Here is a 72,089-nt window from a genome sequence, read left to right on the forward strand (position 1 = left end):
ACTATTCATATCCATTGTCTGTGCACCAAAAAATTTATATTATCTCCCACCGAAATAGAACTATTGAAGGAGTCAGGTATAATCTTTAGCAAAATAAATAATGATAGCACTGAAAGGACTATAATTAAAGCAAGAAAAATAATTTTGGGGATTGAAAGACACAATTTTCAAATTTAAAAACTCAGAGTAAATGAAGAAGGAGATATGTTTTAAAAAATTAGAGAATTTATAGGCACACCCTCTTAACAAAATTAGAAATAAATAATAAAAGATCACCATAAAATTTAACTGCCTGATAATATAGTATTGTTCTCTAAAATAACCACTGGGTCAAAGAGAAAATTAAAACTGAAGTTGCAAGCTATCTGGGAAGCAAAGAAAAAGAGAATACATCATATCAAAGCCTATGGGGCATGACAAAAGCTGTTCTCAGAGAAAAATAAGGTCTTAATTACCATTATTGTTCAAGAAGACCATAAATAAAGGAAATAAGTACTCTTCTTGAAGAATTAGATAAAGATAAATACAACAGAACATATCCAAAAATGGAAGAAATTAGGAAAATTAAAGATAAAAATAATGACCAAGATAAACAATTGTAAAAGTGATAAATTCAAAGCTGGTTCTTTGAAAAGACCAATAAAACATTCTTCATGAGTACAACTAAGTGAAAACAGAGGGAAAGTAAAAGTATACAAATTATGAATTATAAAGGGTTTAACTACATAAATAGATGTGATTGAAAGAATTATAATTTTATGTTCAAATCTATGACATCAAATTAAAAACTCTAGAGGTAATGGATGATTTCCTAATAGAAGTTACCAACATTAACTCAAAGAAATAGAGGATTTGTGAGTAGACAAATTACTAGAGATAGGATTGGAAATGTGTTTATAGACCTACCACTAAACAAGGAACCAGGATCAAATGATTTCACAGTTCAGTTCTATCTAACCTTTAAAGAAGAGATAATACCCATGTTACTCAAGCTCTACCTTTTAGAAAAGAATAAAAAAATTGAAAGTTCACTAACGAATTTTATAAAGCTAGCAACCCTAAAACCAAAACCTGTTAAAGATAGTACATAAAAGAGAATTATAAACAAATACTAACAATAAATGTAAAATCAAAATACTAACAAATTATAAAACATATAAACAAATAGAACCCAGAAGTTGGGCAAGAAAAAGCTGGACTGTGACCTAATATTGTCTCAATGTCAATGTCCCACTGATACTTATTTCATTTTTTATTATATTATTTCTTATTTTGTACTCAAGTGTGTTTTGTAAGTTTAAATCTCTATCTCTTTGGGTTTTTTTAATAAGAATATCACTTTATCTTGTTAGTGTCCACTGAAATGTCTTAATTCATAGTGTTCAAGCGCTCTAGATTTAACAGTTCATTCCATGTTTCAAAAAGATCAGTGTCTTATCTTTGGTTCCAAGGCACATATAACAATATGTAATAACTCTCCTGCTTGGGAGATTGAATTAGCTAGCAGATTTTCAAATTCTCAAATACACTGATTAGTTCATTCACTGTCATGTGTCCCGGGACAATGTTAAGATTGTTTTGAGTGAAGTGCTGTCATACTCACGAAGTCATCTGCTAGATTGCTTTTAAAAATTGTGGCATTCTCATAGCCCAAAGTGTATTGTATTTATTCTTCTGGTGTTTTAAATGTCTTCATAATAGACTCATAGCACAATGAATTACTAATATCGCAACCCAATACTATTAATTTCATCTTTGATAAAGATGGTTCTGTGATAGAAGACTTCACCAACAGTCCTCAGTGTACCATACCTCAAAGATAGCAAAAAGAGCAATAATGTTTCCATTTACAGAGAAGAATAACATTTTGTAAATAACCTATGACTAATAACGTATGAAAAGTTCTGCCAAAAAGTGGAGTAAAGTATGGTATATTCAATGTCTGGGGCTGGGAAAAAGAAGTAAAATTACTTTTCCACTTCATACCATTCACAAAAGTATATACCAGAAAGATTAAACACACACACACACACACACACACACACACCCATTTTTAAAAGCTTGAAGAAAATATCAAAAATTATTTTAAAACCCCGGGGTGGGAAAAGTCTGCCTCAGCATGAGCCCAAACCTAGAAGCCCTAAAGGGAAAGGCTGAGTGATATGACTAGCTAAAAGTGTAGATCATCTACAGAGAAAGACAGCATGAACAAAGTTAAATGAGGAAAGAGGTGCACTGGAAAGATACACGTGATATATCGTAAGTGAAATAAAAGTTGCAAAGCAGAACAATGGACTGAATTTATTTTCTGATAAAAATGTGAATACGTATATCATTTATGTTTGTATATGCACAGAACACATTAGACTGGTAATAGTAGGTAACTGTAAACATGGGTGAGAAGGGGGGCAGTTTTGTATTTTGCTTTATATGTTTATCTGTTTTAATTTTTAATAGGCATGAGTCATTTCTGTGGTTTAAGAAAACACAGTAAAGAAGATTAAAACTGAATTCATAGTCAAATGCCCCGCTGGAAGCATAATGTTGCCTGCCAATGCACAGCCTATACTATGGCCTTCTTCCCCAGACACTAATTTTTCCCCTTTCAACATTGAACAAATACATCTGTGACATCTATCAGCAATTTAAAAATAGTTGAAAAGCAATTCCAGGGTGTTACTGATATCTTAATTCTTCCCCGATTATAACCATATCCACCTAAACAAACATAATCACGTATGTGTAATATACATTTATAGACATTCACAAGTTGTGACATTCATAACATAAAGATTTAACCTTTATCTTGGAAGAAGATCAACCAGAATTTATTGAATTTTCATAGGTTACATGGTGTGATATAATACTTCCAATTTTCGGCTGTAGATTACCAGGACCAGCGTAACAAGAGGCAAAGACTGATGATGTTAAATAGTAACTGATTATAAGGAATCACTGTCCAAATCAGTTTGAATGGATTTCTGATTTATAAAATATTTTAAATGTTGTTGCTTTTATATGTTCTTGCCTAAATTCCGTTTTTCTAGTATCAAAAAGAGAATCCATTTAACTCATTTTAAATGATAAAAGAAAGTAAAAACTAAAAATTTTGCTTTATGAATCCATGTCATTATGTCTGGATTGTCATTACAGCTTATCAAAAGAAAGCCACAAAAATTAGTGTGAACACAGTTAAATCACATTTCAGTGAACAGAAGACTGAAATGGAAATGGAAAAAAAGAATTTAAAGAGGTGACAATTCATTTTGCTTGGGTTTCAGAAAAATTTAATAACAAATTTCATTACTCATCAACACATCAACAACAAAAATAATCCAGAAAAGGGAGAGACTAATCAACATGTAGGGAAGAATGCACTGCAAATACTAGTTTCCTCCTGCTGTAAAAGTATACATCTCTCAAACTCCGTATGAAAGCTAATTGATAATACATCTTTATAGTCATAAAACTGCCATGCACAGATATTCTGCCTCTGTCAAGGGGGTATCCAAACAGACAAAATTTTTATTTGTGTCCAGGGAGAAAAATGCTCTAACTATTGAATACAAGTATTTGATTTCAGCAACAAGTCAATCCCCAGAGCAGACATGGATGTACCAGGTTCTCCTTTGACAGCACCAACATCTAGCTAAGTCAGCTTGCCCCGATTCCCTGGGCACTAAATACATAATCTTCTGATGATAATTTGGTTTCTGATATAGACTGATGTTAAGGAGAGAACGTTCTGAGCAGCAAACACTAAGAATCTGGTCTACTTGGAAATTATTTTTCAACAGAAATTATCACTAAAAAATTTTGCTTTATGAATCCACTTGATAGTATGTTCTTTACTCTGCAAACTTAGAAATGCTCAGTAAACAGGGGACTCTGTGCCCAAACAAAGATCTTGTATCATTACACTTACCCTTTCAATGGTCAACAGGGCCAGAGAGTTACACTAAGCCCAATCTCAATGGTGGACTGAATTATATGTGCATGAACCTGTAAGGATAAACTTACCCCTCCGATAGGGCTTCCTGCTCTCCCCACCTCCCTTCTCCTTCCCCCCAGGCCTATCCGCAAACACACACATTGTCCAAACCCTTAACACAAGGCCTTTGGGGGACCCAATGGACAAGATCAAGTGTGGAAGTACACCATTCTGAAATATAAATATCTGTTATCCTGCTTAAAACCACAGCTCAGGGCAGGGCAGACCAGGGGCCATTATCCTAGTTTTCTGCACCCTAGGATGGTAGCAAGATAGTTCTTGTTTAAAGGCAAGGAAGAGCCACAGTTCAGAGAAACCAGAAAAAACCTTCAGCCTGGGATGTGATGTAAATCAAATGTACAAAGATAACACTGAAAATAGTCATAATCATGCTTAGAAAAACCATTTTCAAGGGAACTTAGCAGAGAAATTAACCAAAAAAGAGGTATAAACACAAAATTTGCCTGAACCACAGCAATTTGCTAAACCCACACTTGGGATGTTTATTGAGACAAGGCAAGTAAAATACGAATTTAAAAAAAGAAAGCCAGTTTTCTGAGTCTTGAAATATTATGCTTTGGGTGACAATTTATAAGAGAACTATACTCCATTTTTGTAAAATTACCTTTGAACACATTTGACTGGGGTAGACCCACTTAAATTCCTAAAACCTTTAGATGAGAACAAAACCAAATATTCTCCCAGTTTCTAATTTCCTCGGTTTCCCGGGAGCTGCCATCATCTCTAAAGAGAGCACACTTGGTCCTCCCTGTCCCCGTGATCTGCCACAATCACGGCCACAATCCTAGAGCCATACCCTTCCCCAAATGACTGAGAGTGGCAACCTCCAATGTGAAAACATCAGGACATCAGCGAGTGACGTGGCCAGCCATGTGGCCTGCCTGGACCAGGCTGTCACACATCTGTCTCACACAGCACTTCCCGAAGTCCAGGCGATTTGGTTCCAAGTAACACCAGGCGTGGGACACCCCAAGTACATGCGGTGCACCTAGGGCTGTGCCACGCTAAGACTAGTTCCTTCTCGGTCTCTGTTCAACAAGACTTCCAGAAAATGTTTGGCATCCGGTCACACCCTGGGTCGCCACATTACCACAGCAATGACAATTATTACTCTGTATTAAATGCCCACTGGTGCGTGACCTGGTGGCATGGGGATTAAATGGTCACAGAAGCACAAAGAGACTACAGCCAGTGATCCCCCAGCAGGAGGCAATCAAGACTGAAGTGGGAGGCAGGGAGAGGGGAAAAGAATGGCAAGGAAGGAAAGGAGGAGAAATCTGCTGAGAGCAGATGGAGGCTGGTCAGGCCTGTGCCCCTGCCACATGGTGGCTTTTTATGACTTAACCTCATTTTGACCCACATTTAAAATGAGGTTAAGTAATCACTCAGCACCCCAAATTCAACATGGCTTGATGTGAATATTTTCTAGGGTTTTTTTTTATTCATTTGAGAGACAGAGAGAGAGAGAGAGAGAGGGTGTGTAGGAGCAGGGGGAGGGGCAGAGGGAGAGCAGACTCCCTGCTGAGCAGGGAGCCCAGCAAAGCAGGGGCTGGATTCCAGGACCCCAGGATCACGACCTAAGCAAATGCTTAACCAACTGAGCCACCCAGGTGCCCTGTGAATATTTTTTTAGGTGTTCAAGCTACACATCTGGGTTAGAAAACAAGTCTCATTGTCTCTATTTTCTGAAGTATCTCCAATGAATATTTTTTAGGAGAAAATTTAAAAAATTTTAAATCAGGCTCCAAAAATTTAGTTACAGTATCATCTAATTTTACGTAGAGAATATATAGAAATATGGATAGTAAAAGTGTCTGCAAGGGCTTACACTCAGTTTCAACTCTGCGCTTCTCTCCTCAGCTGCCATAGTTCCTTACACTGTTACACTCTGTACCTCCTCTCTGGGAATCACATCCACTCCCATGTCCTCAATTACCATTCATCCTCTGGTGGCTCCCAAATCTTTTTTTTTTTTTTTTTTTCCCCTCTGAGTGCCAGCTGAATACATTCAAATGACAATAGGCTGTCTCCATCTGGGTATCACAAAGATTCCTCAAACTCAATTTATTTTAAGTGGATTAGCCTTCCCCTCCCAAATCTTTTTCTCCTACCTAATAACAGAGCAAGAAAAATGTTAACTGCCTTTTCCCGCGCCCACCAGTAAAACAAGTGTCAAATGAGTCTCCACTTGTACGTGATTCAATAGGGTCACCATATGCAACAACTTGAAGCCAACTAGTCCCCGACCCTTTTATCTAATATAGACAACATTAAGGTAAGTATATGGAAGCCTGGGGCTGGAAGCAGAAGGCCACTGAACAGAGGATTTTACCCTTTCCTGATCTCACTAGGAATATGTTGTGGAGGCTGGTGAGATCATGTCTGAGGAAACACTGAGTCCTGGGAAATAAGAAAATCTTATTCCTCTGAGAAATTATTTTAACAGTTGTCTTGCAGGAATGACAGAACTCTACACACTAGTCACTTAATAAATGCTAACCTTTATTGTTGCTATTATTTATTAAATGACACTGACACATGGCAGAATGCCCCCAGCAAAATAAAAGTCAACCAAAAAAACAAAAACAAACAAACAAAAAACTATCAACCCTGCATTCTAGGGAATTAAGGGTGCTCATTTTTCTTAGCTAACTGCTCTGTGGCCAGAACATTCTAAGTATTTTGCATGTATTATTTAATTGAACCTTCATGACAAACCCCATCTTCATCACTCATCTAGCATTTCAGAGAGGAAACTTTAACCCATCTCATTTTTAATCTAAATTGTTTTCTACTCGGTACATGCTCCACCCACCTGCTTCATTCCCAACACTTCCTTTTTCAAAAATTTCCAAAAAACCAATATCCATTTTATATAAATAAGAACACGTGGATGAATAAAAAGTAAAAAGGTAAAGATCACTCATTATCCTTCCACTCAAATACACCAGTTACTGTTTAGATAACTATAATTCCATAGTAGTGTCTACTTTAAAATATGTTTTACTAATTCAAAAAAGAAATGGAACCATTCTACGAACACTGCTATCTAACCTACTTTTCTCATATAACAATGCAGAATGAATATCTTTTCCTGGCAATATGGATTTGAATCAACATAGCTAACATATATACCGTGTGAACGTTCCTCAATTTATTGAACCAATCCGGTGTGCTAGACACTTAGGTTGCTTCTGATTCTTACTGTTTTGGACAGTACTGGGATGAATAGCCTTGTACATACAGTCTTTAGCCAATTATTCAATTATTTCCTTAGGACAAAGGGTTTACATACTTTAAGGCTTATATGTATTACCAAATGGCCCTCCACATACCCGTACAAACTCAATGTAAACTCATTCCTACCACCAGGGTTTGGTAGGATCCATTTTTCCACACCCTCATAGACACTGCACAGCTGGTGAGAGAGGCCTCTATATGAATTCCAATTATTCTTTCTAGTCAAAAATATTTAATGGCTCTTGGTGTTCAGTGGGATACTATTCAAACAGCTCTCCACAAAGTGGCTTCGCTCAGCTTTCCAAATTTATTTACTTCCATTCCCCACACTCTCCACCCTAAGTAGACTAGTCTCCTCACTGTCATAGGAAAAGGGTTCCTACCTCCATGCCTTTCTCAGCCTAGTGCCCCCTCACTCCCGCTCTTGGAAAGCCTAAGGACCTACGCCATTCAGGAATCATTTTAGATGGTCCGCTTCTTCTAGGAATCTGTAGCTGACTATTATATCCCCCAGAAGCTTTTGCTTCCCCTATGCTCTGAGAGCACACTTTTGACAATGAGTATATGCTCCAGATATCCTGTTATCTTTTTGTTTGTATATTTCTTATCTCTCCAACTAGATTATAAAACCAAAGGACAAGGATGGTCTCTTTCTTTTTTCTTTCTTTTTTTTTTTCAGCATTAACACACAACTTTATTGATGATATACAAAGTTAATGCAAATGACAGGAGGGAGCTTACTTATGACCAACCGGTTCACTGTCACGCAAAAGAAATAGTAAAAATATTTCAATCTAGGCAGCGAGATAAAAAGCAACAAACGTGTTTTCAGAACAGGTAGTGATATTCATTCATCCAGCTTGGACCTGAAAACCAACTCAGATAAACATCAGCGTTGATGATACAATGATATTCATCACTCAAAATTGGCAGCTGAAAGGGTTCCTTTACCATATAAACAAGGTGGAGAAAAAGGAATAGTTTTACAATGTGTGTTGCTTCTAAACTACAAAATCAAGAAGTTACTCCTGGCTCTTTGGGAACATACGCTCGGCCAGTTTGGCCATGAATTTCCCAACCTTTACTTTCACCAAAAAATCATGGTGACTTTCTATCCCCAGAATCTTGTCAGCACACACTTGAAATTCTTTTAAAAAGAAAAACAGTGAACCTTCGCTGAATTGATTCTGAGTAGGTTCATTTTCTTCCCATTTAAAATTGTCATTTATGTTCTCAAATATGACCAGAAGTTTAAGAATAACCTCTTTGTTCTCCTTCTTATTAAAGAGGGAACCAAGCGAAGAGGGCACTTGGGCCCTGAGCAGTTCTCTAGCCATGGCTGGATTTTCAGCCAAATTCAAAAGGAGTTTCAAAACCTGAAATTTGGTTTCTTCGTTTCCCGCTGAAAATAGGCGAAAAAAGTCTGAAATGGAATTAGCAAGCATGTGCTGATATTCATTAGTAACAGTCATATTTGTAAGCAATCTTAGTCCAGCCAGCTGCACCGATGAGTTCAAGCGAGAAGTGATTGTGTCATCACACACTTGATTCATGTATATCTTAAGCCTGCGCTGATTTTCAGCATTCACACTCAAGTTATTCAGCACAATTAAAGCCTTTTCCTTAACTATGGGATCCCGAGTATTGAGAATCTTTGCTACAATTGGGAGGCCACCCAGATCACGAATAATATCTCTGTTAAATGCATAAGCAGCATTGTTACCCAGAGCAATTAAAGCTGCTTCAAGAATATAAGGCTTTTCAGACATCTCAACCAAGCAAAGAACTTTCTGCAGCTCTTGCGGGGACAAAATAGTATCATCTGAATTGGGGGAAGCCCGTTTCTGAACAGCCCGGCGAGCCCGGGTAGCCCTGGCCCTTGCTCTGGCCCTTGCTCTGGTTCCAGCCTCAGTCCCAATCCGGGCCCAAGGTGGGTACCACACTATGCCCTTGTTCTCACTGTTGTCATCATCATCATCAGACCAGTCATTGTACCGGGCCCCAGGGCAGTCCCCAACATCATCCACATCCCCAGACCCACCCTCAGCCATTTTCTCCTTGTTCTGTTTTCTTCCCCGGGTCAGTCTATAGATGCAATAGCAGGCCCCAGCCCCAATCACCAGTCCCGCAGTCACCCAGCCTACTTTCCTGGCGTAGCCCATGCAATCGTCCCTGACAATAGCAGGGACCAAGGAACAGAGTATTCACTCAGGCTGCGAGAGGAGGGCTATAGGCCTGGGTGCAGGCCTGTGGAAGGTGATTGTCTTCAGCCACTTCAAGGCCACAGTAGCTGACACTGGAGGTGGACCTAGGGGTGGAGGAAGGAAATGGGGTTTGAGTTTCTCTTCTGTGTTGCCCCATGCAGAGAGTTGTACAGAAGGACAGGAGGGTCATAAATGAATAGTTGGTAGGAAATGTAGATTGTTAACAAACCCTCTATATCCTCCTCCTTTCACCCTCCCTCTACCCTCCCCAGCCCACCCTCTCCCCAAGCCTAGATAAACGCAATGGAGCCCTTAGTCTCTGCTGGGGCCTCAGCCACCCCAACCTCGGGTGTCCCCAGGGAGTGGCACTGTTGCACTAACCTCCTCCAGACAGGCAGTCTGTCCCTTTTTCCCTCCCCTGGAGGTGTGCCACGCCCAACAACCCTTGCAATCTGCAAGAGACCAGAGCCAGGGAGAGCTGAGAACTTGATGGATTGACTGTTCACGTTCATTCCGAGCCTTCCTGATTCACCATCCAGGCTGTCAGAGATTTTTCACCTCTATGCCATCCAAAACATGCATAAACCTGCCCCTTCCCTGACCCGAAACGGGAGGGATATTAGGGAAATAAGGTAGGATTGGGTGAGCTTGTCCAACTGTGGCTGATTTCCAGCCCCTCCCCCATTCCAGGCAGCCCCCACGCCTACACCGACCTCTACTGATCCGAGGAAACTTCCTCCCTCGCTTCAAGTGGTGCCACCTGCTACAGCAGACCTGCAGGATGACAGATCGAAAACATGGGGACTAAGTGCTGTTGAGAGAGGAGGATTATGAACAAACTCTCTGATAGGTTTTCCTTCTGTCATTCTCCCCAACCCCCACCCCCACCCCACCCCCCGCGACACACACACACACACACACACACACACACCCCGAACGCCATTTCACCACAGTCCCGAGAGTGCAAGAAACACACTCAGCCTCAGCCCTAACCTAGATTATTGCCATCTCTGGCTTCTCCCTACCCCCCACCACCGCCCCTCTTAGGGTCCCCAGATAGCCTTACCCTCAAATCGACCTTCACCGATTGGGGTTAATTTCCTTCCTCTTCTCTTGCCTGGCGTAGTGCCGCAACCTACAGAAAGACTGGCAACCCAGGAGAGGCTCGGACCCCCTAGACACAGAGCCATGGTCAGGAAGACACAGCCACAGTCAGAAAGACGGGAAACGGCCGCTACTGAGCGCTTGGTGGACGACCAGTCCCCAGAGCACGAAACTCTTTCCTAATTCAGAGGCCTGGTTGTCAAAGGTTTCCCACCCCTATTAACCCCCCTCAGGGTTCTGCCGACATCACATTGCACCTTCCCCCTCCCCAAATGTCCAGCCTTTCCCCGCCGGCGCCGTCCTGAAGGACTGGGGGGCCAACACCCAGGCCACAGCTCCCTTTCCGGATTACGGCCTCGGCTCCCAGCAGATTCTCAACACCCGTTCTCTGGGCTCCTCCGCAACCAGCCCCCTGCTCACCATTTCGCAGCATCGAAATGGGCTGCGGGCGGGACAGATGTCTTGGAAAGCTGGCGGCGAGGGGAAGAGACGGCGGAGGCGCCTCAGGACCCGCGACGGTCTCCGCCCTACGCCCTTGGCCCCCCCACCTAATGGAATCTCCCAGGCACTGACCTGCAAGAATCCGGGACAATTTCCTTCTTCTCCTCCTCCTTCCCTCTGCCGCAGGCCCGCTGGCCCTCAGGGCAATGGGGAGCTGGTACTCAGACGGGAACAAGGACCAGAACAAGAAGGACTTCTGCACACGTCAGCTCTTGGTCACGTGAGAGCTACGTCATCCACCAACTCGGGTCCCTAATTTCCCCTCCCACCAGCAGTGCGGCAGAAGAGGGCCCGCCCCCCTCCATTCCCTCCCCCACACCAGGCCTGGTTACTCTTTCTTCTTTGCTAATCCCATCTCCCCGTAGTTGTGTTTGCCTTCCTCGGATTACCAGGAAGGGACAGCATCTTCCCCAGGGGCTACTGGCCACTTGTACTTTTTTGAAAAATTGCCTCTTCCTTCCCTAAGCTCCTGGGACAGCAACCTCTCCTTCAACCTCCCCTCCTCCCAGCTATTAATGTCTACCATTTCCTCTGAAATCTAGTCCCAGATCTGGAACGAAAAAGCCATCAGAAAAGGAGACCTGGAGTGAGAGTGTGGTTTTTTGTTTTTTGGTTTTTTTTACTTTCTTAATACTTTTTTTGTTCTTTTTGTCCTGCCCTCTCCTGCCCCCAGCCAGCATTCTTTTGTGAGAAAAAATTACTGTATAGCTATTCTCATTTGAGGGGGGGCGAAGAGTGGGAGTTGGGAGAGTGATGTTGGGTGATGGCCTCCAAAAGCCCCACGTTTTCTCACTCGTGGGGAGTGTTACGCACCTCACTCCAAACAATCTTAATGTCTTGAGGCCTAGCACGTAACACAACCCTGAATGAGCTCATTAGAGTGTCTGAGATTGCATAAATCTTCTGACTAGGCCAGTGTTCTCAACAGGAGGGCGACAGACTTTCACTTGCATCGGTTAGCAAGGAAGAGGCATGGAGCCCTCAGAAGGCAGTAACACAGAAAAGGTTGAGTAGACGTCACAGGTACATAGTGGGTACCTGTCCAAAAAGGCATGCACACTGACGAAGTAAGTAGCATCAAAGAATATTACAAAAATACTTAGATACAAAGAGAGAATATCACCTTGAAATAAATAAGTATTAGAAAAACACTGAGACGAAGATAAAATTGGCTGAACTTGGCCTCTAGCTTCTAGTCATTAGTGTGGAGACATTTCACTGACTGGTTTGGTGAGCTCAATGATTCACCTGTCAGCAATGACTGAACCTTTTTTTTATATTGGGAAAAGTAATAAAAATAATGTCAGAACGTTGGGATCTACAGTGGGATAGTCCTTAATAGTTCAGATATAAGGCTATTATCTAAGTATAACTTGTATAATCCACAGACAATACGGGAGTAAATCAAGAGACTGGAGAGTTTGGGTACAGGCAGAACTCCGGAGAAGTTCTGTGTAACTTCTAGGAGGCAGTACTAAGGCATGACTGAAATTTAGCAAACAGAAAACCAAATCAACTACGTGATTCTGTGTTCAGAGAAAGATCATGTGCAACATGGGGCTTATTCAAGCATGGGAATGTGTGAAAAGAAGAGTCAGAGGACTAAGGGTTGGTAGTTTCCCACCCAAGCCCTGTCTGGGGAGAGGGAGTCCTGGCTAAGATGAATGGAACATTCAGCTTTTCTTGGCAGAGCCATCCCCATAATGTGTAAGAGTACTTCGAGCTTCCTTAACTGAAAGCCACTTCTTAAGGTGAACCAGTGCCCTTGCTCTGATTGCAGGCTCACCAAGCAACTTCTGAGGTTGTGGCTTCTTTTTTTTTTTTTTTTTAAGATTTTATTTTTTTATTTGACAGAGAGAGACACAGCGAGAGAAGGAACACAAGCAGGGGGAGCGGGAGAGGGAGAAGCAGGCCTCCCGCCGAGCAGGGAGCCCGATGCGGGGCTTGATCCCAGGATCCTGGGATCATGATCTGAGCCGAAGGCAGATGCTTAACGACTGAGCCACCCAGGCGCCCCATGACGCTGTGGCTTCTTAAGTAGTAGCTTGCTTACAGAGAGAATGGACTGTTAAAACTGACAAAAACATTCAGTACCCTCTGACAGTTGTATTTCTCAGGGTAAATTATTCACTTGTCACTCCTATCAGTACTTAGCTTCCCTTTTGGCCCACTTAAAGCGGGGGGGGGGATGCAGAGATGCATGGGTTCAGGTGTTCAGATCTAGATTTATATTCAAGTCTCTATGAATGGGGGTCTTTTCTTGATAGAGACCTCTGCTTTCAGATAAAGTCAGGGGCTGATCATGCAACAATGAGGGCAAGACGCTGAACTATAAGTACAACCCTAAGGAATCCTGTCAGGAAAGCCAGGTCACTCTGGCTTAGAATATGATCCTGTGCATCACCACTTCTGAACTATACCTCTCTGATGTTTAGTGAATGTGAAAACCACAACTAAGACATTTTGTGGCACACAGGCCCCCAGCATCTCATTCATGGCTGGACAATGGGTTAACATCCAAAGTCGTTAAAAGGCTCCAGCAAGGGGCGCCTGGGTGGCTCAGGTTGGTTGAACCTTTGGCTCAGGTCATGATCTCAGGATCCTGGGATCAAGCCCCGCGACCAGCTCTGTGCTCAGCGGGGAGTCTGCTTCTCCCTCTCCCTCTCTCTCTGTGCTCTCTCTCACTCTCAAATAAAAAAAAGAAAAGAAAAGGCTCCAGCAAATCAACTGTCTGAAACAATTTACATTTCTCTCTGGGAAAAGAAAGGAAGTGCATTTTACATTTTACATCCCCCCTCTTTCCCCCCAGCAAAAGGGTGGGCATTGTGCCCAAAAGAGACCAACTCAATACTCTCTTACTAAAATTTAAATCTAGAATGCAGATTTAAAAAAACAGCAGAACGATGGCATCCTGAAGAGACTGTCTGTGAATTCCTCCTACCTATCCCCCTCAGAGCTGACGCTGGTCTGCAACACTCCCTCATTGTTTCAGTTACACCAGGTTTGGGTTCTGTTGCCTGCAACGAAACAAAATTAACTAATACACAACACAAAAACAAATAACACAATACAAAAAGTAATATAGCTTTTTAAAATAAAGATCTTCTCTCTGTATTTTTTTCTCACTCTCTATAATCCCATTAGTGTTAGCATCTGCTGATCCTTTTTTGTTTGGCGGCACTAAGACAACTATCACCTGGGACCACATACCAATTTGAGCCAAAAGGTTCCTTTCAGCAGTGGCTTCACATAGCCTTCTGCAGGCTCAGGAACTTTTAACAGGCTTGTCTGAGGAACTGCTTAAGGATTTTCCTTTTTTGCTTTTGAAACGGTATGTCAGGCAAATAGCATGCCCTTAAATAGTTGTTGATGGATGTATAATGGGGAGCAAAATAGATTTTAAATGCTAGCTTCTAGGTTCCCCGGTAGAAATTGTGGATCTAAATGACAAAGAAGTGAGAGAAATTGAAAGGGTTATCATTTCCATGGAGTATGGGACGTTTTAGAGAGGGAGTGGATTCAAACGGGAAAGGTCTGACAGGGAAAAGTCTGACAGACTGGGAAAATGGTGGTCGGGGAGTTACACATTGGAATAACCGGAAAACATACCGAAGTGGGGGAGGGAGATACTTTATACTAGTAAGGAGAGGGAAGAGTGGCGCTTTTGTCCTTGAGGCTTTGTTAAGCTTTACAAACTCCTTAGTTCTTTCTAATGTATACATTCAAAACAAACAAAAGCCACTTATATAATTACTAAGCAGCCAAAAATTGAATGATGGACAGTTAGATTTGTTAGTAAAGCTTCATAAATAGAATTCGCTTGTCTAGGAGAAGAAAGTAAAGGGAGACAGAAAGAACGGTGGAAGGAGATGATGCAGAACGAATGTGGTAAGCGTTTTTAGAGAAAAGGGGTGTGATACTGGTGAAGGAGTTTGGACTATAAACGTTTTGAGGAAGACAGAAAGTTGTGATGTGTTCTTGACTTCTGAATATTCTCCAGCAAGGCACTCTGGGCTCCCTGGCTCACCTCCTGAAAGGGCCTCCCCCACACAGGGGCCCCTCACAGGGGGAGCTTCCTGCTGGGGTGTCATATTTCAACGTTCTAAGAAAGAGGCTGCCTGAAGGGTCTATATTTAGAGTATGACTCCCTAGCAGGGACAGCTGAATGTCTGGGGACTAACTTCTGCATACTTTGTCCCTGAGTTCTGGGATTATTCTGAGGGGCTTGTATGGGTGGTGCAGTGAACTTGTAACAGAAGGCAGGGAGTGAAAAGGCCTCTTTCTCCTGGTGGTGACTGCTTGGCATCCTGTAAACTATGCTTTTCGTGAGGGGAAAATGACACCGATTTCAGGGCTGTTGCAGTGATTCACAGTCACCCACAGACCCTCACCACTGTCTCCACTGGAAGATGCTGAGCACTAGGGGCTGCTGGGGTAACAGACATATAGTACATGAACAACACATCCCGGAGATATCTCACCAGTGTCATAATTAAATAAATATTTCATCTATTGAGTCTCATTTTCATCAGTGGGATAACAGGGACAACTCTAATTTATGGATTATTTCTGAGTTACACCATGAAACTTCAGAATAGAATTTAAATGAAGACTTTTGAACAAAAGACAGGCTAACCTGCGAAGTTACTGATTTCTAAAGTTCATCTGAACGGTAAGATTCAACTGAATTTAGGGTTTGCATAAAGTCTGTCCTTTGAAGCCAGAGTGAAAGCCATCCAGCAATCTTCTATGAAGTTCTCAGCCATCTGACACTTAATACTGTGAGTTAAGCCAGGAATAAGAAAGGGATAGTGATTCACTTATTGAAAATGGCCACAAGTAAAACACTGACCACCTCACTATAGATTCATTTTATCCACCAATTTATAAATCATCTGAAAGCACACTGGTTTTGTTTGTAAGGATATGTTTTTAAATTTTAATATGCTGTTTGAAAGCTGCTATTTCCTGTGCAGTCAGTAGAAAACGTTTTCAACAGGGTACAAATTAATTTCAGCAAATCAATGAGGCCTCTCTATTAACTGGAAAATTTTGTTTATTACATATATATATGTATATACACACACACATATGTACATAACTTGAATTCTTTTTTCTCCAAGTGAAATAGATTTATTATGTTTTCTGGTTACAAAATAATCTAGCTTGAGTCAATAAAAAAGGAAGGAAGAAATAGAACATAAATGTATGAAAAATATTAATAAAAACCTCACTACTTGAGCTTCCTTTTATGCCACCTCCCACCCCCAATTTTGGTGCAGAGACTGGATGTGCAAAGGGGTAGAAATTAAGGACTGGGCGGCAGGCGTTTCAGAGCCAAGGAAAGGGTAAGAAATTTCCCCCCAGAAGAAGGATAAGGAAGGACAGACCCACGAGAAGATGCGGCCCCTTCGTATACTTAGGCAAATTCAAACACCAGAGAGCCACGGCCACTTCTGGCTTAATGGTATTGTTATAGAGGAAAAGAGTGACAGGGCCCAGTGCAAAGGGGGGAGGTACGGGGCAGGCTGGCGCCTGCCGCACTGCTTGTGGGAGTGGAAATTGGGGGCCAGAGCTCACCGGTGACGTGGTCGTCACGTGACCAAGAGCCGCCTAGAGCAGAAGTCCTGCTAGTCGCCTCCGTCTGGGTACCAGCCCCCCATTACTCCGCAGGCGTGTGAAGGAAGAAGGAAACTAGCCCCGGACCGCGAGGTCGGTAGGAGCCTGGGCTCTGCTTAGAGGCGGGTGGGGAGAGGAGAGGGCCAAGGGCGCCCCGGATCCAGATTCGGGCTGATCCGGGCTGGGTTCCCTTCCCGCCTACTTTCTAAATACCACCGCCCCCCCCCCCCCTTGTGCCCATTTAGCGGAGAGAACCGGCGGACTTTGGGTGGGGGTGAGGCGAGTAAATGGCGGTTGACAGAGACTCCGAAGCAAGGTGCCACACTCAGGGTACTCGTGTCCCGAGTCCTGCTCCGTCCACCAAGCACTCCGTCCCCTCGGTTCCCTGCCTGTTTGCAGGTTTGTAGGGTCTATTGGCCCATAGGTCGCCTCAAAAGTCGTGCCGAGGGAAGGAGCAAACTGCCTTGGGACCGTGCAGGTCCGTGTGAAGGTGGGATGAGCCCTGGACCCTGGCTGGGGGTGGCGTTGGGGGTGGCGGAGGAGGAAGGGCTGGCATCTGCGCGGGCCGGGTCCGAGTCGCCCTCTCCTGGCCCTTTCTTTCTCCACACCCCCTCCCATTTCAGTGCAGGGAAAGGGGTGTGGCGGCCTTTGCTGGGGAAATGGCGGACGATAACGGGGGAGGAGGGGGGAGCCCGCGTTTGGAAACTCGGGAAGGTGTGAGAAATACTTTAAAGTCAAAAGCTGAAAATGCAGAAAAGCGGGTATTAGGACCCGTGTTCTCAGTGCTGATCCATCCACCACACTTTCAGTTCTCCAAAGCCAGCTGTCTTTCCGACCTTCTGCCAGACTGTCCATCAATCTCCGTGGAAGGAGTACTGACAACAGAAGACGAGGGAAGAAGAAGAAATTTACCTGACGTTGGTAGAGGTTGGTGGGAGAGACCTGCCTGTGAATCTTTGGGGGAAGGGGTGGTAGTGGAGGAAACTACCTGAGTGTGTGCCTCTCCTTGTCACCCTCCTGGCTATCGTAGCACAGCCCCATCCCCTGCCCTTTTCTGTAGGGCCTGGAAGAGAAATGGTGGGTCCTGAGGGTAGATAGAGGATGACAAAAAGGAACAAAGAAGTCGTTTCCTAATAATCCACCTCTCTCAACCAGAACTCAAACTCCACTCTATTTGTGTAGTGAGGCACAAACTCAGACACAGCACAGGACCCTAATACCATTTTGCACCCATAGATTCATCACAAGGGAGCTACAGGAGCCCGGGAGAGGCTGAAGAGGACTGCGCTCCACCATTACTCACCGTGGCCCTAAGAATCCTCCTCAGTCAGGTGGAACAAGGCCCTCTCCTGTCCTGTCCAAAGGCTGGCACGGACTTGAGCATGGGCCGGGCTCGGGAAGTGGGTTGGATGGCAGCAGGACTGATGATTGGGGCTGGGGCCTGCTACTGTGTTTACAAGCTAACCATAGGAAGAGATGACAGTGACAAGTTGGAGGAGGAGGAAGAAGAATGGGACGATGACCAGGAGCTGGATGAGGAAGAACCTGAGCTTTGGTTTGATTTCACAACTATGGCTCGGCCCTGGAGTGAGGATGGGGATTGGACTGAACCTGGGGCCCCTGGTGGCACTGAGGACAGGCCCTCAGGTGGGGGCAAGGCCAACCGAACACACCCAGTAAAACAGCGCCCATTCCCCTATGAACATAAAAATTCTTGGAGCACTCAAAGCTTTAGAAATTTCAGGTGTGTACTTGACCTCTCTAAGTGTCCTTTCATTCAGGGAAAAATGTGGTTTGCTCAGCCCAAGGATGCTGGTTTTTCATTTAGCTATGGTATCAATGGTCATTTGACCAGCCTCTCCGTTGTTGGCAGCACCATCCCCACTCCCGACCCCGCTACTAAGGAGAAGGCTTTCTGTGCTCTGGATAACTTGAATGCAAGGGTTGAAAACCAGGGCCAGATTAAGATGTCCATCAATGGAGTGTGTCGGGAGACTGTGTCACATTGCTGCATCTCATTTCTGCAGCAGGCCGGATTCAATTTGTTAATAAGCATGACAGTTATTAATCACATGCTTGCCGAGTCCGTTTCAGACTTGAAGTTCCCTTTGACATCCGAGGGAAGTGGATGTGCCGAGGTTCAGGTTTTGAAACTGTCCATGGGTTTGTCTGAAAAGCCAGTCTTGGCAGGGGAATCGCTGGGTGCCCAAACGCTGCTCTCATTCGTGTCCCTCTTGATCAGGAACGGAAACACACAGGCTCCCCCCGACACCCTGGCCTCTTAGATGGCCGCCTGGAGCGGAGCGGAACCGAACGGGACGGAATCCACCCAAAAGCCTGCCGGTGAACACACCCCCGTGTTCTCATTCAAAGGGTCTGCAGTGGGTGCTGTTGAAGAGCCAGCCTTAGCCAGTCACCGCATCACGGGGTGCAAGTTACACTTGCTACATGGAGGACCACACTCTTCCGGGCCAGGCAGGGGTCCCCCCAGAGCTCGGAGTAACTTCTTGGTTTTGCAGTCCGCAGGCCGTGTGCGCTGGCGGTTACTCCCTTGCGGCCTTCCTCCTGCGGCAAAGGGATCCTTTCAGCCGCCAGCCGTGGCTACGGAACATCCTGTAAGAGCATGGCGAGGGAGGCCTTGCCCGTGGCGGTCTCCCTGTCCAAGCCGGGCCGCTTTGTGGAGACCAGACACGTGTCGGGGCTCGTGCTGAAAACGCATCTGTTGCCGCTTAGGTCGAATTCTTTCCCATTTACTCCTTCTTCTGTGCGAGCTGATGGATGGTGAACCTGTGCGTCCACGAAGGACACGCCCCTTGCCTGTGCTGTACTGACTTAACCTCATCCACCCAGGCCTACGTTTGTATGTATCATCAATAAAGTTGTGCGCTTTGATTGGCGAAAACGAGACGTGGAACTTGTCCCTGAGTTTACAGTCTGCATGCAGAGGAAGACAGAAGTAGGCGACCAACGCTGACTCCCTGGGGCCTATGCTCCCTGACAGGGGCGCGCTTCTGGGCGCTCACAGGAGGCGGGGGCAGAGGTGGGCGGGAGTGCTCAGGATCGGCCTGGAGAAGGGGCTGGGGGTCAGGGGCGGAAGCCAGGGAGCAGAGGTGGGCCTGGTGGAATGAGGACTGCAGGACACAGCACCTGGGAAGCCGGCGGCCCAGTGCCTGGCACCTGGAGCAGGGAAATCCCTGGAGGAAGGGCTTTCTCCTGGACTGCTAGCCTGGGCAGGAAGGGCAGTATCCTTGGGGTCTGTCTACGCATCCCCGGGGACCACCTGGCAACCCATCGCCGGGCATTCAGTGCCCAGGTCTAGCAACGATGGCTGCCGCTCGCTGCGTGGCCCCTTGGTGTCCTTCTCTCTCTCTGTCTCCTGCGAAGCGGCTGTTAAACCCACTTCCGGGCCCACTCCCTTCCTTGGGACCCCAAGCCCCAATTGCTGGCAGAGGGAGAAGGGTTGGCCCCCGCTTCCTTCGGGGGAACCTCCTTTCAGCCCTCTCCCCAGTCCCTTCGGGGACCTCCGAGAAGGGGCCCGTGGAGCCCTGCGCGAACTCCCGGTCAGGGTGGTAGGGCAGACGCTGGGGTGCCTGGCGGGGCTATGGCCGGTCCATCGGGAGAGACGTCTCCGTCACCCCCATGCAAGCTCCTGGCCCCCCTGGGAGGAAAGGAGGAGCCCAGCCCTGTGCACGGAACCACTCCGTGGAGCTGGACGGCTCAGGCAGCCTCCCCGCTGAGCGCTGCCAGAGCCCTCCCAGCAGCCCGTGGCCCCTGCGTCACCAAAGCCAGCTTCCCTGAGGGGTTTTGACGTGTCAAGCGATGGTCCTCTTCCCCTAAGCCCTGGCCCACAGCACAGGCCACAAGAAGCTTCCCTTGCGCAGGGCTGCCTCTGTGCCTGGTGCCCTCTCCTGGTCTCCCTGGGCTGCTGCTCCGGGCCACGGTGCCCTGGGCATCCGCACTCTGCCTTCTGCATGCTCTCCTCCACACACACCAGAGTCGTATTTGTTCCTCCCTCCTCCCGGGCTTTGGGGGGCAGGGGGATTAAACTCTTCAGCTTGTACCCGACCCCGCACCCTTCGGGCTGACTAGCAGGTACGGGTGCGGGCCGGGTCCCAGGACCATCTCTGGGGAACCTTCCAACCCGCAACGGGGACACCGCCTCTCCCCAGGCACTAGCACCTTGGATGGCCAGCATGTGACTTGTGGTTGCTGTGACAACGCACCCCCAGCAGGGCTCTCTCTCTCTCTCTCTCTCTCTCTCTCACACACACACACACACACACACACACACACACACACACACACACACAGCACCCCCCCCCCCAGGGGGCTTCCTCTGCTTGCTGCAGGGCCCTGTCATGTTTCCTAAGAGTTGCTAATGTGACCAGCCCTTTCTCCCAAGCCAGCCTCAGGGGGACTGGGCAGTGTTTCCCAAGCAGGGGTGCCCTGCAGACAGCTCCCACACCCACTTGTCCCGGTGGAGCCTGTTTGGCCAGCGCTGTCTTCAGCAACACCCCTTCGTGCTCAGCCTCCTGAAGCGCAGCACAAAGGCAGGAGGTCTCCTTCCTCCTGGCTCGGGGTCCCAAATTAACAGGCACCTCCCCACTCCTCTGCGCTCTGCCGAATCCCCATTCGAGTGCTGCCACAGGCAGTTGTCCCCCCTCTCCGAGGCAGGCCCTTGGCCCTTTGGGGCCACAGCTGACTTCTAACACAGGGAGGGCCTGGAGACTGTCTGCTCATCTCCTGAGCAACTGTCTGTCACAGGGAAGCCCGTTGGCGTCCAAGGGTCTCCAGGGCGGGACCCGGGCCCAAGGCAAGAGCCTCCGGTGCCTCTGCTGGCACTGCCCTCCCCCAAACACTCCCCCCGTGTCGGGTAGCTCAGGCCCCTGGTCTGCCCTTTATGCCTTGGTGGCTTGCTGGGCCAGGCAGGAGCCCTAGGGCCGGGGAGGGGGTTCGGGAGCATGCCTGCCAGTCAGGGCCCGATGGAGACATTCAGAGGCTGTCAGCCCCAGGAAGACCGTGGTGCACGCCCCCCCCCCCCCACACCTAATCCAGAATGAAACGGCGTGGGGCCACCAACACTGAACGTGCCCACCTGCCTGCTACAGTGAACAGATTCTTTCTGGGCTTCCCCATGCTAAACGTTCGACAAGGGCATCAAAGCTGCAGCTGGTCACACTCCGTGGGGAAGTGCCCCGCCTTGACGGGGCCCGCCCCAGCCTAGCCTGCCTCTTGGGTGAATCTGGGGGCCCGTCCCCGCGGACTGCCTTCCAGCTCCACAAAAGGCCCGGTCTTGCTTCTTACGCATCTCCTGAGCACGTCCACTTTGGGTGCCTGTAGGTACCGGCTGCACACCAACTCCCAGTGCCCTCCCCAGCTTGCCACCTCTCCTGGGGGTCTTGGGATTTGCGCTCCCCCCTCCCCGCCCCCATGAAGGGCACACACAGGAGGTTGCAGACACCCGGCTTCCCAGCCCATACAGCCAGTCTCAGACTCTGCCTCCTCACCGGGACCCCACGCGCCGGTCTCAAAGCCGTTTCCACCACCAACCCCTCACTTTGAAGTGCCACCCACAGACAGGCACGGCCCTCACCAGGTCAATCTCTCAGCTGCCACAGCGCCATTCCTCTTCGAGTTTGACCACTGTGGCCAGGGCTGGCCCCAGGCTCCCTTCGCCCCCCCCCCCCAGTTGGTCTAAGATGCAGATGGGCGCCTCACCACAGTCCAGCACAGTCCCGCAGAGGGTTGGCCAATCCCTTGTCTGCTACACGTGCCCCAGGCGTCACCTCACACTCTGTCACTTGCTTCCTCTCTTTGCTCAGGGCTTCCAGTTCCCCCTGAGGCCAGGCTCCTTCTCCCTTAGTGCCTCTTGTTTCTATGTGTGGCTTAGGCTGCCCTCCCTCCTGCCCCGATTACAGAGAGTCTCCTGTATGGTTTCCTAACTCCTTCACACCTTTCCCCTGAAAGGGTCATCTCACAGATCTCCTTGGAGTTTACCTTTGTGCAAGGTGGGAGGGGTGACCCAACTTCACTTCTTCCCCCAGTGGGTAACAGGTAACCCAGAACCACTTCTTTTTTTTTTTGTAGTTTTTAATTTTATTATATTATGTTAGTCACCATACAATACATCATTAGTTTTTGATGTAGTGATCCACGATCCATTGTTTTCATATAACACCCAGTGCTCCATGCAGTACGTGCCCTCCTTAATACCCATCACCGGGCTAACCACTCCCCCCTCCCCCCTCCCCTCTAGAACCCTGTTTGTTTCTCAGGTCCATAGTCTCTCATGGTTCATCTCTCCCTCCAATTCCCCCCCCCCCATTTTTCCCTTCCTTCTCCTAACGTCCTCCATGTTATTCCTTATGTTCCACAAATAAGTAAAACCATATGATAATTGACTTTCTCTGCTTGACTTATTTCGCTTAGCATAATCTCCTCCAGTCCCATCCATGTTGGTGTAAAAGTTGGGTATTCACCTTTTCTGATGGCTGAGTAATATTCCATTGTATATATGGACCACATCTTCTTTATCCATTCATCTGTTGAAGGGCATCTCGGCTCTTTCCACAGCTTGGCTATTGCAGACATTGCTGCTATGAACATTGGGGTGCATATGGCCCTTCTTTTCACTACATCTGTGTCTTTGGGGTAAATACCCAGTAGTGCAATTGCTGGGTCATAGGGTAGCTCTATTTTTAAATTTTTGAGGAACCTCCACACTGTTTTCCAAAGTGGCTGTACCAACTTGCATTCCCACCAACAGTGTAAGAGGGTTCCCCTTTCTCCACAACCTCTCCAACATTTGTTGTTTCTTCCCCTGTCCATTTTGGCCATTCTAACTGGTATAAGGTGGTATCTCAGTGTGGTTTTGATTTGGATTTCCCTGATGGCTAATGATGATGAACATTTTTTCATGTGTCTGTTAGCCATTTGTATGTCTTCTTCAGAGAAGTGTCTGTTCATCTCTTCTGCCCACTTTTTGATTTGATTATTTGTTTTTTGGGTGTTGAGTTTGAGAAGTTCTTTATAGATTTTGGATACCAGCCCTTTATCTGTAGTGTCATTTGCAAATATCTTCTCCCATTCTGTGGGTTGACTCTTTCTTTTGTTGACTGTTTCCTTTGCTGTGCAGAAGCTTTTTATCTTGATGAAGTCCCAAAAGTTCATTTTTGCTTTTGTTCCACTAGCTTTTGGAGATGTATCTTGAAAGAAGTTGCTGTGGCCGATGTCAAAGAGGTTACTGCCTATGTTCTCCTCTAGGATTTTGATGGATTCCTGTCTCACATTGAGGTCTTTCATCCACTTTGAGTTTATCTTTGTGAGTGGTGTTAGAGAATGGTCGAGTTTCATTCTTCTGCATGTGGGTGTCCAATTTTCCCAGCACCATTTATTGAAGAGGCTGTCTTTTTTCCATTGCATGTTTTTTCCTGCTTTGTCAAAGATTATTTGACCATAGAGTTGAGGGTCCATATCTGGGTTCTCTATTCTGTTCCATTGGTCTGTATGTCTGTTTTTGTGCCAGTACCATGCTGTCTTGGTGATCACTGATTTGTAATATAGCTTGGAATCGGGCAACATGATGCCCCCAGCTTTGTTTTTCTTTTTCAACATTTCCTTGGCGATTCGGGGTCTTTTCTGATTCCATACAAATTTTAGGATTGTTTGTTCCAGCACTTTGAAAAATGTCATTGGAATTTTGATCGGGATGGCATTGAAGGTATAGATTGCTCTGGGTAGCATAGACATTTTAACAATGTTTATTCTTCCGATCCATGAGCATGGAATATTTTTCCATCTTTTTGTGTCTTCTTCAATTTCTTTCATGAGTGTTTTGTAGTTCCTGGAGTATAGATCCTTTACCTCTTTGGTTAGGTTTATTCCGAGGTATCTTATGGTTTTTGGTGCTATTGTAAATGGAATCATTTCTTTAATTTCTCTTTCTACAGTTGAGTTGTTAGTGTATAAGAAAGCAACTGATTTCTGTGCATTGATTTTGTATCCTGCCACATTACTGAATTGCTGGATGAGTTCTAGTAATTTGGGGGTGGAGTCTTTTGGGTTTTCCACATAAAGTATCATGTCGTCTGTGAAAAGAGAGAGTTTGACTTCTTCTTTGCCAATTTGAATACATTTTATTTCTTTTTGTTGTCTGATTGCTTTGCTAGGACTTCTAGTACTATGTTGAACAACAGTGGTGAGAGTGGGCACCCTTAATGTGTTCCTGATCTTAAGGGAAAGACTCTCAGCTTTTCCCCATTGAGGATGATATTCGCTGTGGGTTTTTCATAGATGGATTTTATGAGCTTGAGGAATGTTCCCTCTATCCCTATACTCTGGAGAGTTTTAATCAGGAAAGGATATTGTATTTTGTCAAATGCTTTTTCTGCATCAATTGAGAGGACCATATGGTTCTTCTCCCTCCTCTTATTAATGTGTTCTATCACACTGATTGATTTGCGAATGTTGAACCACCCTTGCATCCCAGGGATAAATCCCACTTGGTCATGGTGGCCAGCACCACTTCTCACTCTGGTCTCCTGCTGCAGTGTGGTGCATCTGGGAGCCTCATGCACCCAGCCGGGCATCCCTTCTGCGGCTCCCTGGTGTCAAGTCTCCCCGGGGCACACCTTTCTCCCAGGAACCTCTAACTGACTCGGGGACCCTCAGCTCACTGGGGGGCCCTATGGCAGGTGGTGTGTGTGTTAGCAGGGAGGTGGGTGTTGGTGCTTGTGAGCAGGCCTCTGCCCCAGGTTCCTTCTCAGGACATATTCTGGCCCAGAGGAAACTTAGGAATGCCGTCCCCTGGCTTACTTTAACAACATGGGAAAGCGGGGACCGGTTTCTCCCCTCACCACAGTAAGTTGATTCGTGTGAGAGTAGAGCAAGTTCATGTTCTATGTATAGACTTGCTGCGCTTGGCACATGGTAGTCATTAGCTGCACTTGAAATATGGGTGTTGGCACATGTTGAACTCACGTGTTGCAATGGTTTCCCTCAGCCCTTTCCTTGATTTTTTTCTTTTTTTTGGTGTGGTATTTTCAATCAATCTGGAATTTAAGTTTTCTGTTTTTGTCAATGTTTTCTATTGAACTTTTGTATTTTCATTTATTTAGGACAGTCTTCACATCCCACGTTTACTAGAATACTTTTGCCTGTATTTCCTCTAATATAAGTACAGTTTTTTTAGAATTAGCTCCCTTTTTAACCTACTAGTGGTGTGTATGTGTAATGTGTATGTGTTTGCGTACCTTTGCTTTGAGGTAGACTTTGTATCTTAATTTTCTCTAAAGGTACAATTAGTTATACTAATGACATTTACTACAGAATCCAATTTTTCCCCATAATTAGGGTCCCAGGTTCCATGTCTAGAACATGAACATAGATTTACATGTATTGTCTCATTTTGTGGATCCAACATGCATGTAGTCTTCAGTCACTGAGCCTTTGATTCTACTTATCAGTAATTTACAGTTAGCTTAATGTGAGAAAATGACAAACACAGACTGATACATAAGCCATAGTAGTAAATCCCACCCAATACCATTTACTTTTTTTCCCAAAATCTTAGCTCAACTCTCTCTTGTAAAAAATAAATTTCAGAACAAGCATTTAATTCACTTTAATGAGGAAAATAAAGAATATTTTATCATTTTGGAGCAACGAACGTCCAACTATGGCTGAAAGGTACACCCTGAGAATTAAACGATTTTAATGAACCCATTGAGGTTTATTAAAACTGTGTTAAGCTAACATCAGGAAGGGACACAAGATACAGGCGCAAATGTCCCTGTTCATTTTGCAGTGTAATTGTCCCAGGATGCTGTGTTATAAACATTCTCACTGTCTTCAATGCTTGAAGCACCTGTGGAATTGGGATTGCCCACCACAGTTCCCACAGAAGATAGACTGGTAGTGAAGACGTGCATCTGGTGTGCACAAATATCTCTAATGTTAAAGCAAGAAAGCTCATGACCCTTCCCTGGTGGGTCCTCACTGCGCTGGTCCACATCAGTGTGTTTCTGCTTCTGGAAAACTTGTTGGAGATAATGTGGAGACACCCATCCAGTCACCAAGATGCCGCAGATGATGCACGTGCTGGTAATTAGCTTCCCGGCCAAGGTGACCGAGTGGGTGTCCCCATAGTCCACAGTAGTCGAGCTGATGGTGGCCCACCACCAGCAGATGGGGATGCTGGTGAGGCTGGGCATGTGGTCATCTTTCTCCACAGAGTAGATAAGCACAGAAAAGATGGAAATGCCCACAAACAGAAAGAGAAGCAGCAGCCCAACCTCATGGTAGCTGTGTCTCAGTGTGGCACTTAGAGACCAAAGTCCTACGTAGTGCCAGGCAAGCTTGAGAATTTGGAAGATCCTCATAAGCCTGAGGATCTCAACCACCCTGCCCATGTTCTCAATGTCCTCATTCTCTTCCTCCTTGGTGTCTACAGCCAAAGTGGCATAGAAGGGAATAATGAAAGCAAGGGCAATTATGTTCAGAGCATTCTTCCAGAATTTCTTTTGACAGGGAGCAGCGCCCAACAGGCTGGCAAAGTTGCAGGTGAACCAAGTGCTGCACGCAGTCTCCAAGCCTTCCAGCATGGCGTCATCCACTTTTCCGTCCTCCTTCTGGAACTCTGATATACTGTGGACACACACGGCCACAACGGAGGCCAGCGTCATGCTCACGGAGGAGATGGCAATGAACTTGGGGGACAGGCAGGCAGTAGGCTGGGTTTTCCATTCAAATCCAGATCTTCTTCAGGAAGTGACCAAATCACCCGTTGTCAAACTTCTCCAGCTCCTTCTCAGAGAAAACTCTTCAGAGGAGGAACTGGTATTCGTGCCATTGCTCTCCTGGTCCCAGTCCTCCTCCGTGGTTTTCTTCCTTGCGTTCCTGGTAACACTTACTGCAGCAGAAACTGATGAAGAGCTCCTCAAGGCCCCCTTACTCCATCTCCTGGCAGAACAAAAACACACACAGTTCCTCCAATGACATTGCAGCTTTCCCGTGTAATAAAAATGCAAAACACATCTGAATAAGGAGGTGTTCCGATCAAAATAGTACACTCTTTATTGGCCTCATTGTGGTAATCGCCCGGCTCCAGAATGGCCTCTTCTGAGTGGCAGGTGAGCAGCTTTCTGAGTCTGGTGTGAGGAAACTGTACAAGGGTGCTTTGGTCAACGCACTGCTTAAAGCCCCCGCCCCCCCCCGTTAAAATTGACAAGTTCCTCCTCTTGTCCAGGGCAATGGAAAAAACTCACCCAACACCGCGGTGGATAGAGGAGGCAGGGAGCTGGACGGGAAGGGAGGTGAGGAAGTTCACACTGCACCCTTGTGGTGTAGATGTCACACTCTCTGCCCTCATTCTGTCCAGTGGAATGTCCATCATCATCCAAGAAGCTCCGCCCTTCTTCCCTCATGGAATGTGTGGTGCACGTAGGCATTTCGTGGCCAAAAAGAAGAGAAGACTCCTGTTCTTTGGTTGTATCACCCAGAGCAATTGCTGGGAAATCGCTCTCCCAGATTTGGGTGAGATAGGATCCTCCACCGACGGGCTCCTTTGTCATCTGTAGAACATCTGTAGAACCCTAAGCTTCTGCTGTTGACGGCGTCTGCTTTGTGGCACGCACTCTGCCGGGAACTGCAAGAGTCTGGGCGACTCAGGCTCGCTGAGCTCTACGATGCCGCCCGCCCGCCCGCCCGCGCTGCAGGCATCAGGCCTCGCCACGCAGCCCCGCGCCCGCTGAGGCGGCGGCGGGAGAGCCAGGTGGCCCGCCCAGGGTCTGTCTGTCCGCCTGTCCTTGCAGAATCCAATATGTAATGTTTTCATTGGAATTGCACTGAGTTTATGGGTTAATTGGCAAGCATTGGCATCTTTATAATTTTCCCATCTAGGCACCCTTATCTAAATCCTTCTTTCATTTTGTTGAATCTTTCTTTTTAATGATCTTTCCCATTTCTTTTGTGGTTTTATTCCCATGTATTTGTCTGGGTTTGTTCGCTTGTGAATAGGCACGGTCTTTATACCTTCCCTTGCAATGCTATTCTACCTCGATTCCACTGTACCTAGGCATATGTCAACACACTAGGCATATCTGTGGTTTCTGCTGCTTTTGGAACAGCAATAAAAAAGGGGGGGGATGATCAAGTGCTTCACCATAGTCACTCCTAAAGAGGAGGGAAAAGGAAAAGGACAAGAATTAAGTCCTATTGTTCCACGGATGCTCTCCCCGCCCCCAACTCTCCCTATAGACCCCTTCTTTTTTTTTTTTTTTCATTTTACTTTTATATTCTCTTGCTCCCTCTCCCCTAGCAGTGGAGTAGCTCAAACTGGTTCTTCTGGTTTATTTGATCATGTTTTTTTTAACCCTGGCAAGGTCTCCATTAAGTTTAGCCCTCAGTATTCTATTGTTCTTTGTTCTTGGATGTATGGATATGGGGTGATTTTGAAGGTACTTTGATAGCTCAAGTTATGACCACAAATAAGTACTTCAAATAAGGGGCGCCTCGGTGGCTCAGTCGTTAAGCATCTGCCTTTGGCTCAGGTCATGATCCCAGGGTCCTGGGATCGAGCCCCGCCTGCTCAGCAGGAAACCTGCTTCTCCCTCTCCCACTCCCCCTGCTTGTGTTCCCTCTCTCGCTGTGTCTCTCTCTGTCAAATAAATAAATAAAAATCTTAAAAAAAAAAAGTACTTCAAATAACCATGTCATGTATCTCCCTTTGAATAAATATTTGCATCTCACAAGGACCAATTGTCAATGTGTAAATATGTATCTAGAGTTCTGTATTTTTCACTATCCAGACTTTTAAACTGGGTAGTAGATGGATTTGGTGACTTTCTAAACAGGGCAGGGGAGGGGCGGTGGGGTGGAGGTAAAGGAAGTGCGGGGGGTATGTTCCCACCAACCTTCTCTCTCAGCCTTATCTATCCTCCCACTTGGGCTGCCCCATGCCAGACCCCACACTTTTTGAAGCTTGTGCCTGGGGAAGTGAGAAACTCACCCTAATGCTCTGAGATTTTCCGATATCAGATCTGGTCATTTCTAATCCCCACCCCCTCTAGGGTTTCGATATAGGGATTGATTTGAGCCAGGAGACGGGGCTGGTTGTGATTCCTTCTTCTCTCTCCCTCCACAAAATTCCTCTCCAATGGACACTTCCTTTAGGTCCCAAGTTCTCACTACCTATAGCATCTAGCAAAGATCTATAGTCAGAGTCTTCCAGGCCTGCTTCCTGATATGTAATGAGAGCTTTTGGAATTTAGCAAAACTCTAAATTGATGGCTATGAGGTTTTTTTCTTTTTTTTTTTAAATTTAAATTCAATTAGCCAACATGTAGTACATCATTAGTCCCAGATGTGGTGTTCAACAATTTATCAGTTGCACATAACACCCACTGTTCATCGCATCACGTACCCTTCTTTTTTTTTTAAAGATTTTATTTATTTATTTGACAGAGAGAGAGACAGTGAGAGAGGGAACCCAAGCAGGGGGAATGGGAGAGGGAGAAGCAGGCTTCCCGCTGAACAGGGAGCCCGAGGCAGGGCTCGATCCCAGGACCCTGGGATCATGACCTGAGCCAATGTAGACGCTTAACGACTGAGCCACCCAGGCGCCCCTCACCTGCCCTTCTTAATGCCCATCACCCAATTACTGCACCCACCTCCCCTCCAGAAACCCTCAGTTTGTTTCCTATAGTTAAAAGTCTTTCATGGTTTTTCTCCCTCTTTCATGACTTCCCACTCAGTTTTCCCTCCCTTCCCCTATGATCCTCTGTGCTGGTTCTTATATTCTACAGATGAGTGAAACCATATGATAATTGTCTTTCTCTGATTGGCTTATTTCACTCAGCATAATCCCCTCCAGTTCCATCCACATCGATGCAAATGGTAACTATTCATCCTTTCTGACGGCTGAGTAATATTCGATGGCTATGAGTTTTAAAAATTAGCTTTGAGAACTCTAAGTTTCTTGAGCAAGGTACAGGCAGTAGCTTGCTTCTCTTTGTGTGAGGTTATAATCCTAAGTAGTTTTAATGGTGAATGGGCTACATGAGAACATTATTTACAGGGGGAATTATATTTAGTTTAGTTAAATATTTTTATAACATTATCATTTTTACTTGCTGAAGGGACTGCACCAGGCCAAGGTTAAGAATGGGCAGGGACACAGGGGGCCAAGTGGGCAGCCAGGACACTGCCCTCCCATGTGTTTGCCTTAGTCCTTGGGGGTTAGAACAAGAAACATTGTATGAAGAGTTAGGAAGCTCTACAAAGATGTATCAGGCATCTCACATAACATGATATCCACAAGGCTGTGCAAAGACAGGTCAACCAATTCTTTACATTTCATCTTAAATTTATTTAAAAAAATTAGTTACATCCTAATGGTTCAAAGTTCAAAAGATAACGAAGGGTATACGTTAAAAATCTCCTTCCCACCTTTCTGTCACCACTACCCAATACTCCCCCACCACAGGCAATGTTACCAGTTTCTTGTGCACAATTCTAGAGAATTATATGTATGTATATATTCACACACATATAATAATCTTGTCAATCATTTGATATCACTACATAAAAATGTTTTTTAGTTTATAGCCGAATAGTATTTTGTTGCATGAATATGTCATAATTATTTAGTCAGTCCCCTATGTGTGGATATTTAGCTTTTTATTCCCCATTTTTTTCTTGATATTACAAATAATGATTCAATGCTTATACATATTTCCTTTTCTTCCCTTCTCCCTTTCCTCTTTTTATACACCCAATTTTCACTGATTAAGTTATATTTCTTAGTGTTTCCCTTTGTGCTACTGAATATCCCTAGACTCTTATTGCCACGTTTGCCTGTTTTAGATGGTATCCTTTGAATGCAGCTACTAAGGGTAAGAAAACCAACATATTTATATTACCTCCCACCTTTTTCTTTCCTCTCCCAATTGCTGTTAATTATATCATTTCTATTTAATCTGGGTTATCACCATTACATTTGTTCCATAACCATAATCACCACATTTGTTTTGGTCTTTGTCCTAAATTTACATAGACTTGACATCAATTGCTAGAGTTTTGCTACAGTTTCTTTCTTCCCTGTGTTTCTGTCACTTCTGCTTTCCTCTTTGTGATTCTCTTACATTTTCCCTGAGGCCTGACAGCTCATATTGTAGTTCATTCTTATCTCGCCATCCTTTTCTTGAGCTCTTGCTTAATTGCTTCATTAAAACTTTCTAATTCGTGGTGAAATATTTGGTGACAGTTTTCATCTACTTTTTTTCAGATGAATTTCCTTTATTTGCCATGCATTTTTCAGGTCCTTTATCTCTCTTTCTCTCTCTTACCTGTCTTTACCTATTGTGCCATTCCATTTTGATTCCCCATCTTTGAGGGATACCAGGTTTTATTGAAACAGTTTTTTTTTTTTTTTTTTTAGAAAATCCATCAAAGACAAGGGTCGGAGTTGTTTTCCCTGATACCAAGAATTTTCCTTATGTTCCAAGTCATTAGACAGAGGTAGCTAAGGGTTCAGTCTCTCTTCTTTGCTGCTTGGGGGAAGACTTATCTCCAATGCTACCTTGGGGACAGATTACTTCTTGCAAATTGACTTGTCTCTGTTATTCCTTATTTTGCCCATTTGTCTATGCTTCTTATTATGAATCTTCTGCTCCGTGGTGGCTCTTATTGTCAATTTGTGCATGCTTCTTACCTTTAAGAAATATACAAATTTATTAACAGGATATTTCTCACATTAAATGTTTTTACTACAATACAAAAAGAAAGAAATATACAAACCATCTCTCCCCTTTCTGAAATTCAGTATTATCTAGCGGCTGACTTGAGAATGTAGAAACGCAACTAGAGAGTTCCTGGAAAATTAACTGAACAGACTGTCAAGCATAAAACCAATTTAAATTAATGGAGATGCTGTCTGTGAAGGAGTTAGAGCTCAGTGTACTCCCAGGCTTGGTTTTGAGAGTCTCTAGTCAGGCCGAGAAAGGCAAACAACTCCATGTTTTCCGCCAGCCTTTCTGAGCTTTCTTACTATGCGGCACAGGGGGCAAAGAAACATACAACACAGTTTCTTCCTGTCCTGGCAACTGAGCTCATGCCTATTAAGAGAAAAATGGGTAACACAAAAGATGCTTAAATCACATCCTATTGCATCTTTAGTTGAAGTGGCTTTTCATCACTAATTTTCTTGGCATTCATCACTCTCCATTGTATTTTCTGTTTTCTTTGCCTGTATTCCCCACTACATGGTAAGCTCTGTGAACACAAGAACGGTGACTGTTTTGTTTACTATTGAATCTCCATCTGCCTCACCCATAATTAGTGCTCAGTGCCCACTCAATTTGATTGTCTAGTATTAAAGCTGCCATTCTGATTCTGGACAGGAGTTTGTGCTTATCTATTTATTTTTGAAATATTCTCAATAAATATGCATTATGTTTGCAAAGAGAAATTTATTTTAAAAATGAATTAAACAACATTTACAATACGGTCCTAATTAATTTTTAAAATGCAGAAGCATGAAAAAAACACCAGAATGTAACACACTCTATCTTGAGGTCTTGCTCTCAGGTCTCCTCTCTTTTCATGAAACTCATCCACTGCTATGGCTTCAGTTATCATCTATATGTTAATGACTCAAAAGTCAATATATCCTGAGTTTTGAGATTAATTTATTTAATGCCTACAGATTGCATATCCTGCAGCTTTTTCATGTTCAACATGTTTGAAATTGGAGCCATCATTCTCCAGTCCCACGCCAAAATGTTTCCCCCTCTGGTCTTCCCTGTCTCTGTGGACACAACCACCATCCACCCAGGTGTCCCTGCCAGAAACCTAGTTATTACTGACTTCTTCCTTCTCCCTCATCCTATATTGCTAGCTTGTCTCAAAGTCTCATTGATTCCATTTCATTACTGTTTTTCTATAAACATTAATATTTCTCAGACCAATACATACATATGATAACAGTGCAATTAGAGAATTTATGATGAAAATGAATAATTTCCCCTCCTGCTCTTCCCTAGACATAGTACCACTCCCTAGAGTCCAGTGGCAACCTTTCTTAACTTTTCTGATTTTAGCTCCTCTGTCACTCTGGTTTTCAAACAGGGTAATTTTGCACGCCCTCCCCCCCCCCCCCCGGGGAAATTTGTCAGTGTCTGGAGACATTTTTCGTTGTCACAGCTGAGGACAAGGGCACTACTGACATCTTATGGGTAAAGGCTAGGGATCCTGCAATGCACAGGACAGTCTCCAGCCCCAAATGTTAGTAGTGCCAAGACTGAGAACTATTCCCGTGGTTATCTTCAAAATGCCAAAAATACACTTGTACCTCTAATGACCTTCTGCTATGAAAACAGGACACTGAAGCTCATTTATTTCATAATTCGTCCTCCCCCTCTCTTACTCCTAACGTTTAGAGTATTATTAGTAATCATAGTTTAATCACACAATCAACAACTATTTATTGAGCACCATGTGTGCCAGGCACTATTCAAAACATTTGGAATTTGGTAGCAAGCAAGACAGAGATAGCCCTTATGAAGCTTGCTTTCTTAAGGAGGAAATAGGCCATGAAATCAATTAAAATAAAGAAAGTAGCTAAATGTAACTTTAAATATATACATAAACATTTATTTTTTCCTAAACTTTCACCAGGATTTGTTCACTTCTCACTTTATAGAATGAGGATACCAGCTCTACTGGTATCTACTCTCCTTTCTTCTTTTATCATTTTCTACATAGCAAGTTCTGCCAGCTGTATTTTATTAAGTCTTTTGCCAACTTGAAATATCATCCCCGAAGTGATATGTGAGTCATTTTCCAAAACTATACTAAATAGATTTGAGTATTAGGACACAACAGGCTCAGCAACTAGCATCATTTTATATAGTTGTAATCATCTAAATTCTGTTCATGATTTTCAGCTTCCAGAGTTGAAAGCAGAAAACTTTACTGGGAGACTCAGTTGTTACAGAATATAGTATAAAAGTAAACTGGCACTTTCTATATAGCTATGGATGATATAGACATATCTATATAGAATAGACATATAGATGTAGATATAGATATGGTATATAAAGAAGAAATCTCAGCAGCATTCCCTCCACTAGAAGCGCAAGCTCCTTTTGCTTTCAAGATGCCATGAAGGCATCATTGCTTTGATGATGACACCAACTGACTCCCTCAGGTGCTTTCACAAGTTCAACCTAGGTCTTTTGTGGGATGTTGGAGGGTTGCCTTTATATCCATTTGGTCACTTCAGACGGTTCTGAGAGCCATGCAGCGATGGTCTACTTATCGCCTGTCTTCTGGTGTGGTAGAGCTAGGTGTTAAGTTTTATCAGGCTACAAATGCATCTTACCCTGGGGATATTTACTTAATAACTTAGGCGCTAGTTCAAACCTGCCCATCTTATCTGGAATGGTCAGATCCCAGAGACATCTGGGATTAGCTTCTGATTTAATGTAGCCCACTATAGTTTCTTAGAAATGTTCTGGAATCCAAGGTCAAGGCTCTTGAGTCATTTAAGTGATACTGTTCTTAGATTCGAGATTCCATAGATTCTTTTTCCTTATACACTGTCAAATGCTGAACTCTATCTTAATTTGTTGCCTATTTGGAGCAAGTACACATTTTCTTTTGTTTTGTATATCTATCGCTATGTAAAAAACCACTCCAAAATTCAGTAGCTTAAAACAGCCATCTTATGTGCTCCTTGTTTTGTGGATCAGGAATTTGCACTGGACTTGACTGGTTGGTTCTTCTGCTATTCTTGCCTGAGGTTATTCATGTGGTTCAAGCCAGCTGGCAGATTAGCTGGGGGCTGATTTTCCTGTGGCTAAGGTAGCTAGATATAGCAATAAAAATAGAAGATGCCCAGTTAAATTTGAATTTCAAAAAAATAATTAATAATTGTTTTAGTATAAGTTTGTCCCATGCAATGTTTGGGGCACACTTATATCAACAAATGTTTTATGTTCATCTGAAATTCAAATTTAACTGGGAGTTCTATATTTTATCTGGCAGCTCTTTCTAGGGGTTGTCAGTTGGAACAGCTCATGTCTATTCTACATGTTTTTTTCCTCCAGCAGGTTAGCTTGGGCTTCCACACATGGTGGTTTCAGAGTAGGAAGAGTGCAAGCCCCCATGGAAAATGCACTGTTCAAGCCTCTTCATGGGTTATGTTTGTTTATGTTCAAACTGCCCCCAAAATTTCACATGGCTAGGTCCAGAGTCAATGTGGGAGGGGACTACACAATGGTATGGATACAAAAGGCATGGTTCATTAGGAACCATCACTGTAATATTTTCTTAGAGGTTCTGCTAATTGTTTTTCCTCCCTTATTTGCCTCTAATTTTTCTAACCTCTCAACTGATTTTACCAAGTCCCCTTTTATTCATGAGTTCACCCACTACCTCAAACCCTCTGCCATTTTGTTCCACTTTGGTCTGGTCAACCAAGTGTGCTGTTTAGCTATTATCTTAACACTAACTTTTATTGCTTTCCCAAGTTTGGATCACCATTTCCTTGATTCTATATTTCCCTTTGACTTGAGTATTACCTTGTTTAGTTGGAGGACATGTTCAAATAACTCCTAAGAGAAGGTCCACAGGAGATAAATTTTCTGAGTACTTTCAGTCTTAAAAACATCTTTATTGTCACCACGTAACTATTTGATAGTGTGTTTAGAGATAGAATAATAGAGAAAAGCATATTTTCTAAGGATTTAAAGGCATTTATTCATTGACATTGACCATCCAGTGTTAGGAATAAGAACTCTGATGTCAATATGATCTGTAGATGACTTTCCCCTTACCCTCGAAAGATTTTAGGGTCTCCTTTTAATCTTTATTATTCTAAAACTTACTTCAGGATGTGTCTAGGTGAGGGTCTTTTTTTTAAGATTTTACTTATTTATTTGAGAGAGAGAGAGCATGAACAGGGGGAGGGGCAGAGGAAGAGGGAGAATCAGACTCCCAGCTGAGCAGGGAACCCCACACAGGGCTCCACCAGGGGCTCGATCCCAGGACCCTGGGATCATGACCTGAGCCAAAGGCAGACGCTTGACCTAAAGAGCCACCCAGGCGCCCCTGTGAAGGTCTTTTTTTACTGGTTGTATTGGGCAAACAATGCATCTTTCTTTGTAATTAAAAAAAGAGAGATACAAACAAAAATGAGATTATATGAATATATATCATCCATAATTAAGAAACATTAACACTTTCTTGTATTTGTTTAATATCTTTGTATTAACAGATCAAATTAAACTACATATACTGTTAAAGTCACACTTTCTTCCATCCCTTCCCAGAGGTAATTGATACTGTAAAATTGATGTGCATCTTTCAGTACCCATTTTAAATTGTTCTAGAAATATATCTATCCAAAATAATATATAGCATTGTTTTGTATGCTTAAAATTATATAAATGGCATTATCCATATCTTTCTACAAATTGCTTATTTCACACATTAGGTTTCTGAGAATTGTCTAGACTGATATATAGAAATCTAGCTCACTCATTTTTACTGCTTTATAAATTCTATTATATAAATATATGATAGATTACCTATTCAAAAACCTACACAGCAAACATCAACCTTACTGCAGAAACATCGACCATTAAAATGGGAAACAAGACAAGTATGCACTGTATCATCAATACTGTTGTTCTGGAGGTCTTTGACAGTGCAATGAGATAAGAAAAAGGAATGAGCTATAAAATACTGAACAGGAAGAGATAAAACTGTCATAATTTGTAAACTATGTATATCTACTTAAAAGTCAGAAAGTAAAAAGCAGCAAAATAATAAAACTAATAAGAGAGTTCACAAAAATGACTGTAGAATGACGATGCTACATCAAGAACTTTTATACAAATCAACAGTAATTGTTTCTTTTTTTTTCCAAAGATTTTATTCATTTATTTGACAGAGAGAGACACAGCGAGAGCAGGAACACAAGCAGGGGGAGTGGGAGAGCGGAGCAGGGAGCCTGATGCGGGGCTCGATCCCAGGACCCCGGGATCATGACCCGAGCCGAAGGCAGACGCTTAACGACTGAGCCACCCAGGCGCCCCACAGTAATTGTTTCTTATTAAATTTATTTTAGAATGAAAAAATATATATGTACAAAATTCAAAAGGCATAAAAAACAGGGAGAAAAATGAGTCTCTTACTGACTTTTCCCATGCAAGCCCAATATATCTGTCAGGAGGTAGAAACTGCTATGCCACTCTTTGTGTATCATTAAAAGATAATTTATACAATCTTAGAAAATGTAAAATTACATATATGATGTAAAACATAGATAATATTTATGAAAATATACACAGCACTGTTTATTCAACTTGCTCTACTCTCACACGAAACAACTTACTGTGGTGAGGGGAGAAACCGGTCCCCGCTTTCCCATGTTGTTAAAGTAAGCCAGGGGACGGCATTCCTAAGTTTCCTCTGGGCCAGAATATGTCCTGAGAAGGAACCTGGGGCAGAGGCCTGCTCACAAGCACCAACACCCACCTCCCTGCTAACACACACACCACCTGCCATAGGGCCCCCCAGTGAGCTGAGGGTCCCCGAGTCAGTTAGAGGTTCCTGGGAGAAAGGTGTGCCCCGGGGAGACTTGACACCAGGGAGCCGCAGAGGGGATGCCCGGCTGGGTGCATGAGGCTCCCAGATGCACCACACTGCAGCAGGAGACCAGAGTGAGAAGTGGTGCTGGGTTACCTGTTACCCACTGGGGGAAGAAGTGAAGTTGGGTCACCCCTCCCACCTTGCACAAAGGTAAACTCCAAGGAGATCTGTGAGATGACCCTTTCAGGGGAAAGGTGTGAAGGAGTTAGGAAACCATACAGGAGACTCTCTGTAATCGGGGCAGGAGGGAGGGCAGCCTAAGCCACACATAGAAACAAGAGGCACTAAGGGAGAAGGAGCCTGGCCTCAGGGGGAACTGGAAGCCCTGAGCAAAGAGAGGAAGCAAGTGACAGAGTGTGAGGTGACGCCTGGGGCACGTGTAGCAGACAAGGGATTGGCCAACCCTCTGCGGGACTGTGCTGGACTGTGGTGAGGCGCCCATCTGCATCTTAGACCAACTGGGGGGGGGGGCGAAGGGAGCCTGGGGCCAGCCCTGGCCACAGTGGTCAAACTCGAAGAGGAATGGCGCTGTGGCAGCTGAGAGATTGACCTGGTGAGGGCCGTGCCTGTCTGTGGGTGGCACTTCAAAGTGAGGGGTTGGTGGTGGAAACGGCTTTGAGACCGGCGCGTGGGGTCCCGGTGAGGAGGCAGAGTCTGAGACTGGCTGTATGGGCTGGGAAGCCGGGTGTCTGCAACCTCCTGTGTGTGCCCTTCATGGGGGCGGGGAGGGGGGAGCGCAAATCCCAAGACCCCCAGGAGAGGTGGCAAGCTGGGGAGGGCACTGGGAGTTGGTGTGCAGCCGGTACCTACAGGCACCCAAAGTGGACGTGCTCAGGAGATGCGTAAGAAGCAAGACCGGGCCTTTTGTGGAGCTGGAAGGCAGTCCGCGGGGACGGGCCCCCAGATTCACCCAAGAGGCAGGCTAGGCTGGGGCGGGCCCCGTCAAGGCGGGGCACTTCCCCACGGAGTGTGACCAGCTGCAGCTTTGATGCCCTTGTCGAACGTTTAGCATGGGGAAGCCCAGAAAGAATCTGTTCACTGTAGCAGGCAGGTGGGCACGTTCAGTGTTGGTGGCCCCACGCCGTTTCATTCTGGATTAGGTGTGGGGGGGGGGGGGCGTGCACCACGGTCTTCCTGGGGCTGACAGCCTCTGAATGTCTCCATCGGGCCCTGACTGGCAGGCATGCTCCCGAACCCCCTCCCCGGCCCTAGGGCTCCTGCCTGGCCCAGCAAGCCACCAAGGCATAAAGGGCAGACCAGGGGCCTGAGCTACCCGACACGGGGGGAGTGTTTGGGGGAGGGCAGTGCCAGCAGAGGCACCGGAGGCTCTTGCCTTGGGCCCGGGTCCCGCCCTGGAGACCCTTGGACGCCAACGGGCTTCCCTGTGACAGACAGTTGCTCAGGAGATGAGCAGACAGTCTCCAGGCCCTCCCTGTGTTAGAAGTCAGCTGTGGCCCCAAAGGGCCAAGGGCCTGCCTCGGAGAGGGGGGACAACTGCCTGTGGCAGCACTCGAATGGGGATTCGGCAGAGCGCAGAGGAGTGGGGAGGTGCCTGTTAATTTGGGACCCCGAGCCAGGAGGAAGGAGACCTCCTGCCTTTGTGCTGCGCTTCAGGAGGCTGAGCACGAAGGGGTGTTGCTGAAGACAGCGCTGGCCAAACAGGCTCCACCGGGACAAGTGGGTGTGGGAGCTGTCTGCAGGGCACCCCTGCTTGGGAAACACTGCCCAGTCCCCCTGAGGCTGGCTTGGGAGAAAGGGCTGGTCACATTAGCAACTCTTAGGAAACATGACAGGGCCCTGCAGCAAGCAGAGGAAGCCCCCTGGGGGGGGGGTGCTGTGTGTGTGTGTGTGTGTGTGTGTGTGTGTGTGTGTGTGTGAGAGAGAGAGAGAGAGAGAGAGAGAGAGCCCTGCTGGGGGTGCGTTGTCACAGCAACCACAAGTCACATGCTGGCCATCCAAGGTGCTAGTGCCTGGGGAGAGGCGGTGTCCCCGTTGCGGGTTGGAAGGTTCCCCAGAGATGGTCCTGGGACCCGGCCCGCACCCGTACCTGCTAGTCAGCCCGAAGGGTGCGGGGTCGGGTACAAGCTGAAGAGTTTAATCCCCCTGCCCCCCAAAGCCCGGGAGGAGGGAGGAACAAATACGACTCTGGTGTGTGTGGAGGAGAGCATGCAGAAGGCAGAGTGCGGATGCCCAGGGCACCGTGGCCCGGAGCAGCAGCCCAGGGAGACCAGGAGAGGGCACCAGGCACAGAGGCAGCCCTGCGCAAGGGAAGCTTCTTGTGGCCTGTGCTGTGGGCCAGGGCTTAGGGGAAGAGGACCATCGCTTGACACGTCAAAACCCCTCAGGGAAGCTGGCTTTGGTGACGCAGGGGCCACGGGCTGCTGGGAGGGCTCTGGCAGCGCTCAGCGGGGAGGCTGCCTGAGCCGTCCAGCTCCACGGAGTGGTTCCGTGCACAGGGCTGGGCTCCTCCTTTCCTCCCAGGGGGGCCAGGAGCTTGCATGGGGGTGACGGAGACGTCTCTCCCGATGGACCGGCCATAGCCCCGCCAGGCACCCCAGCGTCTGCCCTACCACCCTGACCGGGAGTTCGCGCAGGGCTCCACGGGCCCCTTCTCGGAGGTCCCCGAAGGGACTGGGGAGAGGGCCGAAAGGAGGTTCCCCCGAAGGAAGCGGGGGCCAACCCTTCTCCCTCTGCCAGCAATTGGGGCTTGGGGTCCCAAGGAAGGGAGTGGGCCCGGAAGTGGGTTTAACAGCCGCTTCGCAGGAGACAGAGAGAGAGAAGGACACCAAGGGGCCACGCAGCGAGCGGCAGCCATCGTTGCTAGACCTGGGCACTGAATGCCCGGCGATGGGTTGCCAGGTGGTCCCCGGGGATGCGTAGACAGACCCCAAGGATACTGCCCTTCCTGCCCAGGCTAGCAGTCCAGGAGAAAGCCCTTCCTCCAGGGATTTCCCTGCTCCAGGTGCCAGGCACTGGGCCGCCGGCTTCCCAGGTGCTGTGTCCTGCAGTCCTCATTCCACCAGGCCCACCTCTGCTCCCTGGCTTCCGCCCCTGACCCCCAGCCCCTTCTCCAGGCCGATCCTGAGCACTCCCGCCCACCTCTGCCCCCGCCTCCTGTGAGCGCCCAGAAGCGCGCCCCTGTCAGGGAGCATAGGCCCCAGGGAGTCAGCGTTGGTCGCCTACTTCTGTCTTCCTCTGCATGCAGACTGTAAACTCAGGGACAAGTTCCACGTCTCGTTTTCGCCAATCAAAGCGCACAACTTTATTGATGATACATACAAACGTAGGCCTGGGTGGATGAGGTTAAGTCAGTACAGCACAGGCAAGGGGCGTGTCCTTCGTGGACGCACAGGTTCACCATCCATCAGCTCGCACAGAAGAAGGAGTAAATGGGAAAGAATTCGACCTAAGCGGCAACAGATGCGTTTTCAGCACGAGCCCCGACACGTGTCTGGTCTCCACAAAGCGGCCCGGCTTGGACAGGGAGACCGCCACGGGCAAGGCCTCCCTCGCCATGCTCTTACAGGATGTTCCGTAGCCACGGCTGGCGGCTGAAAGGATCCCTTTGCCGCAGGAGGAAGGCCGCAAGGGAGTAACCGCCAGCGCACACGGCCTGCGGACTGCAAAACCAAGAAGTTACTCCGAGCTCTGGGGGGACCCCTGCCTGGCCCGGAAGAGTGTGGTCCTCCATGTAGCAAGTGTAACTTGCACCCCGTGATGCGGTGACTGGCTAAGGCTGGCTCTTCAACAGCACCCACTGCAGACCCTTTGAATGAGAACACGGGGGTGTGTTCACCGGCAGGCTTTTGGGTGGATTCCGTCCCGTTCGGTTCCGCTCCGCTCCAGGCGGCCATCTAAGAGGCCAGGGTGTCGGGGGGAGCCTGTGTGTTTCCGTTCCTGATCAAGAGGGACACGAATGAGAGCAGCGTTTGGGCACCCAGCGATTCCCCTGCCAAGACTGGCTTTTCAGACAAACCCATGGACAGTTTCAAAACCTGAACCTCGGCACATCCACTTCCCTCGGATGTCAAAGGGAACTTCAAGTCTGAAACGGACTCGGCAAGCATGTGATTAATAACTGTCATGCTTATTAACAAATTGAATCCGGCCTGCTGCAGAAATGAGATGCAGCAATGTGACACAGTCTCCCGACACACTCCATTGATGGACATCTTAATCTGGCCCTGGTTTTCAACCCTTGCATTCAAGTTATCCAGAGCACAGAAAGCCTTCTCCTTAGTAGCGGGGTCGGGAGTGGGGATGGTGCTGCCAACAACGGAGAGGCTGGTCAAATGACCATTGATACCATAGCTAAATGAAAAACCAGCATCCTTGGGCTGAGCAAACCACATTTTTCCCTGAATGAAAGGACACTTAGAGAGGTCAAGTACACACCTGAAAGTTGTAACACCTTAAGCATCACAAACAATGTGATAATTTTATTTGGGGAAAGGGTGATTTTCTTTTATTATTCAGACAGTGTCCTCTTTGGGAGTCCCTGTGTTCTTACTGCTCATGGTTCATTCAGCCTCATACTATGGACTTTGCTTTTCTTAGATCTTTGTGTGTGTGTGTGTGTGTGTGTGTTTTCTTTTTTAGATCTTTGACTAAAGTTCAGAACCCTTAACTGTCCTCACCTTGTCTGAAGCTTAATGTGGTTGCAGCCTCCTCTGATTAGTGGGTAAACACTGTAGTAAATTCTACCCCTGACCTCCAGACCTGTTTTCACTAAAGCACCCATTTGAGTACATCCTACAATTACGCAAGTCACAGAAGGTTCACCCTCTTCTAAAAGCTATCTAGTTGTGGTGATTGCTGGACATTCTTTTCCTGGACACAAATTGCACTAACTGCCATGCAGCCTGGGACTAGGGACAATGCAAGTACATAGATATTTTATCTGAGTTTCCTCAGATGGACATGTCAACACTCAGAACACAAGGGTATCAATATCTATCTTTCTTCACTGAGGGTCTTAATTTTCAAATGTTTCTTCTCTGGCTTTTACCTCTTTTAAACTCATTCCCCTGTTTCCTCAGTGGTACAACATTTGACTTTCCAGCACCAAAGTAAAAAGGAAGGAGACCAAAGATTGGGAGAGGAAGAATCTGAGTTGCCTCTGGACCCTGTATCCTGACTCTGACATCTTTATCCCCACCCCTTATCTCCAGGATATCATACTGTGTGGAGCAATTTCCTTCCTTCCTTGCCTAAATTTATGTCTACAGGTAAGCAAGAAAGAACGGGGATTGGTAGATGTACTGGCACATAAATGCCCTCTCTCCAGAGCGAGAAATCTAGCTTTCAAATCTCTCCCATGTAGGTCTCAGGCACACCCTCCTCCCTGTGCTCCAAACACTTTCATCACCCCCCACCACCACCACCACCAAATGCTTACTTTTTCCATTTCCTTGCCCTCCAGCTACTCTCTTGACCTCACTTTCTCTCCTCAAACACCCACCTACCCCTCATTTCTGCCCCATTGATTTTTGTCGCTGCTTCCCCCAGAGCCAAAAAGGATTGGGATTAAGTATTGCTTTTTTCTTTCTTTTTTGAAGACAGACAGGATGGGAGTGGAAGAATGGGCTCTGGTTTCAAGTTTGCTTCTACCACCCCCCTGTGGCCAGTTCAAGCCCCACATTTCCTTGAAGAAACTTCAGTTTCTAGTAAATATCATATACTGTTTCTCTTCCTTTCCCTTGAGTTGTGCCGCCCCCTACAGACAAACAAGGAAACCAAAAGATCGTCGTTGGTGAAGATTTAAGATCTGGGTGATATACCACAATTCTTACCTTTCACCGATTCAGGACTCTGTCAAATGATTCTCACCTTTCACTCCTGTATCCCAGCACCAACTCTTCCCCTGACCCCATTCATCATTTAGAGAACTAAAAGGAGCTGGTGGGTAGCCTGGAGGTGTAGGGAAATCTGACTCTACCCCTTCATGTCTCTGCCCCCAACCCTACCCCGACCCCAAGTCTCCCCAGGTAATGCTCACTCTCACACCAACCTGCACCCAACCAGGGAAGTTTTCTTCCTTCTTCACTCAGATACAAACACATCTCTCTAAGTTCAACAGGAAGCTGATGGCAAGACCAAAAAAGATCACCTCTTCACAATTCTTGGTCACCTGAGATACACATCACCAATGAGCCATGGTCCCCAAGTTCCCCCTTCCACCAGCAGTGATTCAAGAGTGTGCCCACTTCTCTCCCTTCCCCTAGCAACCAGACCTGTCACCCATTTATTTGCCACTCTTAAAAGCCAAAAGAAAAATTAATTTTAGAAATTAATAGAAAATTAATTTCTATTTTGTTAAAATTTGTCTTTCTCTAATTTCCAGGGAAGGAATTTATCTTCTCATGGAGCAACTATTTCTCTTTATATTTTTTGTCTTCTTCTAGAATACAGGGGGCAATAGCCCGTCTCTTCACTCCCCCTCTGCTCAGCCACTAATATCCATCATCTCTCTTGGATCCAGGAGAAAGCAGATTTCATGAAATAAGTCATAAAGGGGAAATTTTAAATATTTATTTAATGTCTCTGCTCCTGTGTCTTGGAAATACTAGATTAAAAAAATTGTACATGATTTTATGTGTTTAGGAAGTTTTCTGCAGTGGCTTTTGTTAAAAGGTTATTTCTGAGGATAAGATTTAAGACAAAACACATTCTAGCTGCAGTGCCAACTGTTAAGGTCAATGGGACACGGAGATGAACAAATCTGTCTCTTGGGCAAGATCACCTGGCTTTCCAGACAGGCCCACACAAGGCAGCATTTACCTTGCTTAGTTTGCTACACTCCAGGCTCCAAATCTTAATTTTGTCTTCAGTCCAAAAATATGCACAACTGATGACCTTACACACAACAGAAATGCATGCATATGTTCACCAAAAGACACATATAAGGATGTTTATAGTAGCACTATTCATAATACCGCAAACTGGAAACATTCTAAATATCCATCAACAGTAGAATGGATAAATAAAATATAGTATATTCACAAATGGAGTTTATATTCATAAATGGCAATGAATATCATACATGCAACAATATGGATTAATCTCACAGACTATGTTAACAAAAGAAATACAAAAGCATATGTACCATGTGATTGTATTTACATAAAGTTTAAAGAACACACACAAAATTAATTTATGGTGTTAGAAATCTGAATAGTGGTTACCCTTGGGATGCATTATTGACTAGGTAGGGGGATGGAGGAACCTTCCACTATGCTGTTAATGTTTTGTTTCTTGCTCATTTTATGAAAATTTATTGAGATGAACACTTAGGATTTGTACACTTTGTTGTATATATGGTATACTTTAACAAAAATTTACCAAAAGTCCTTAATGGTGAATTACAGAAATGGGAGATGAGTGAATGAAACCAAGCCTTCTGCTAATCTGGGTAAACAGGACCAAACAGTTTTTAACTTCCCTGAGGGCACTAGAGGGCTAACAAGATAGTTAAGACTAACTGGCTCAGAACAGGACTGGGGGAAGTTGAGCTTAATATTAGGGCCACTTTTCCCAATGGAGCACATATAGTTAGTGAGGGGACTGCTGAGAGGCTATGCAGAATTTTGGACGGCCTATGGAGGCTAGGGAGACAGATATTATAATCAAAATCTTGCCAAGAAGTGTACCTGATGAAGCTCAATGTCTTTCAGATCGTGATGCTGAAAAAGCTGCACCTCAGAGCCAGAATAACAAGAGGTAGACAGGCTGTCACAAGGATATCAGTTTAATTTTTAATAATCTCAATCACTGGAAATTAGAATAAGGTAATCCCAGAGTTCTAATACTCCTAGATGCCTAGCAGCACAAATATAAATTTTCTTTGGAGAGAAACAGTGTCATCCTCAAATTATTTCTGAAGTTTTATAAAATACAATATCTGACACAAAATAGAAAACAACCATGTACACAAGAAGACAAGACAAAATTAACAGGAATCATCAGAAATGATAGACAATAGAGAAAGACTTATTGGGGCCTCAGATATTAGAGTTTTCAGACATAGATTTTAAATAAATATGCTTACTATGTTTAAGGAGATATAGAGGATTTCTGCAGATAAATGAGAACTATAAAAAAGTATAGAACAGAAATTCTAGAAATGAAAAATTTAAAAATCTTAATTAAGAACTGAATAGATGGGGGGCACCTGCGTGGCTCAGTCAGTTAAGCATCCAACCCTTGATCTCATCTCAGGTCTTAATCTCAGGGTCATGAGTTCAAGCCCTGCATTGGGCTCCATTACCAACTGGGAAAAAAAAACTGAATAGATGGATTTAACAACAGAGTACATATAGACAAAGAGAAAATTATTGAACAGGAAGGTAGGTTGAAAGAAATGATCTAGAATAAACCCCAGAGTAACAAAAGAATGAAAAAATTAAGAATGGGTAAGAGACAGAGAATACAGAGAGTAGGTTTAACATATGTGTACTTGAAATTTAGGAAAAGAGGAAAAAAGAAATTTAAGAAGAGAGGAGAGAATGAATGAGACAGAAGTAATATCTGAAGAAATAATGGTTGAGAATTTTCTGAACTTTGCGAAACATGAAGCCACATATAAGAAGTCCTTCAAATCTGAAACAAGATAAATTATAGAAAATCACACCTATTCATATTAAACTCCTGAAAACCAAAGACAAGGAAAATACCTTAAAGTGTTCAGCGATTGCACTACTAGGTATTTACGCCAAAGATATAGATGTAGTAAAAAGAAGGGGCACATGCACCCCAATGTTCCTATCAGCAATGTCCACAATAGCCAAACTGTGGAAGGAGCTGAGATGCTTTTCAACAGATGAATGGATAAAGAAGATGTGGTACAGGGGCACCTGGGTGGCTCAGTCGGTTAAGCATCTGCCTTCAGCTCAGGTCATGATCTCAGGGTCCTGGGATCGAGCCGTGCATCAGGCTCCTTGCTCAGTGGGGAGTCTGCTTCTCCCTCTCCCTCTGCCTGCCTCTTAGCCTACTTGTGATCTCTCTCTCTCTGTGTCAAATAAATAAAATCTTTATTAAAAAAAAGAAGATGTGGTCCATATATACAATGGAATATTACTCGGCCATCAGAAAGCATGAATACCCACCATTTGCATCGACATGGATGGAACTGGAGGGGATTATGCTAAGTGAAATGAGTCAAGCAGAGAAAGACAATTATCATATGGTTTCACTCATATGTGAAACATAGGGAATAGAGCGGAGGACCACAGGGGAAGGGAAGGAAAACTGAATGGGAAGAAATCAGAGAGGGAGATGAACCATGAGAGACTCTGGACTCCGGGAAACAAACTGAGGGTTACAGAGGGGAGGAGGGAGGGGGATGGGGTAGCCACACGATGAGTATTAAGGAGGGCACGTGTTGTGATGAGCACTGGGTGTTATATGAAACTAATGAATCGCTGAACACTACATCAAAAACTTATGATGTACCATATGCTGGCTAACTGAACATAATAAAAATAAATAAATACATAAATAAATAAATAAATAAATAAAGTAGCCATAAAATAAAAAACTTAGATTACCTTCAAAGGAGCAACAATTAGACTGATAGCTAACTTCTCAACAGGAAAAATACAGCCAGACAATGGAAGAATATTATTAAAGTGCTGAAGGGAAATTAATGCCAATTCAGATTTATATTCCCATAGACAATATCCTTTACCTGTATCAGTGAAATAAAGGCATTCTCAGACAAAAAATATATATATATCAGTAGCAAATTCATACTAGAAGAAATACTAAAAGTTGTTCTTCAGGCATAATGAAAACTTATCTTTCTTCAAAACAGGAAGACAAGAAGCACAAAGGAAAGTGTAAATATGTGAGTCTTGACTATATGAAACAATTGTAAGAATTCTTAAAATTTTGAAATATAAAGAGAATTAGGTTGAAAACATATAGACAGTTGGAATGCATGACAACAATGGCATAAATATTGAGATGAGGGTAAGTGGAGTTAGCATTTTAAATCCTGTGAGTTGTCTGGGAAAAGGGTAAAAGGGCCAATTCATAGTAAACTTTAGAAAGTCAAGAATGTATTCTGTAATATATAGGGTAATTACTAAATAATAGTAAATTAGTGCAACTATCAAGGTAATAGAGGAAAAAGGAATAATAAAAAAATGCAGTAATTCCAAAAGAAGATAAGAAAGAAATTGGGACATAAAGTAGGCAGGTCAAACAGAAATCACTGAATAAGTTAAGAAATTAAACTCTAAATGTATCAGAAATTACATTAAATAAAAACAGACTAAATGCTTCCATTCAAACACAAATATTGTAATATTGGATAAAAATAACAAAACCCAGCTAGATGCTGTTCACAAAAGATACACCTAAAAACTTTAACATATAGAGGGACACTTGGGTGACTCAGTCGGTTAAGCATCTGCCTTTGGCTCAGGTCATGATCCCGGGGTCCTGGGATCAAGTCCAGCATCAGGCTCCTTGCTCAGAAGGGAGCCTGCTTCTCCCTCTGCCTGCCGATGCCCCTGCTTGTGCTTCCTTTCTCTCTGACAAATAAATAAATAAAATCTTTAGAAAAAAAAAACTTTAACATAAAGTTTGAAAGTGTAAAAATGGAAAATATATACTATGAAAACACTAACTAAAAGTAAGTAAAGATATACTAACATCAAATAAAATGGGCTTTACACCAAAAAGCATTACTACAGATAAAAAGGGATACTTCATGAGAAAAAAAAAATGTATAATTCACCAGAAAGATGTAACAAATATAAATTTGTATGCAGCTAATAACATAGTTTCAAAACATATAAAACAGAAATGGACAGAACTACAAAAAATCATAGAGTGGGAAATTTTAACATATCTCTTTTCATAGCTGACAGAATAAGCAAATAAAAATAGCAGAGATATAAAAGACTTGAATGTGATTAGCAAACTTGACCTAATTAGTTCAGACTTTGGTTGGTATAAAGCTATACTCAACAACTAAAAAAGATACATTATTTTTAAAAACATATGGAACATGTATAAAAATTGACCATATCCTGGGCCATACATCAAGTTTTAACATTTCAAAAAGATTAAAATCATACAGAGTATGTGCTTCAACCATGGCGCAGTTAACTAAAAATCAATAATAAAAATGCAACTAAAAGTCCACATATTTTTTGGGATTAGGAAATACATTTCTAAATCACCCATGGGTCAAAGAACACATTATAATACAATTAGAAAACATTTTGCATGGGATGGTAATGAAAATATTATGCTCGAAGTTGTGAAAGATACTCTGCTCCTGGCTATAATGACCTACTAATAGAAGACTAATCCTCCCACTTAGAACAAGAAAAGCTGAAAAATAGTTATGGTATTTAAACAGATTAAATTATTGAAAGACATCAGAGAGCTTCCAAGCAACCAGGATTGAGGTATCAAAATCCTGGAGAGAAGGGAAACTTAAGGGGCACCTGGGTGACTCAGTCCGTTAAGCCACTGCCTTCGGCTCAGGTCATGATCCCAGGGTCCTGGGATCAAGCCCCGCATCGGCCTCCCTGCTCAGCGGGGAGCCTGCTTCTCCCTCTCCCTCTGCCTGCCTCTCTGCCTACTTGTTCTCTCTCTCTCTCTCTGTCAAATAAATAAATAAAATCTTAAAAAAAAAAAAAGAAGGGAAACTTAATGAAGCAAAACTGACATTTTACATCTATTTTCCCCTTGAGGCATTGACCAGTTCATTATCAACACAGGTGAAGAGGCTGAAAAGAAGCTGTGAAGAGGCAGAAACTTGAATAGAGCTTTCAGCAGTTACACAGAGCTAAATGTAGATTAAAATCTAGAACTCAGAGCCAACTAGACAGCCAGGGTTTGATGGGCTAATATCCTGGAGAAAAGGAAATTACAAAGAAATGAAATGGGCCATCTGAGTTAATTTTCTCCTTGATGCATTCACCAATTCTTAATAGGTGTAGAGCTAGAAGCAAAGAAGCCAAGTAGAAATGGGCAATTAAGAGGCTGGGAAGATAAACAGAGTTATTGGCACCTTCAAAGTACAGGGGAAATATAAAAATTGGAGTTTGGGGACTTCCAAGGTTGGAGGAAGTGATAAATACCCCAGGCTGTCAGTTAGTACCCCTGAAGGATTACACCCTAGAAGTAAGGGTGAACTGGAAATCGAATAGTTCTGACAAAGATTGAAATCCAACCTCAAAATAGTTCAATTCTTGATTCGCTTAAGCTAATTTACTCCTATACTGCCTTTGCAAAGCGAAAGAAAATCCTCTACAAATTAAGAAAATGTCATCTCAATTTTCTAGAATTTTTCTCTCATAATGTTCAACATTAGAACAAAAGCACACTGAGAGACATGACAAATGGAAATTATTTTTAAAAGGAGAAAAAGAAACCAAGAGAAGAAAAAATAGACAAAAGAAATAGACTTATATGAGATTAAGCTATTGGATGTATCGGGCATAGACTTTAAAATAATTATAATTAATATGTTCAAGAAAATAGGTGACAAGATGGACAATTTCATCCATGAACTGAAATGGAGTTGGGGGGAGTCAAATGGAAATTCTAAAACTAAAAAATATAATAGTGACTTTTACTTCCAACTCCAACATATAAAGAGCTTGGAAGTCCTCACCACCCTCCTCACAATAAGAAAAAATGCTGAAAAAATAGAAAATCAACAACTTTTGTAAGATTTATCAGAGAACTGAGGTGACAGGACAAACCAACACCCCCAAAATCTGGAGATATAGGCAGAATCACAGGTGAGACGAGCTTACTTGAAGCAGAAGCCTCTGGGGCCAGTAACTGGTTAGAACACTTAAGTAGTAACTTTGATGAATTGCTAGAGGCTGAGTGTGTACTAACTTAACAGTGAAAATTCATGGGGGAGCGTTTTAAGGGGGAGTGCCACACTTTCACTGATTTTACCTCAAGAAACCCCAAGTTATCACGACAAAGATTAGAGAAAAATCCCCTCTTGTTTCTGGCAGGGGAAGGAGAAAATAACCATTTTAAATTGTGGTCAGGGGAAAAGTAACCATTCTGAAATATGTCCAGAGTGTTCTTCATAACAGGGCTGTCTTGAAAGAGAAGCTACTTTTTCTTATCTGACCCAGGGGACAAACAACTGGCCAGCTCCAGCCCCATTCTAGACATCCTGTTTCATGTAAAGGGGGAGAAAAAGTACCATTAATCAAACCAGATCTAAATTAACATTTGTAGAATACTTCATACTTCTTAAGCTCACATGAAATATTCACCAAGATAGATCACATTTTAGGCCATAAAACACATCTTAACAAGTTTAAAAGAGTAGAAAACATACAAAGTATCCTCTCAGATCCCCTGGAATTAAACTAAGATCAATAACAGAAAGATCGCTGCAAAATCTCAAAATATTTGGAGATAAAACAACACACTACTAAATAAAACCTGGGTCAAAGAAGAAGTCTCAAGAGAAATTTTAAAACATTTTTTAAAGATTTTATTTATCTATTTGACAGAGAGAGAGAGAGCAGCAGAAGGAGACGGAGAAGCAGACTTCCCTGCTGAGCAGGGAGCCCAACATGGGACTTGATCCCAGGACCTGAACCACCCAGGCACCATATTTTAAAATATTTTTAACTAAGTAAAAGTGAAAATGCAACTTATCAAAAATTGTGGTACGCAATGAAAACAGTGCTTAGAAGAAATTTATGGAATTTAATGCATGCATATATTTAGAAAACAAGAAAGATATAAAATCTATAAACTACCACCTTCAAAAACTAGGAAAAGAAGAGCAAAAAGAGCATAAGGCAAGCAGAAGAGAAGAAATAATCAAAATTTGAGTAGAAATTAATAAAATTAGAAAATAGAAAACAATAGAGTAAATCATTGAAACCAAAAGCTGGTTCTTTGAGAGGATCAATGAAATTGAATAACCTCTAGCCAGGCTAACCAAGAAAAAAAGAGAGAAGATACAAATTATTAATATTGGAAATGAAAGACAGGTCATCACTATTGATTCTGTAGATATTAAATGGATAATAAAGGAATATTATGAAAAATTCTATACCCACAAATTGGATAACATAAATAAAGTGGACTAATTCCTCGAAGGACACAAATTACCAAAAATTCACACAAGGAAAAATAGATAATCTAAATAGGCCTATTTATATATTGAAGTAACAGAATCAATAATTAATACCCTTCCAAAAAAGAAAGGACTAGGTATCAGTGATTTCATTGGTGAATTATACCAAACATTTAAAAAAGAAATTATACCAATTCTTTATAATCTTTTCCAGAAAATAGATGCAAAGGGAACACTTCTTTTTAAAAAGAAAAATATTTTATTTATTTATTTATTTATTTATTTATTTATTTATTTATTTATTTCAGAGAAAGAGAGAGAGAGCACACCAGTGGGGGGAGGGACAGAGGGAGAAGAGGAGAGTGAATCTCAAGCAGATTCTGCACTGAGCTCAGAGCCCAACACAGGGCTCGATCTCACAACACTGACATCATGACCTGAGCCTAAATCAAGAGTCAACCAACTGAGTCACCCAGGCACCTTCAGAGGGAACACTTCTTAACTCACTCTATGAAGCCAGCATTACCCTAATGTAAAAACTAACAGCATTACAAGAAAGAAAATCTATAAACCAATATTTTCCATAAACATTGATGCAAAAATCTTCAACAAAATATTAGCAAATCAAATGCAGCAACATATAAAAAGAATAAACAAGTGGTTACTTATTACAAGTATGAAGGCTGATTCAACATCAGAAAATCAATTAATGTAATCCATCACATCTACAAGCTAAAGAACATTCATATGATCATATCAATAGATGTAGAAAGAGCATTTGACAAAATCCAACACCCATTAATGATTTTAAAAACTTTCAGAAAACTAGGAATAGAAAAGAATTTCAACTTTATAAAGAACATCTACAGAGAAACTACACCTTGAACATTATACTTAATGGTAAGAAACTACATACTTCCATCCTAAGATTGGGAGCAAAACAAGGATACCCCCCCCACCACTCCTATTCAACATTGTACTTGAAGTATAATAATACAAGAAAAAGAAATAAAATGCACACAGATTGGGGAGGAACAAATGCCTTCTCTTTGTTTTGCAGATAATATGACTGTCTATATAAAAAAATTCCTAGGAATCAACCCAAAAACTGAAACTAACAGGCAATTATAGCAAGGTTGAAGGACACAAAGTTTATATACATAACTCAACTGTTTTCCTGTATACTGGCAATGGACAATTAGAAAGCTAAATTAAAAATGCAACACTGTTTATGTTAACACCAAAAATAAGAAATATTTAGGCATAAATCTAATGAAATTTATACAGGATCTATATGAAGAAAACTACAAAACTCTGTAGAAGGAAATCAAACAAGATGTAAGTAACTGAAGAGATATTCCATGATCGTGGATAGGAAGACTCAGAATTGTTAAGATGTTGGTTCTTCACAATTTGACCCATACATTCAATTTAATCCCAATCAAAATCCTAGCAAGTTATTTTGTGGTTATCAAGAAACTGATTCTAAAATTTATATGGAAATGCAAAAGAGTAGCCAACACAATACTGAAGAAGAACAAAGTCAGAGGTTGACACTACCTTACCTCAAGATTTACTATGAAGGTACAGTAATCAACACAGCATGGCATTGTGACAGAATATTCAAATGGATCAGTGACAAAAAGAAAAAAAGAATCTAGACACAGATATTATTACCCTTTTCACGAAATTAACCCCAAATGGACCATATACGCAAATGCAAAATGCAAAACTATGAAACTTCTAGAAGATAATATAGGAGAAAATTCAGGTAACCTTGGGTTCAATGATGAATTTTCAGAGACAACACCAAAAACATGACTCACGAAAGAAAAATTGGTAAGTTGGACTTATTTACTAAAATAAAAACTTCTGCTCTGCAAAAGAGAATGAAAAGACAGACCACAGACAGACTAGGAGAAAATATTTGCCAAACACATATCTTATAAGGAACTTGTATTCAAAATTTTTTTAAGTTGGTAGACACAAACATTTCAGTAATTAAACTGAACACAAATGGAGTAAATAAAGTGAGGATTAAATAAAAAAAAAAATATATATATATATATATAAATAAAACAAATACTCCAATTGGAAAAATAAGAGTGTTACACTGGACAAAAACCAAAATCCAATTGTATTTTGCTTATAAGAGATGCAACTTAAGTGTAGGAACACATAAATATCTAAAGTAAACAAATGGAAACAAATACACTATACAAATTTTAACCAAAAGAAAGACAAGAGGAGTTACTTGGGATGCAGGAGAGAATTTTATAGTGATAAAAGGGTCAATCAACCAAGGAGACACAACAATTCTAAATTTTGATGTAACTATAACATAAATTCAAATATATGAAGCAAAATGGATAGACTTAAAGGTGAAAGAGACAAATTCACAATCATAGAGGATTTAATATACCTAGCTTAGTAATTGATGGAGCAAGCAGATAAATTTCTCCAAATATTTAAAGAAGAAATCATATTTTATAGAAACTCTTCTGAAGAAAAGAAAAAGAATCAGGATTCTCCTCAGAACAAAATCAATAGGAGGTATATATAGATAAATAGATATGGATATAGATATAGATGAAATAGAGAAATATATACAGAGATTTTACTCTTAGGAATTGGCTCATGCAATTGTGGAAGTTGCCAAATCTAAAATCTATAGTGTGCACCAGAAGGCTAGAGACTCAGGAAAGAGTTGTCCCAGAATGAGTCTGAAGACAATCCGGAAAAAGAATTCCCTCTTCCTCAAAGCACCTCAGTCATTTTCTCTCAAGGCCTGCAACTCATTGGATTAGGCCCACTCACATGATGGGTGAATGATCTGCTTCATTCAAAGTCTACTGATTTAAATGATAATCTTATCTAAAAAATAATTTCACAGCAACATCCAGACTGGTGTTTGGCCAAATATCTGGGTACTGTGGCCTAGCCAAGTTGACACATAAAATTATCTATCTTACTACCCACCTTGTTTTATGATCCAAACACAAATATATGATACCAAACCTGAAAAATATTACAAAAAATATGGGTGGCTCAGTGGGTTAAGTGTCTGCCTCTGGCTCAGGCCATGATCTCAGGGTCCTGGGATGGAGCCCCACCCACATCAGGCTCCCTGCCCAGCAGGGAGTCTGCTTCTCCCTCTCCCTTTGCCCCTTCCCCTACCTCCCTCCACTTGTGCTCTCTCCCTCTCTCTCTCTCAAATAAATAAAATCTTTTTAAAAAAGAATATTACAAAAAATAATATTACAGGATAATCGCTCGTATGAACATAGATGCAAAAAATTCGAACCAAATAAGAGCAAACCAAATTGAGTGATATACAAAACAGATAATACGTAATAATCAAGTTGAGTTTCTTCTAAAAATGAAAGCTTAAATTAACATTTAAAAATCAATCAATATAGGGCCGCCTGGGTGGCTCAGTCAGTTAAGCATCCAACTCTTAATTTCGGCTCAAGTCATGATCTTAGGGTTGTGAGATGGAGCCCTGCATGGGGCTCCTCACTGAGCATGGAGCCTGCTTAAGATTCTCTCTTTCCCTTTGCCCCTCCCCTCCCCCCACTTGCATAATCTCGCTCTTAAAAAAATAAAATAAAAACCCGTTTTAAAAAAATCAATCAATATAATTTGCCACATTATTGTAATTAGAGGGAAAAACTTACATAAACATCTCCATGGATGCAGAAGAGGCATTTGATAAAATTCAACCCCCATTCATGACTTAAAACTCTTAGGAAACCAGAAATAAAAGAGAACTTCTATAATTTGATAAATGTGCTCTACAAAAACAAATATCATAGTTAATATTGAAATATTGAGAACTTTCCACCTGAGATTAGTTAACAAGAAAATGATGGCCACTATTACCACTTTTATTCATCACCATACTGGGGATGTTAGACAGTACAATCAGGGAAGAAAAAAATAAATAAAAGGAACAATAACTGAAAAAAAAGACAATCATAATTCACATACAAAATGATTGCATATGTAGAAAATCCAAAAGAATCTATAAATAAACTATAAAAATTAATAAATGATTACAAGTCCACTCAACACAATGGCAATATAGTTTTTAAAATTTTTTGTTTAAACTCGATTAGCCAACATATAGTACATCATTAGTTTTTGATATAATGTTCAATGATTCATTAGTTGCCTATAACACCCAGTGCTCATCACATGACGTGCCCTCTTTATTGCCCATCACTGAGTTACCCCATCCCCCCACCCACCTCCTTTCCACAACCCTCATTCTGTTTCCCAGAGTCAAGAGTCTCATATGGTTCGTCTCCCTCTCTTATTTCTTCCCCTTCAGTTTTCCCTCCCTTCCCCTATTGTCCTCTTCACTATTCCTTATGTTCCACATATGAGTAAAACCATACGATAACTTTCTCTAATTGACTTATTTCACTTAGCATAACACCCTCCAGTTCCATCCATATCGATGTAAACGGTAGATATTCATCTTTTCTGATGGCCGAGTAATATTCCATTGTATATATGAACCACATCTTCTTTATCCATTCATCTGTTGAAGGACATCTCGACTCTGTCCACAGTTTGGCTACTGTGGACATTGCTGCTATGAACGTTTGGGTGCATGTGCTCCTTCTTTTCACTACATCTTTATCTTTGGAGTAAATGCCCAGTAGTAAATATACTTTTTAAAATCAGCTCTATTCCTATATACCAAAAGCGAACAATTAGAAAATGAAAATTTTAAAATGAAGCCATCTAAAATAGCATTGAAAGACCAAATATCCTAGGAGTCATTCTAACAAAATGTGTACAAATCTGAACTAATATGAGTGTAAATTGGCAAGCTTATTTCAATAATCAATATGAAAATGCAAAGCACCAAGAATAACCAAGACATTCTGAAAAAGAACAATAAAGTGGATTCATACTACCAAATATTAAGATATATTAAAAGCTATAGTAATTAGGACAGGATTCCAGGACATTGGTGCAAGGATAAACAAAGAGACCAATGGACAGAATAGCAAGTACAGAGACAGACTCATAAATATATGGCAACAATTTATCACAAATGTGACATGGTAGTAGAGTGCGGAAAGAGTGATCTCAAGAAATGGTGCTGGGTCAGTTGGATATCCTTATGGGGAAAAAATGGAATCTTGACCCTTACGTCACCCCATATACAAAAATAAATTCCAGGTGAATTGTTGATCTAAATGAGACAAGGCAAAACAATAAAGCTTCTAGATTCTCCCATGACCTTGCAGTATGGGAGAATTTCTTTAAAAAGAATAAAATAGATCCTGGAGCAAGATGGCAGAGGAGTAGGGGACCTAAATTTCGTCTGGTCCCAAGAATTCAGCTAGATAGTTACCAAACCATTCAGAACACCTACAAACTCAGCAGGAGATCGAAGAAAAGAATAGCATCAACTCTCTGAACAGAAAAGCAACCACTTTCTGGAAGTGTTTATTTTTCTGGGGTCGTTGTTACACTTCTAACATTTTTTTTAGCATTTTGTTCTCTCATTCATCTATTCTCCTCTGGACAAAATGACAAGATGGAAAAACTCACCTCAAAAAAAAAAAAGAACAAGAGGCAGTACCGACTGCCAGGGAACTAATCAATACAGACATTAGTAAGATGTCAGAACTAGAGTTCAGAATGACGATTATAAAGATATTAGCTGGGCTTGAAAAAAGCATGGAAGACATTAGAGAAACTCTTTCTGGAGAAATGAAAGAACTAAAATCTAACCAAGTTGAAATCAAAAAGGCTATTAATGAGGTGCAATAAAAAATGGAGGCTCTAACTGCTAGGATAAATGAGGCAGAAGAGAGAACTAGTGATATAGAAAACCAAATGATGGAGAATGAAGAAGCTGAGAAAAAGAGGGATAAACAACTACTGGATCATGAGGGGAGAATTCGAGAGAAAAGTGATACCATAAGATGAAACAATATTAGAATAATTGGGATCCCAGAAGAAGAAGAAAGAGAGAGAGGGGCAGAAGGTATATTGGAGCAAATTATAGTGGAGAACTTCCATAATTTGGGGAAGGAAACAGGCTTCAAAATCCAGGAGGCACAGAGAACCCCCCTCAAAATCAATAAAAATAGGTCAACACCCCGACATCTAATAGTAAAACTCACAAGTCTCAGAGACAAAGAGAAAATCCAGAAGGCAGCTCGGGACAAGAGGTCTGTAACCTACAATGGTAGAAACATTAGATTGGCAGCAGACCCATCCAAAACTGAACCAGGAAGAAATAGAAAACCTGAACAGACCCATAACCACTAAGGAAATTGAAGCAGTAATCAAAAATCTCCCAACAAACAAGAGCCCAGGGCCAGATGGCTTCCCAGGGGAATTCTACAAAACATTTAAAGAAGAATTAATACCTATTCTTCTGAAGCTCTTTCAAAGAATAGAAATGGAAGGAAAACTTCCAAACTCATTTTATGAGGCCAGCATTACCTCGATCCCAAAACCAGACAAAGACCCCATCAAAAAGGAGAACTACAGGGCGCCTGGGTGGCTCAGTTGGTTGGGCGGCTGCCTTCGGCTCAGGTCATGATCCTGGAGTCCCTGGATCGAGTCCCGGGGCTCCCTGCTCGGCAGGGAGTCTGCTTCTCCCTCTGACCCTCCCCCCTCTCATGTGCTCTCTCTCATTCTCTCTCTCTCAAATAAATAAATAAAATCTTTAAAAAAAAAAAAAAAGGAGAACTACAGACCAATATCCTTGATGAACATGGATGCAAAAATTCTCACCAAAATACTAGCCAATAGGATCCAACAGTACATTAAAAGGACTATTCACCACGACCAAGTGGGATTTATTCCTGGGCTGCAAGATTGGTTCAACATCCGCAAATCAATCAATGTGATAAAATACATTAATAAAAGAAAGAACAAGAACTATATGATTCTCTCAATAGATGCAGAAAAACCATTTGACAAAGTACAGCATCTTTTCTTGATTAAAACTCTTCACAGTGTAGGGATAGAGGGTACACACCTCAATATCATAAAAGCCATCTGGGGGGGGCGGAGCAAGATGGCGGAGGAGTAGGAGACCTGGATTTCGTCTCCTCTCAGGAATTCAGCTGGATAGGGATCAAACCATTCTGAACACCTACAAACTCAACAGGAGATCGAAGAAAAGAATAGCAACAACTCTCTGAACAGAAAAGCGACCACTTTCTGGAAGGTAGGACGTGCGGAGAAGTGAATCCGAGGCGTTATTCGGGAGGATAGACGGCGGGGGAGGGGCCTCCGTCGGCCGCTTCTGGCAAGTGATAGAGCCGCGGACCACAAACTCGGAACTTTTAGAAGTCTGCTCCGCTGAGGGACGTCACTCTGGTGGCGAAGTGGGGGGTGGAACCCTCGCGGGACAGTGTGGTCTCAGGACCCTCGGGGTCACAGAAAGACCGGGGGTGCCTGAGTGCGGCAGAGCTCCCAGGGATCGGAGCAGGGAAGCCGGCTGCAGAGACGGAGCCCAGGCGCGGGCTCTCAGGTCGGGGTTGCTATAAACCGTGATCCGCGGCACAGTTGGGCCACTGCTCCTCCAGCAGGGACCCAACAAGCGGCAGATCCGGGGAGACTCACCTTCTTCCCCCGGGAGGAGAGGTGCAGGAGCGCACCGCGGGGATCTGCTGGGTTTGGAGACTCCACCCTGGGTCGGGTGCCGGATAGAAAGGCGCGGTCACAGGCCGGGTGAGCGCAGAGTGTGGCCGGAGACCGGGGAGACGGGAGTGACTGACTGCTTTTCTTTGGGGGCTCGCTGAGGAGCGGGACCCCGAGTTCTCGGGTCCTCCGGGGCGGAGACTGGGAGGCCGCCATTTTCACTCTCCGCCTCCAAAGCTCTACGGAAGGCTCGCAGGGAACAAAAGCTCCGGAGAGCAAACCCGAGCAGATTACTTAGCCCGGACCGGCAAGGGCGGGGCAATTTTGCCTCCGGCAAAGACATTTGGGAACCACGGCAACAGGCCCCTCCCCCAGAAGATCAGCGAGAACAGCCAGCCAAGACCAAGTTTACCGATCAATGAGAACGGCAGAACTCCAGCGCTAGGGGAATACTGCACATAGAATTCATGGCTTTTTTACCGTGATTCTTTAGTCTTTCAAAGTTAATTATTTTTTTTTAACTGTCTTTTTTTTTTCTTTTTTCTTTTTTTTTGAATTTTTCTTTTTCCCTTTTTCAACCAACATCTTATCAATCCCTTTTTTAAAAAAAAACATTTTTATTTTTCATTTTTAAAGTCATATTCTATCCCTTCATAGTAGTTACCCGTATTTTTGGCATATATATATATAAGTTGTTCTCTCTTTAAAATCTTGAGATAGTTTCTTCTAACAGATCAAAATATACTCTAAATCTCTAGTGTATGGTTTTTTTCTACTCCCCTGCCTGATCACATTCTCTCCCTTTTTTCTTTCTTTTTTTTTTTTAATCCTCTTCTTTCTTTTTTCAAACAACTTATCAAATCCTTTTTTAAAATTTTTTATAATTTCCATCTTTACAGTCATATTCCATCCCTTCATCATATCAACCCTTATTTTTGTACATATATAAGTTTTTCTTTCTTTAAAATTTTGGGAGGGACTTTCTTTTAACAGACCAAAATACACCCAAAATCTAGTGTGTGGCACTGATCTATAATCCAGCCTGATCATATTTGATCACATTCTGTTTTTGTTTTGTTTTGTTTTGTTCTGCTTTTGTTTGTTTTTATCTTTATCTTTATCTTTTTTCTTTTTTTCTTTCCTCTTCTTTTTTCTCTCTTTCCGTTTCTTTTCCCACTGCTTCAGGTCTTTTCTGATTTGTTTAGAGTATATTTTCTGGGGACGTTGTTACCCTGCTAGCATTTTGTTCTCTCATTAATCTATTCTCCTCTGCACAAAATGACAAGACGGAAAAAATCACCTCAACAAAAAGAACAAGAAGTAGTACCGACTGCCAGGGACCTACTCAATACGGACATTAGTACGATGTCAGATCTAGAGTTCAGAATCATCACTTTAAAGATACTAGCTGGGCTTGAAAAAAACATGGAAGTTATTAGAGAAACCCTTTCTGGAGAAGTAAAAGAACTAAAATCTAACCAAGTAGAAATCAAAAAGGCTATCAATGAGGTGCAATCAAATATGGGGGCGCTAACTGCTAGGATAAATGAGGCAGAAGAAAGAATCAGTGAGATAGAAGACCAAATGATGGAAAATAAAGAAGCTGAGAAAAAGAGAGATCAACAACTACTGGATCACGAGGGCAGAATTCGAGAGATAAACGATACCATAAGACGAAACAACATTAGAATAATTGGGATCCCAGAAGAAGAAGAAAGAGAGAGAGGGGCAGGAGGTATACTGGAGCAAATTATAGCAGAGAACTTCCCTAATTTGGGGAAGGAAACAGGCATCAAAATCCAGGAAGCACAGAGAACCTCTCTCAAAATCAATAAAAAGAGGTCAACACCCCGACATCTAATAGTAAAACTTACGAGTCTCAGAGACAAAGAGAAAATCCTGAAAGCAGCTCGGGAGAAGAGATATGTAACCTACAATGGTAGAAACATTAGATTGGCAACAGACTTATCCACAGAGACCTGGCAGGCCAGAAAGGACTGGCAGGACATATTCAGAGCACTAAATGAGAAAAATATGCAGCCAAGAATACTATATCCAGCTAGGCTGTCATTGAAAATTGAAGGAGAGATAAAAAGCTTCCAGGACAAACAAAAACTAAAGGAATTTGCAAACACGAAACCAGCCCTACAACAAATATTGAAAGGGGTCCTCTAAGCAAAGAGAGAGCCTAAAAGCAACATAGACCAGAAAGGAACACAAACAATATACAGTAACAGTCACTTTACAGGCAATACAATGGCACTGAATTCCTATCTTTCAATAGTTACCCTGAATGTAAATGGGCTAAATGCCCCAATCAAAAGACATAGGCTATCAGATTGGATTAAAAAACAAGACCCATCGATATGCTGTCTGCAAGAGACTCATTTTAGACCCAAAGACACCCCCAGATTGAAAGTGAGGGGGTGGAAAACCATTTACCATGCTAATGGACACCAAAAGAAAGCTGGGGTGGCAATCCTTATATCAGACAAATTAGATTTTAAACCAAAGACTGTAATAAGAGATGAGGAAGGACACTATATCATACTTAAAGGGTCTATCCAACAAGAAGATCTAACAATTGTAAATATCTATGCCCCTAACATGGGAGCAGCCAATTATATAAGGCAATTAATAACAAAAGCAAAGAAACACATCGACAACAATACAATAATAGTGGGGGACTTTAACACCCCCCTCACTGAAATGGACAGATCGTCTAAGCAAAAGATCAACAAGGAAATAAAGACTTTAAATGACACACGGGACCAAATGGACTTCACAGACATATTCAGAACATTCCATCCCAAAGCAATGGAATACACATTCTTCTCTAGTGCCCATGGAACATTCTCCAGAATAGATCACATCCTAGGTCATAAATCAGGTCTCAACCGGTACCAGAAGATTGGGATCATCCCCTGCCTATTTTCAGACCACAATGCTTTGAAACTAGAACTCAATCACAAGAGGAAAGTCGGAAAGAACTCAAATACATGGAGGCTAAAGAGCATCCTACTGAAGAATGAATGGGTCAACCAGGAAATTAAAGAAGAATTAAAAAATTTCATGGAAACCAATGAAAATGAAAACACAACTATTCAAAATCTTTGGGATACAGCAAAGGCAGTCCTAAGAGGAAAGTATATAGCAATACAAGCCTTTCTCAAGAAACAAGAAAGGTCTCAAGTACACAACCTAACCCTACACCTAAAGGAGCTGGAGAAAGAACAGCAAATAAAGCCTAAACCCAGCAGGAGAAGAGAAATAATAAAGATCAGAGCAGAAATCAATGAAATAGAAACCAAAAGAACAGTAGAACAGATCAACGAAACTAGGAGCTGGTTCTTTGAAAGAATTAACAAGATTGATAAGCCCCTGGCCAGACTTATCAAAAAGAAAAGAGAAATGACCCAAATCAACAAAATCATGAATGAAAGAGGAGAAATCACAACCAACACCAAAGAAATACAAACAATTATAAGAACATATTATGAGCAACTCTATGCCAGCAAATTAGATAACCTGGAAGTAATGGATGCATTCCTAGAGATGTATCAACTACCAAAACTGAACCAGGAAGAAATAGAAAACCTGAACAGACCTATAACCACTAAGGAAATTGAAGCAGTCATCAAAAATCTCCCAAAACACAAAAGCCCAGGGCCAGATGGCTTCCCAGGGGAATTCTACCAAACATTTCAAGAAGAATTAATACCTATCCTTCTGAAACTGTTCCAAAAAATAGAAATGGAAGGAAAACTTCCAAACTCATTTTATGAGGCCAGCATTACCTTGATCCCAAAACCAGACAAAGACCCCATCAAAAAGGAGAATTACAGACCAATATCCCTGATGAACATGGATGCAAAAATTCTCACCAAAATACTAGCCAATAGGATCCAACAGTACATTAAAAGGATCATTCACCACGACCAAGTCGGATTTATCCCTGGGCTGCAAGGTTGGTTCAACATCCGCAAATCAATCAACGTGATACAATACATTAACAAAAGAAATGACAAGAATCATATGATCCTCTCAATAGATGCAGAAAAAGCATTTGACAAAGTACAGCATCCTTTCTTGATCAAAACTCTTCAGAGTATAGGGATAGAGGGTACATACCTCAATATCATAAAAGCCATCTATGAAAAACCTACAGCGAATATCATTCTCAATGGGGAAAAACTGAGAGCTTTCCCCCTAAGGTCAGGAACGCGGCAGGGATGTCCACTATCACCACTGCTATTCAACATAGTATTGGAAGTCCTAGCCACAGCAATCAGACAACAAAAAGAAATAAAAGGCATCCAAATTGGCAAAGAAGACGTCAAACTCTCACTCTTTGCAGACGATATGATACTTTATGTGGAAAATCCCAAAGACTCCACCCCAAAACTGCTAGAACTCATACAGGAATTCAGTCAAGTGGCAGGATATAAAATCAATGCACAGAAGTCAGTGGCATTCCTATACACCAACAACAAGTCAGAAGAAAGAGAAATTAAGGAGTCGATCCCATTTACAATTGCACCCAAAACCATAAGATACCTAGGAATAAATCTAACCAAAGAGGCAAAGGATCTGTACTCAGAAAACTATAAAATACTCATGAAAGAAATTGAGGAAGACACAAAGAAATGGAAAAACGTTCCATGCTCATGGATTAGAAGAACAAATATTGTGAAGATGTCAATCCTACCTAGAGCAATCTACACATTCAATGCAATCCCCATCAAAATACCATCCACTTTCTTCAAAGAAATGGAACAAATAATCCTAAAATTTGTATGGAACCAGAAAAGACCCCGCATAGCCAGAGGAATGTTGAAAAAGAAAAGCAAAGCTGGCGGCATCACAATTCCAGACTTCCAGCTCTACTACAAAGCTGTCATCATCAAGACAGTATGGTACTGGCACAAAAACAGACACATAGATCAATGGAACAGAATAGAGAGCCCAGAAATGGACCCTCAACTCTATGGTCAACTAATCTTTGACAAAGCAGGAAAGAATGTCCAATGGAAAAAAGACAGTCTCTTCAACAAATGGTGTTGGGAAAATTGGACAGCCACATGCAGAAGAATGAAACTGGACCATTTCCTTACACCACACACAAAAATAGACTCCAAATGGTTGAAAGATCTAAATGTGAGACAGGAGTCCATCAGAATCCTAAAGGAGAACACAGGCAGCAACCTCTTCGACCTCAGCCACAGCAACTTCTTCCTAGAAACATCACCAAAGGCAAGGGAAGCAAGGGCAAAAATGAACTATTGGGACTTCATCAAGATAAAAAGCTTTTGCAAAGCAAAGGAAACAGTCAACAAAACCAAAAGACAACTGACAGAATGGGAGAAGATATTTGCAAATGACATATCAGATAAAGGGCTAGTATCCAAAATCTATAAAGAACTCATCAAACTCAACACCAAAAGAACAAAGAATCCAATCAAGAAATGGGCAGAAGACATGAACAGACATTTTTCCAAAGAAGACATCCAAACGGCCAACAGACACATGAAAAAGTGTTCAATATCGCTCGGCATCAGGGAAATCCAAATCAAAACCTCAATGGGATACCACCTCACACCAGTCAGAATGGCTAAAATTAACAAGTCAGGAAATGACAGATGTTGGCGAGGATGCGGAGAAAGGGGAACCCTCCTACACTGTTGGTGGGAATGCAAGCTGGTGCAGCCACTCTGGAAAACAGTATGGAGGTTCCTCAAAAAGTTGAAAATAGAGCTACCATATGATCCAGCAATTGCACTACTGGGTATTTACCCCAAAGATACAAAAGTAGGGACCCGAAAGGCTACGTGCACCCTGATGTTTATAGCAGCAATGTCCACAATAGCCGAACTGTGGAAAGAGCCAAGATGTCCATCAACAGATGAATGGATAAAGAAGATGTGGTATATATATACAATGGAATATTATGCAGCCATCAAAAGGAATGAGATCTTGCCATTTGCAACGACGTGGATGGAACTGGAGGGTATTATGCTGAGCGAAATAAGTCAAACAGAGAAAGACATGTATCATATGACCTCACTGATATGAGGAATTCTTAATCTCAGGAAACAAACTGAGGGTTGCTGGAGTGGGGGGTGGGGTGGGAGGGATGGGGTGACTGGGTGATGGACACTGGGGAGGTATGTGTTTTGGTAAGCGCTGTGAATTGTGCAAGACTGTTGAATCTCAGATCTGTACCTCTGAAACAAATAATGCAATATATGTTAAGAAAGAAAAAAAGAAGAAGAATGTAGCAGGAGGGGAAGAATGAAGGGGGGGAAATCGGAGGGGGAGGAGAACCATGAGAGATGATGGACTCTGAAAAACAAACTGAGGGTTCTAGAGGGGAGGGGGTTGGGAGGATGGGTTAGCCTGGTGATGGGTATTGAGGAGGGCACGTTCTGCATGGAGCACTGGGTGTTATGCACAAACAATGAATCATGGAACACTATATCTAAAACTAATGATGTAATGTATGGGGATTAACATAACAATAAAAAAATTAAAAAAAAAAAACTACCTAACAATAAAAAAAAAATAAAAATAAAAAAATAAAAGCCATCTAAGAAAAACCCACAGCAAATATCATACTCAATGGGGAAAAACTGAGAAATTTTCCCCTAAGGTCAGGAACACAGCAGGTATGTCCACTATCACCACTGCTATTCAAAATAGTACTAGAAGTCCTAGCCACAGCAATCAGACAACAAAAAGAAATAAAGGCATCTGAATCAGCAAAGAAGAAGTCAAACTCTCACTCCTTGCAGATGATATGATACTTTATGTGGAAAACCCAAAAGACTCCACCCCAAAACTGCTAGAACTCATACAGGAATTCAGTAAAGTGGCAGGATATAAAATCAATGCACAGAAATCAGTGGCATTTCTATACACCAACAACAAGACAGAAGAAAGAGAAATTAAGGAGTTGATCCCATTTACAATTGCACCCAAAACCATAAGATACCTAGGGATAAATCTAACCAAAGAGGCAAAGGATGTGTACTCAGAAAACTATAGAATACTCATGAAAGAAATTGAGGAAGACACAAAGAAATGGAAAAATGTTCCATGCTCATGGATTGGAAGAACAAATATTGTGAAAATGCCTATGCTACCTAGAGCAATCTACACACTTAATGCAATCCCTATCAAAATACAATCCACTTTTTTCAAAGAAATGGCACAAATAATCCTAAAATTTGTATGGAACCAGAAAAGACCCCGAATAGCCAGAGGAATGTTGAAAAAGAAAAGCAAAGCTGGTGGCATCACAATTCCGGACTTCAAGCTCTACTACAAAGCTGTCATCATCAAGACAGTATGGTACTGGCACAAAAACAGACGCATAGATCAGTGGAACAGAATCGAGAGCCCAGAAATGGATCCTCAACTCTATAGTCAACTAATCTTCGACAAAGCAGGAAAGAATGTCCAATTGGAAAAAGACAGTCTCCTCAACAAATGGTGTTGGGAAAATTGGACAGCCACATGCAGAAGAATGAAACTGGACCATTTCCTTACACCACACACAAAAATAGACTCAAAATGGATGAAAGACCTAAATGTGAGACAGGAATCCATCAAAATCCTTGAGGAGAACAAAGGCAGTAACCTCTTCGACCTCAGCCGCAGCAACTTCTTCCTAGAAACATCACCTAAGGCAAGGGAAGCAAGGGCAAAAATGAACTATTGGGACTTCATCAAGATAAAAATCTTTTGCACAGCAAAGGAAACAGTCAACAAAACCAAAAGACAACCGACAGAATGGGAGAAGATATTTGCAAATGACATATCAGATAAAGGGCTAGTATCCAAGATCTATAAAGAACTTATCAAAGTCAACACCCAAAGAACAAATAATCCAATCAAGATATGGGCAGAAGACATGAACAGACATTTTTCCAAAGAAGACATCCAAATGACCAACAGACACATGAAAAAGTCCTCAACATCCCTCAGCATCAGGGAAATCCAAATCAAAACCTCAATGAGATACCACCTCACACCAGTCAGAATGGCCAGAGTTAACAAGTCAGGAAGTGACAGATGTTGGCGGGGATGCGGAGAAAGGGTAACTCTCCTACACTGTTGGTGGGAATGCAAGCTGGTGCAGCCACTCTGGAAAACAGTATGGAGGTTCCTCAGAAAGTTGAAAATAGAGCTACCCTATGACCCAGCAATTGCACTACTGGGTATTTACCCCAAAGATACAAATGTAGCGATCTGAAGGGGCACATGCACCCCAACATTTATAGCAGCAATGTCCACAATAACCAAACTATGGAAAGAGCCAAGATGTCCATCAACAGATGAATGGATAAAGAAGATGTGGTATACACACACACACACACACACACACACACACACACACACACACACACAGTGGAATATTATGCAACCATCAAAAAATGAAATTTTGCCATTTGCAATGACGTGGATGGAACTAGAGGGTATTAGGCTAAGCGAAATAAGTTAATCAGAGAAAGACAAGTATCATATGACCTCACTGATATGAGGAATTTGAGAAACAAGACAGAGGATCATAGGGGAAGGGAGGGAAAAAAATGAAACAAGACGAAACCAGAGAGGGAGACAAATCATAAGAGACTCTTAATCTCAGGAAACAAACTGAGGGTTGCTGGAGTGGAGGAGGGGTGGGAGGGATGGGGTGGCTGGAGGATGGACATCGGGGAGGGTATGTGCTATGGTGAGTGCTGTGAAATGTGTAAGACTGCTGATTCACAGACCTGTACCTCTGAAACAAATAATACATTGTATGTTAATAAAAAGTATTGAAAAAAAGGCTAAAATAAAATGAAGGAAAATATTGATAATTTTTTCTTTATGAAGACACTATTTTGTAAGTGGAAAACAAGGCACACAATCTTAATATCAAAATTTGATGATACAGGAATGGACCTAGAAGGTATTATGCTAAGTGAAATAAGTCAGATAGAAAAAGACAAATACCATAAGATTTCACTTATACATGGAGTCTGAAACAAAACAAAACAAATGAACCAAGAAAAAAGCAGAAACCATAAATACAGAGAACAAACTGGTCGTTGCCAGAGGGAGAGGTGGGGGATGGGCAAAACTGGTGAAGAGGAGTGGGAGGCACAAGCTTCCAGTTATGGAATGAATAAGCCATGGGGAATGAAAGGTAGAGCATCAGGAATATGGTCAATGGTATTGTAATAGCATTGTATGGTGACAAATGGTAGCTACACTTGTGGTAAGCATAGCATAATATATAGACTTATCAAATCACTGTTGTACACCTGAAACTAATGTGACATTGTGTAACAATCATATTTCAACTTAAAAAAACTTGGTGATATAAAAATAAAACTATGGATTAATCCCACCAATGACGTATATGCAAAAATTCAAAATATCAAAATAATAAATACAATCCAGAAGTATGGCAAAGAAATACTGGGGACACCTGGGTGGCTCAGTCGGTTAAGTCTCTACCTTCGGCTCAGGTCATGATCCCAGAGTCCTGGGATCTAGTCCCAGTCCTGCATCGCATCAGGCTCCTTGCTCAGCAGGGAGCCTGCTTCTCTCTGCCTGCCACTCCCCCTGCTTGTGCTCTCTCTCTGACAAATAAATAAAGCCTTAAGAAAAAAAAAGAAATACTACACCATGACAAATCAATCAATTGCTACAGTAAGAATTCAAATAATTGTTTCAGTCCCAATGTCCCTCTTACACTTACTTCATTTTATCCTTATATTATTTTCTCTATTTGTACTGAAAACTTGTTTAAAGTTTTATCTGCATTTTACCCACTTTGTCAAACAGGATGTCACTCCCCCTTGCAGGTGTCGGCAAAGATGTCTTGATTAGTACTACTCATGTGTTCAAGATCTAACAGCATGTCTTGTCCTTGGTTGCAAGGCAAGATGACAATATGTAATAACTTGAACAACAGAATTAGACAACAGATTTGAAAATGCTTAAATGCACTGATTAACTCATTCATTGTCATATATCCTGAAACAGAAGACGTTATGAGCACTTCACCTGCTGACTCAGAATTTTTGGTCCAGACCACCTTTTTAAATTGTAGAATTTGCATGGCCCTATCCCCATGGTGCTTTAGCATCCTTCACAATGGACTCATACCACAATTATTGGTATCACATTTCCCAATTCAATGTACGTACCATCAAGGTTCCACTTGGCCCAACCTCTTCCCCTCACCATTCCTGGGCCCTGCCAACTGCCTTGCTTGAAATCCAGAGGAAATACAGCAATGACCCATGCTATTTCTGCTGCTGCCATTGCCACTGTCGTTCAAGCCACAGCTTGAGGAATGACCTAACATAGCATCACCAAACAAGAATAGACTACTACCGCTGCAAACTAGTCAAACGGCACACATGGAAACACAGTGGACTTAATGCTCCAAGGGTTGAACTTTGACAAATGGAGACTAGCTACGTTCCCTCAATAATGGCTTTTCTAAGAATGATTATGACTCCTTTCAATGTTACCTTTTTACACTCATTTTACATCACATCCCAAGCTAAAGGTTTTTTCTGGTTTCTCTGAACTGTGGCTCTTCCTTGCCTTTAAAACAGAACTATCTTGCTACCATCCTAGGGTGCAGAAAACTAGGATAATGGCCCCTGGTCTGCCCTGCCCTGAGCTGTGGTTTTAAGCAGGATAACAGATATTTATATTTCAGAATGGTGTGCTTCCACACTTGACCCTGTCCATTGGGTCCCCCAAAGGCCTTGTGTTAAGGGTTTGGACAATGTGTGTGTTTGCGGATAGGCCTGGGGGGAGGGAGAAGGGAGGTGGGGAGAGCAGGAAGCCCTATCGGAGGGGTAAGTTTATCCTTACAGGTTCATGCACATATAATTCAGTCCACCATTGAGATTGGGCTTAGTGTAACTCTCTGGCCCTGTTGACCATTGAAAGGGTAAGTGTAATAATACAAGACCTTTGTTTGGGCATAGAGTCCCCTATTTATTGAGCATTTGTAAGTCTGCAGAGGAAATAACACATCATCAAGTGGGGTAGAATTTCTTTTTGAAAATAAAAAAGAGTGATAATTTCTGTTACTATGAGAAAAATAATTACCAATAGACCGGATTCTTAGTGTTTGCTACTTAGGACAATCTCTCCCTATGATCAGTCTACATCAGAAACCAAATTATTATAAGACGATTATGTATTTAGTGCTCAGGGAATCAGGGCAAGCTGACTTAGCTAGATGTTGGTGCTGTCAAAGTATGTGGATATCTAATTCATTTAGTGTTGCTCATGTTTTTCCCTATATAGGTGATCAACTATAGGTAATCAAATCTTTCATATTTTCCCTTTATGGCTTCTAGATACTTGATCACGCTGAGGAAGATCCTTCCTACCTCTCTCTAGGTTATAAAAATAGACTCTTTGTTCCCTTCAAGCTTTTTATAAACACATTTCAACGTTTTCCTTTTTAAGTTTTCTGTTATATACAGTTGTATGTATTATGAGGTAGGTGCCTATTCTCAAAGCTTACCTTTTTCTGACAGCATACTTTGTGGAAGGACTTTTTATATTCTGTTAGTTCTTGGTTACCTCCAAAATGTTAATTTTCTCCATAAGTAGAAACATTATTTTTATGTTTGCTACTTTTGAGGCATGGTGCACTGAGCTGCTGTTGGTAATGTCTTATATTACAGAACTCACTTTCTTAAAAATAGAATGAACAGTTTGGGTGGTTTCTTAGCTCAAGGTTAGAAAACAGGGCCTGGGGCAACAGTTTACCTTGAGATGTATAATACAAGGAAACAAGTGTGAGGGGAAAGGGAAGCAAGGCAAGGAAAGAGGGAAAGCAGATACACGGGGGTTAGCTACCCATCTGGACAGAACTTTTCAACAAAAGCACAGCTGATTACTTATATCACATGATGTCTTCAGTAAGGGTACATAAAATTACTGTTTCTAAGCACAGTTTATGTAAGTGGAAGGATGGAAAAGAATTTATCTGTCAGCCCTCCTGAGTAGTCTCCTTTGCTCAAAGCCC

The 72,089-nt window shown here is 42.8% G+C and overlaps 2 protein-coding genes and 2 pseudogenes across 11 annotated transcripts; 1 reads left to right on the forward strand and 3 right to left on the reverse strand.

The window, feature by feature from the left end:
* Positions 1–5,968: 5,968 nt before the first annotated feature.
* On the reverse strand, positions 5,969–11,298 carry ARMCX3 (armadillo repeat containing X-linked 3). 5 transcript variants are annotated; one of them, XM_036100273.2, is made up of 6 exons: positions 11,134–11,298; positions 10,981–11,030; positions 10,523–10,602; positions 10,170–10,230; positions 9,838–9,908; positions 5,969–9,560 (listed from the first exon to the last, which is right to left on the reverse strand). In XM_036100273.2, exon 6 carries the CDS (start codon positions 9,412–9,414, stop codon positions 8,275–8,277), a length of 1,140 nt encoding a protein of 379 aa, XP_035956166.2. In that variant the 5' UTR covers positions 9,415–9,560; positions 9,838–9,908; positions 10,170–10,230; positions 10,523–10,602; positions 10,981–11,030; positions 11,134–11,298; the 3' UTR covers positions 5,969–8,274. The 5 variants fall into 5 exon arrangements, with proteins under 5 accessions (XP_035956166.2, XP_077920585.1, XP_077920586.1 ...); XM_078064459.1 differs by having other exon boundaries at positions 10,523–10,630; XM_078064460.1 differs by lacking the exon at positions 10,981–11,030.
* Positions 11,299–16,627: 5,329 nt separating this feature from the next.
* On the forward strand, positions 16,628–19,585 carry ARMCX6 (armadillo repeat containing X-linked 6). 6 transcript variants are annotated; one of them, XM_036100260.2, is made up of 4 exons: positions 16,628–16,773; positions 16,926–17,170; positions 17,490–17,607; positions 17,917–19,585. In XM_036100260.2, the coding sequence occupies exon 4, from the start codon at positions 18,063–18,065 to the stop codon at positions 18,963–18,965; it is 903 nt and encodes a 300-aa protein (XP_035956153.1). In that variant the 5' UTR covers positions 16,628–16,773; positions 16,926–17,170; positions 17,490–17,607; positions 17,917–18,062; the 3' UTR covers positions 18,966–19,585. The 6 variants fall into 6 exon arrangements, with proteins under 6 accessions (XP_035956153.1, XP_035956157.1, XP_035956152.1 ...); XM_036100264.2 differs by having other exon boundaries at positions 16,926–17,158; XM_036100259.2 differs by having other exon boundaries at positions 17,080–17,170.
* A 6,889-nt stretch (positions 19,586–26,474) lies between these two features.
* LOC118540910 (delayed-rectifier potassium channel regulatory subunit KCNS3-like) lies at positions 26,475–28,250 on the reverse strand (annotated as a pseudogene).
* A 13,318-nt stretch (positions 28,251–41,568) lies between these two features.
* Positions 41,569–42,851, reverse strand: LOC118540905 (protein ARMCX6 pseudogene; annotated as a pseudogene).
* Positions 42,852–72,089: the final 29,238 nt, after the last annotated feature.

The sequence above is a fragment of the Halichoerus grypus genome, chromosome X (genome assembly GCF_964656455.1).
Source record: "Halichoerus grypus chromosome X, mHalGry1.hap1.1, whole genome shotgun sequence".
NCBI classification, from domain to species: Eukaryota; Metazoa; Chordata; class Mammalia; order Carnivora; family Phocidae; genus Halichoerus; species Halichoerus grypus.

Coding starts and splice junctions, on each gene's coding strand:
- ARMCX3 (XM_078064460.1), bottom strand. CDS start 9,414: ATGGGCTACGCCAGGAAAGTAGGCTGGGTGACTGCGGGACTGGTGATT.
- ARMCX6 (XM_036100268.2), top strand. CDS start 18,063: ATGGGCCGGGCTCGGGAAGTGGGTTGGATGGCAGCAGGACTGATGATT.